The sequence below is a fragment of the Nansenia antarctica genome (genome assembly GCF_963989245.1).
Source record: "Nansenia antarctica genome assembly, chromosome: 1".
Classification (NCBI taxonomy): Eukaryota; Metazoa; Chordata; class Actinopteri; order Argentiniformes; family Microstomatidae; genus Nansenia; species Nansenia antarctica.
The window spans coordinates 43124299-43185246 of record NC_137674.1 but is presented as its reverse complement, the minus strand read 5'-3'; the positions used below and the strand labels follow the sequence as shown (position 1 = coordinate 43185246).

Sequence of the window (60948 nt, the reverse complement as noted above, 5' to 3'; positions counted from 1 at the left end):
CGGTGCTGTCAGCAGAGCAGTATCCTCTTCCCCACATTGACGATTTGTTTGCAGGCCTGAGTAATGGACAAAAGTTTAGCAAGATAGACCTTAACCAAGCCTACCTGCAGATGCACGTTCATGAGGATTCTAAGGAACTGCTCACAGTAACCACACAATGGGGCTTTTCAGATATTGCCGGCTCCCTTTCGGAATCACATCGGCTCCTGCGCATTTCCAACGGGCCATGGATCAAATCCTACATGGTCTCCCTGGAGTGCAGTGCTACCTGTACGATATCCTGTGCACAGGAGCTACGGATGAAGAACACCTTTGCAATTTGGATGCAGCTCTTCAGAGGCTGCAGGATTACGGGCTCAGGGTTCGCAAAGACAAGTGTGAGTTCTTTCAACTATCTGTTGAGTATCTGGGACATGTGATTGATGCTAAAGGGTTACACACTGCCCCATCCAAGATTCGGGCCATCGTGGACGCCCCGCCTCCAGATAATGTGAGCCTGTTACGTTCGTTCTTGGGCTTACTAAATTATTATGGCCGTTTCGTACCGAACTTGTCATCCATGCTCAAGCCGTTGCACGACCTGCTTTGTAAGGGCAAAACATGGAAATGTAGTGACGCCTGCCAGGAGGCTTTTCAGAGAGCAAAAGAGACATTAGTGACATCAGGGGCACTGACCCACTTTGATCCCTCACTTCCCATTCAGTTGGCCTGCGATGCGTCTCCATATGGGGTGGGGGCCGTCATTTCCCACTTAATGCCAGGCTGAGGAGAGAGGCCTATAGCATTTGCATCACGAACATTGAACAAAGCGGAGGCTAACTATGCTCAGACTATGCGCAAGTTCCATCAGTACCTGTATGGGAGGCGATTTGAACTTCTGACTGACCACCGACCCCTCACAACCATCCTAGGGTCACACACTGGGATACCTTCACTCGCAGCGAGTCGCATGCAACGGTGGGCATTACTGTATTCAGCACACTCTTATGATATCAAGTATCGCAAAGGCTGACCTTCACTGCAACGCGGATGCACTCTCTAGGTTACCACTTCCTGTCACTTGGCCGGAGCCGCGTGCTGCAGACATCAGCCAGGTGGATCATGCGCCAGTTTCAGCTGCTCAGGTGAGGAGAGCCACTCGCACTGACCCTGTCTTGTCAGTGGTGATGGACATTGTGATGAAGGGTAGATCAGGCAGGGGCGACCCCAGTGTTCAACCATATCTCTCCAGGAGAGCCGAACTGTCGGTGCAAGCTGGTTGTTTACTATGGGGGAGGAGGGTGGTTATTCCGCCGTCATTACGCAAGCTCATTCTGCAACAGCTCCATGCAGGTCACAGTGGGATAGTTAGGATGAAAGAGATAGCAAGAAGTTACTTCTGGTGGCCAGGAGTCGACAGGGAGATCGAGAATACGGCCAAAACCTGTTCCTCATGCCAAGAAGTTAGGAATACCCCACAACTAGCTCCTCTGCATGCCTGGGAGTTTCCCGAAGAACCCTGGCAGCGAGTACACATTGATTTTGCAGGGCCAGTAGAGGGCCGAATGCTCCTGGTGTGTGTGGACGCACATAGCAAGTGGCCGGAAGTAGCCATAATGAAATTCTACCACTACTGTACTGCAAAAACCATTGAAAAGCTTGGAGAGATCTTCAGCCGTTTCGGGTCTTCCCTTCAGCTGGTTTCTGATAATGGACCACAACTGATGTCACAAGAAATGACTACATTCCTACAAGCAAATGGCATCCAACACATCCGATCGGCACCGTTCCATCCTGCGACCAACGGCTTGGCTGAAAGGTTTGTTCAGACCTTGAAGAATGCACTAAAGACATCTCAAGGCAAAGGAACACTACATCAGAGATTGCATAGATTCCTGTTAAGCTATCGCAACACGCCACATGCCACTACTAAAGTTTCACCCGCTGCCCTGATGTTCAAAAGAGATCTACGAACCAACTTCGACCTCTTAAAGCCGACAACAGTGAAGGATACCGTTCAGCATCAGCAGGAGAAGCAGATCCAACAAAGGATGCTGCGGGCTAAAGAAAGAGCCTTCTCTCCAGATGAGTCAGTACTGGCCAGAAATTACAGTACTGGACCCAAGTGGGTTCCTGCAACCATCGTCAAGCGGTCTGGCCCCGTCTCCTACACTGTCCAAACTGCTGCCGGGCTAGTGTGGAAAAGACACGTCGATCAACTTCTTGCAGCATCGCCCAGAGACCAACCTTCGGTGGATGTCCCGGACGAGTCAGAGTTCAGAGCACCCCATCGCCCACCGTCACCACCTCGAGGTGCACCTGAACCCGATGGGGAGACTTCCGTGCCTGAATTCCGACTACAAGAGGCGGTGATGGATGTTCCTACACCTGCGGTTGTTCCAGAGTCCCCTCACAGAGACAGTAAGACTGAACATTCTGTTGAGCAGCGTTACCACGTAAGAGATCGTCGTCCTCCAGAACGCCTGAACTTATAGACTCTAAGTTTAAGGCCACCCAAACAACTGGGACAGAATAATTCCCATGGGTATGGTCACGGGATGAGGTAGTCTACCCTCATCTCGTAGTTATGTTTGTGTTGTGTGAACAGACTGTTTGAAACGATATAACTATATATTGTTGTTCTTGTGCCTTAAGATTTGAAGTTTAAAGTTCAGTTGTATTTGTTGGGGGAGGGCCTCTGTTCTAAGGGGGGAGGAGATGTTATGTATTTTTGTCTGTGCTGTTTGCCGTAGCTGGAAGTGCAATGCATGATGGGTACCGGGATGTTGTCGTTGTATTGAAGTACCGGTTGGAAATAAAGACGCACTAAACAGAAGCTCCGTGCCCCGACTACTTTATGGTTTTATGGCAGTCATAAACTTGTCTCATAACAATGATGATAATAATAATAATAATAATAATAACAACTTTTTATTTGTGTAGCACTTTTCCTGCTCTTTTAACGTTGCAGCTCAAAGTGCTCACTGTCATGGTTGACTGTCATTCATATTTCATTAACCATCTCAATGCAACATCGATAGGTTTAGGCTATTTACATACCCACCCTGGGCATGATATTCAAATGTACCCTACCTATGCCCATCATGAGGTTGCTACAACCTAGCCAACAAAGTTGACAACAAGCGCACAGGAGGAGAGTAACATGCAACATCCCATTCTCTCACACTCATTGTAATGGAAACATTTGATTTGTTTCGCTCTGATCTTTGTTGTAATGACACAGGTCTGTTTGATACAGTTGAGAACAACTACAGTAGTAAATATTTTTTATCATAATGCCATTGCCTATTTTGGAGGTGGCGTTCAAGATTAGGGAGAATTATTTTTGTTTAGAGCATGGCGCTATTAGGCCTACAGCATTTTAGATTACTATCATTCATATTCCATTTACCCAGCTGGTGCTATATCATCATTAAGCCTCACAATAGGCTCTGCCAAATCCAAAGCTCATATCAATGACAAATGAAGCTAAATCAGAATTTATACAGTCAATCTGTCTATCTGAAAATCCACAGTTGTCATGCGTTCAACGTTTTTAATGATAACATCCAGGCAATGTTTGCATGTCAATCTCCCATTAACAGAATTTGTTTTGTTGAAATGAATAACTTTACTGTTCTACGGGAGGAGTAGAATCATTCGATTGAATTTCTCCAGTGGCTATAGATAGCCTAATGTCACGCTTTTGTTTGTTAATGGGAATCCATTTGCGTTTGTTGTAAGCACAAGTTGCTATAAGTGGGGAGAGGTGTCTAAAATGTTGAGGTGGGTGTTGCATATCACATACTGTAGCCTATAGTGAGAGAGAACAGCGTAGCCTAATGCGAGATGGATTGATTCATGAAAACTTGGAAATCGATTGAGAAACAATTTCGCGGACACGCATACAGTGCCTAGAAAGTCATCACACCCCTTCACTTTTTCCACATTTTGTTGTGTTAAAAAAAATCAGCAATCCACACACAATAGCCTACCCCATTATGACAAAGTGAAAACAAGTTTTTAGAAATGTCTGCAAATGTATTAAAATTGAAACACAAATGCAAATGTAACAGGTTAATATGGTCTGCATATGAATCTCACCAAAACACCCCTTGTTTCTTTGGTTTGTTTGAATCTCCTACCTGTGTGTTCTGTAGTTTGGTGTGTGTTGAACGCGCCTACTTTGGCTACGTCACGTCGTTAGATGCGCACGTGTCACAGATCTATAGATCGTCTTAAGAGGTGAGCTGCTCGTGATAATCTCCGCCTGATAAATGTCTATAAAAGTTGTATTTCGTGTCTTGAATGTAATCCAGTTGTTGCTAGTCGTTGTGTAACATACCCCACTCGTCTTGTGTAAATTCTGTTTGGATCTGAAATCGCTAACCCACGGTTTTGTATCAGTTGAAGAAAGTGGGCTAATTAGCAAACTAAAAGTTTAACGGTTGCTAGCATGATTTTGTTAAACGTCTGTTAATCGTCCGCTTTTGTTTCTTCTATCAGGAGAGCGAGACAGACAACTAACACACATCAGACTGATGTTACCTGATACATTTTGTGTATGTTCTGTATGTCCCACAGGTATGGAGATGTTTTGTCTGTTTCATTTGAAAACGTTTTTTTATTATGTGTAATGGGAGGTAAGCTTGATAGCCTCATGGTTTAGTCCACACCAGTAGCTATATACAGCTGGTGTGGCTGTTATTGCATCATGACAGAGTTATCTGTTTAATGTGTCGTTTATTGTATGTCAATAATGATGATAATATTGATGTATACTGAGTGATAATATGAATAATATTGATGCTGTTATTTTTATATTTGTTTAAGAAACAAAATATGGGTTTTCTGATGTATTGAATGTTGAATATTGTAAATGTATGAATATTGCCAAATTGTTTATTTGTTCATATGTATGCATCTATGAGCTATGCTGATATCTATTATATATAGTACATATATAAAAACATATTCATATATATAATTGTATAATATGCGTGACAGATCTATAGCTCGTCTTAAGAGGGGAGCGAGACAACTAACACAGATCAGACTGATGTTACCTGATACATTTTGTGTATGTTCTGTATGTCACACACAGGCACGCGGGAAGGTATTTTGACTGGGGGTGCTGAGGTGCTGTCTATATACGCTACAGGGGAAAAAATTGCCAGGGAAAAAATTATAACGATTTCTCTCCCTCCCTCCCTCTCGCTGATTGCTCGTTCGCTCACACGCACACAGTGGCATAACGACGGGCCCCAATGCACGGGCAATAATAGTTAAGCACACACGCACCCACACACTACAAAGACGTAACGTTAAATATTTTACCAACAATGTGTTGGAATTTACAGTAATTTCCACTCAGCTCACAGTGTCCCACAATGTCCACAAACATGATGTTGACCTAACTTGACCATTATTACAGACAGCACTCCATGTCGATTGTTATTGCCTCTTAACGGAAGCTCTTCGCTGCCGAAGAATCGGATGGATCTGAATATCAGTTCTAATACGTTTCTGGCCGTCTGTTGCTCTTTCTCAACAACGTCCGACAGTAGAGCATTAATGGGAGTGTTGTTAAGCTCAGCATCTTCTTCCAACTCCACTTCAATTGTTCTGGCTGATTTAGCATTTTTGCTAAAGAACTTAGAGATTCCCTAGCAAGATATGACCATGTGATCACTAACATTAAAACTAACAAACACATTTTTACATTTATTACAAAAAACACATTTATTTTTATTCCCAAAAGCAACAATAGTTATTATATTGTTTTAAATTATTGTTTGAATAATATTTTTATTTTTTAAATTCAGGCAGGAGGAGCTCCTTCTGCCTGCCGCTAGGGGGTGCTGCAGCACCCTCAGCACCCCCCTTCCCGCGTCCCTACACAGCTCCACTAAAGTGAACCAGAGACCCAGTTCTGCCTCCGGCCTCGTTATTGCCCCACACACCACCAGAACACAACGCAGGCGTAACACACACGGGTTACACAAACATGTCATCAAGAAATCACTCAATAAGTTGAATTGAGTCCATCTTAATGCAAGGATAACAGTTAATGTGATTTTGGAATCAATATCTTTGTTTTTATAGGCTCTCTAATGTGCATAGGGATCAATTATAAAATAGGAGAGTGAACGGACGGAGAGCTGGAAAACCGCATCACCAGACTCAGCGAGCGACAAGGCTAAAGACCGAAAAGGTTAAAGGAGCCGGTCGCGCTGCGCGATACGGGACTGGTCCTATCGCTGTTTACGTTCGGACTATTATGATGCGTGTGAGGCGTGCTGAGGTTTGCCTGTGTTCCCTTTAATAAACGGGCAACGTCCCAACAGGTCTCGGTGTACAGCACCACCTGTGTCCAGGACTTTCACAATGACACATTTTTACATTTATTTAATCAATTTTAAATTTAGTCTAAAACACAACAACATGTGGAAAAAGTGAAGGGTTGTGATGACTTTCTATAGACACTGTATTCCATGTCTGACATAATTTTATGAAGTGTCCATGAAGAAATAAAACAGTGGAAAAAGGGTTTTATTCTCATCATTGCACATGTAAACATTTGTGACTGATTCATGAAAGCTGTCATTTTAATCAAGGGAAATCAACTGAGGAACATTATTTCATTATGAGTTAATACTCATAGCCTATACTATACTAATACTAATTTAACGGACGCAAATATTCCATGTCTGACACAAGTATTTGCACAATTGTATTAAGTGTCCAGGAAGACATAATTTGTTCTAAATTAAGGTTTATTCAAGGACCTAATTTCAAATTTCTCTGTCCAGACAATTTGCCCTTTTCCAAATGTGAGGTGTTGAAACATATCCATCATGTCCAACGATGCCTCCTGGTGGTTGTTTTGACGAGTTGAATGACCTGAAAAAACCCCTCACCAGTGCCGTCACGACATCGTCACACCGGCAGCTTGGCTCTAACATTTTGCCAACTGTGTTCGTCTTTCTTGTTTGCCTTTTTGCGTTTTATGTTTGTATGAACTGGCATTTTAGATGTTTTTAAACACCTGCCCTGGTTATAGTAATGTTTATTAATGTGTTAATACATTTGTCAAAACTATGCATTTGTGTGTACAAAGGCAAAGTGTTTTATTGATTGAGCCTGCTGATAAACTGAAATTCCAGCACTGTCAAGCACTATGTTGAAAATCTGAAGCTTCAATCTTGAAATGGTCCATTCAAAATAATTTTCAATATTTTTAAGCACCAGTATAAACCTGTTATTGACATTTTGAATATAATTAAACTATACAATTATCATACTGTTGTTATGCAACTTCCCTGAAGTTCACATGTGGAAACTACAGCTGTCATGTTGGCAAATCGGCATGGATCCATTCAACGATCATATCAGCTACTTCTTTTCCAGCATCCAGGACAAAGGCATGTCGAAACCCTCTTTCACAGAGTCTGATATCCCCACCTGGGAAATCCCTTTTGATTTCATGGTAGTACTGCCTGGGGCACCAGTGGTCATTGGCTCCATAGTAAAACACAAGCTGAAGAGAGGATAACATAGATGATTAAAACATCAGTTCAACCACTAATAAACAGGTCTTCTTTTAATAAATAAATAAATAATAATAATAATTGACTCAAATGTATCTGATATTCACAGTACAATGGAGCACTGACTTAGAGCTAATGGTTAATACTGTTGCTATAATAAATTCAAGCTTGGTAAAATTTGAGTATTAACGTAAATATCAGGAATTAAATTAATTTGTTTTGGAAAAGGTCAATTACATTTACCGTTTGTTGCATTATCATACATACAGTAGCATATTAGAATATTTGATCATTAACTCATGACCGAGGTCATTTCTGAATAAACAAATAATAACTCCTGGGTTAAAATCTGCCGACATCTAGCAGTAGGGGGTATATACGCTAACAGTTGCTAGTTTGGCTGGTGAACTACTGTCTAGATTATTGGAAAGATAACATTGCTGTAAGTCATGCAGCTTTGTTTACAGTCAAGGTGGGCACACTTCACCTTCAGTAGCCTACATTATCATGCAATGGTCACAGCTATTTGCAAAAGGGTCTGGAGAAAGGTGTACCAAGTCGGCTGTGATTTTTGTATTTTTTGTTATGTAACAAACAGCAGTTTTAGGATCACTAAATACTTATAATTTGTACACAAACTAGGCTTGTTTTCGATACGCGATTCACAGCACTGTCGTCTGTCATAACACGTTCTGATACATTCTGATATGTCTTGTTTATGCTTAGGGACTGTGAGTGTGACTGTGATCTAGTTAGGTGTAGTTATGTGTTTTTAGCATGTTGTGATGCACTAAACATGCATAGAAGTTATCTAGCTAATTAGCTATATTTTAATGTATGACATAATTTGAAAGCTTACAATCTGCACTTTCATAATCTGTAAAAAAAAAAATGAAAAATGACCATGCCGACTTTATCCCCCTTTCACTAGCCCCTGTCACATTTGACAATGAACAAAAAATTAAATAAGGGAGCACACATCGAAGTATCAACATCTTTGACAGTCATTATTTCGTAGTCAACTTAAACAAGAAACATACCCTTTAAAAGCCAAGAATTTAAATTTAAAGTTGGGGCTACTAGGGTCAATTCGTGATTTCCATTTCAGTCTATGAAGGTACGTCCTGGCAAGAAATGTGCTTTGGTGCTCTCTGTGGTGACACTGACAAGGTACATATGCAACGTTTTTATAGATAGAGCTACAATACAACTTATATTGTGTACCTTTAAGAACATGCAAGACATTTGTTACCTTGTCCAGGTTTTGATTGATGGTAAAGTCGTCTCTCTCCAGAACTTGCCTCATCTCTTGACCCCCCATGTACATAGCATTGGCTTCAACAAAATAATAAAGAAAATGTTATATCATGCTCAGAGGAACCTTGTATAGTGTGTCAAAGTTCCCGGTATGGAAGACATCATACAAATAATACATGATGCAAAAAACAACAAGTTTATGGAATACAATTATACATTTTAAGCAGAATTTCACAAATATACTTTTCTGGGTATATTTAGTTTTTCCATAACATACCTACCATTATGGTCACAACATATCATTACTTTGTTCATACAAAGCTCAGATATATCAGAAAGCTCGGATTTACTTCCTGAAATAGTATCTTAGTAATATGTTTTGTGTCAAACCCCAACATTCAATAAAGACCATTCACACCATTCATTCATTATGAGTAAACTTTAGACATTGGAATGCAGCATTTTCTTTAAAGCCACAGTCTGTCATTTCTCCATCATTTCTATCCATGTATAGGGATAGGACTCTTTTTTTGATGAATATGATTTATAAATAGCATTATGAGGTCTCATCTTTCAATAAACAAAACACCAATGACTTAAGATAAGAATTAGTATGTTAATTACAGTTATGCATGTGTAATAAATCAGACTGAAATGTAGCATAATATTTCTCATTGTTTCCATGTTTAGCCTATGTCTAGGCTACTCTGATACTTTTATTTAATTTATTTAACTTTTATTTAATATTTGTCCGCTTGCCTCACAAATAAAAAACAAACTACACAGCAAAGTATTAGCAGTCTTTGTTGTCTAAATTAGTAGTCTTTTGAAAATAGCGCTTTGCATCTCCCAGCCAGACACGGAGGAGGTTGTTAAGATGCATGTTATTAAACATAAATTATAGATGTATGTGCTAGCACAATGCTTATGGATATAAACACTTTTCCCTAAAGCTCCGTAGTTTAAAAAAAACATGTGATTACATCCAAATAGATCACTCATACAAATCACACATAGAAATCTTCAAACTAGCAATAGCTTTTGTTTTACAGAATGCATTAGGAAGCTGTTTTCACATGCCTACATGTTTATACAGTGATCGTTGTGTTGATTATTATTCAAAATGATGCAACTGAGTGCATTGATATTTCAGATAGGTCAAGCAAATTCTCAGATTAACATAACAATCATTTAATAATACATATTAAGATTAAAACTGGGAAAAGGCTGTAAGTGGGTTTAATTATTTACCCGGAATCCATTTTCATCTGTATTTTTGGTCCAACATAGGTAATAACACACAATGTCTGTGTTTACTTCCTAAAAAACATGCCATACCATATTAAAAAACATAAGTTCTTGCACTCTGAAGCTGCTCTACTATGCCAGTGATTCCTGGAGCGCAGCATGCTCTAGCACTGTTCAACAGAAGGACCTGGCATTAGAGGGAGAGGGGAATAGCACTGTTCAACAGAAGGACCTGGCATTAGAGGGAGAGGGGAATCTGTTCAACAGAAGGACCTGGCATTAGGGGGAGAGGGGAATCTAGGGAGTTGTAGGAAATGACACAAATAGGCAATTCGATATCAAATTGATCAGGGCATTTAAAGCCTGATATAACTCAGAGATTGTAAAAAAAAAAAAAAAAAAAAGTGCAAATGTGTCTACTATTAACGAACGAAAACAACAAATCCACTGGCCAAATACACTTATTTTGATCAAAAAGGGCACAGCAGTGGTCCGGTAATACCACGATAAATCCTTTACAAATATTAAGAAGTAGGTCTAGTATCTATCTTGCATTACTACATTTAACACATTGCTACATGTAACACATTCCCTACAGTGTTGTGTTGTTTTCCGTTATGGTGTGTTGCATTGTGATGTGTGTCCTGTTGTAGTAATTTGATGTGATGTGTGGCATGGTTGTTGAGGTGGAGTGGTGTGTCCTTAAGTAGTCATGTGGTGTGATGTTTTGGGTTATGGGTGTTATGATTAGTGTTACATTTCAGACACCTATGTAGTCTGCTTCACTGCTTATGTGTATTTTATGCTCATTGATAAGATTTTTGTTGCCCATGCTGTTGTTCTGTATTACAATTTTAAAAATGAACGCACAGATGTATGCACAGACAGGTCTGGGCAGATGGATGACAAAAGCATCTTCCCTAAAATCTGAACAGGCAGTTGGAGCAGTTTTTCAAAATCAAACTGAACAGAATAGGCCTGAATGAGAGACTCACCTGCACAGTCCACGCTAAAAAGACTAACAGTAGATGGGACAGCAGAGTGGTCGAGTGAACGCAACCCACTGAAGACCAGCTTCACCACAGCGGCCTTTAGACCCTCTGGCAAGAGGGAGAGCAAAAAGACGGGCAAGTAGGCCATGTATCGCAGGCGACATAGCACAGGGGTCATGACCCTACCCTGAGGAGTCTGTGCCATGCGCTCAATGGTGGGAAAGAGCAGCACCGACTTCACCACCTACAGGCAAATGCATTCAAGAGACAAAAACAGCAACTTAAAGATGGTGTTCATTAGTATTGTAGGGCTGGCATAGGTTGGCAGTTACAATACAAGGAAGGCTGTATGTATTTTTTTTATTATTTCTGAGTGGGGCAGTCCCACTGATATTTTTATTTTATTTTGTATTGTGATGGAGACAGTAGAGATTTGACAGGAAGGATGGGTGAGAGAGAGAGAAGGGATGACATGCAGGATATGTCCGCGGCCGGAATCGAAATTAGTCCGCTACGCCACCTAAGCGCCCCAGGTTGTATTGTTAATAGCAAAGCATATGATAATATTAATAATCTGACACCAAGTAATTAAATTAACACTATGTGCAGACAATTGCTGAGTTTGACAAGATGCAAGAAGAGTCAAGTTAGAATGAATGAAATTGAATAATACTGTAAGCTTATATATAATTATTACAAGGCAAATACTTCATAGATAAATGTTCAATTCTACCCTAAAGGTACATTACAGAGAGGGAGGCAGAGAGAAACAAACAACATTCCACAAGACTCAATTATTCACAGTGGAATGACTGAGAAAGAGCCTTGATTCAGGCATAGATTGTAACACACGGTTCCATTATCATAGCAATCATATCCGTGTGTTGCAGGTCAATGGACCATAGTGTATTTGCTTTAGCAACCTGAGACATTTTCGAGCAAATAGACTCAGCCGAGGGCGGTGTTATGTCAGGGCCTGCTAAAGACGTTATTTTCCTCTGTGTCTAATGTTTTTTGTCAGAGTGTATTTGAAACTGGTGCTTGTTACTTTACTTCGATATTACCAAAACAAATTATAAAACATATACATTATGATAAAGCACCAAGACACAATATTGGAGCTATCATTTTCTAAAGCATGCCAAGTATTCTTCCACCCTCACCCGGCTTGGATGCCCTCAGCGGCATGCACAGTATGTCAACACTACTACACACTTATTTAGTGATGAGTTCCATCAGGACATACCACAGGAATCCAGACACTGACTAACTGACTAACCCTGACTAACGGAATGCCTTTGACAGCAGAAATGCATAATAAACGATACATACTACCTCCAAAAATATGTTTTAATTGAGGATTTCACAAAAACTTGATAAATAGCAAAGACATTCACCTAAAAAGTATCTGGATGGTCCTACATCTATGCCATTAATTCAACAGAAATATTTCAGACACACCTGAAGTTCAGGATCCCTCTTCATCATCTCCAGGATGATGTAGCAGCCAATGGAATGGCCCACCAAAACCAGGTGAGTGGCCCTGGGTACGTGCTGCCTGAGGAAAACCAATTTATGCTCAATCTGCCCATCCAGACCAAAAAGGTCTTCTGCTGCCATCACAGAGGCATCTGCAAAACACAATTATGATGATCCTCATTGCCATCGTTTTATGTGTTTCAGTTTTATGTTAAGAGTTTTGAAAGTTGAGCACATACATCAGAATTTCAATGATTGATAGCCTAAATTACAGTTCCCTGCATAAGTAATAGGACAGTGAAGTACATTTTCTTCCTTGGGCTCTACACTCAAAGGATTTGAAATCGAAACAATTACTATGGGGTGAGAGTTTCTCAACTTGTATTGATGGTATTTCTGTATATATTGGTTTCACCATTCAGAAATTACAACTCTTCTTATGCGTAGTCCCCCTATTTCAGGGTAACAAGTCAATTGTCCCGAGAGGTGTTTCATCAGGTATGTTCCATTACATCATTTGTGCGGTCATAAGACAGCTCTTAATTTCTAGTATTGATTTAAGGCATCGTGTTTACCTTCAGAGTCTACTAGTATGTCAACATGAGAACCATAGAGACATCAAGTCAGGGAAGCTATTACAAGGCTGAAATATCAGAAAGATCTATTGGAAACAAAGCCTTAAATCTACCACAATCAACATTTTAGAATATCATTCAAAAGAGGAAAAAGCTCTGGTGAGCTCAGCCATCACAATAGGCTGGTAGGCCATGGAAGACTTCTACAGTGGATGACTGAAGAATACTCACTATAATTAAGAAAAACTCAGGAACCTCCTCTCCAGGAAGTAGGCATGAATGTGTCAGAGACTATCATTAATTTTTTAATTAATTAATTTTGCCATTTAGCAGCTTTTATCCAAAGCGACTTACAATTACGAATTACAGGGACATTCCCCCTGGAGTAACTGAGGGCTAAGTGCCTTACCCAAGGGCACACTAGTAGTGGTGTGGCTTCAGGCGGGATTTGAACTCACAACCTTCCGATCCCAAGTCCAACTCACTATCCACTAGACCAGTGGTTCCCAACCTTTTTTGTCTTGTGTACCCCTTGAGCTGTTTTGCCATGCCAGAAGTACCCCCTCACTCATGCATGTTGATTATTTCCAAAAATGTTCAATTAAACACTAACTTGCAAATATAACATTTATTATACAACAGTTAGTTCCGACCAAGTCATTTGATTGGACAAGAGGCATTCCATGAGTGCCGATATACAGTAAAACAGCACTGGGACTTTTAACTATATGTATCTGTATCTGTCCACATGTGTTCTATTACAGTTTTTTCCAATTGCTAACACAATAAAATGACATGCATAGCACAATTATTTAAACTGACACACAGAGAGCAAAACCTCTTCTCGAGTCTCCAAAACTCTAAACACATTTTCTGCTTTACACACATTTTGCTATTCAAAATGGCACTTTTTAAATGCACTAAACACGGTTCTCTGCCTAAGACACAACAATCTGACATAAAGTCACATGTTTGCCATTTCAAAACACTGCCATTCAAAATTAGACTACATGAGCTAATTGGCCAATACATGTGCCACCTGGCCACCTCAATGTTTAATTCATTCATCACACACACACACACACACACACACACACACACACACACTGCCTCGAGACAGCCAGCGAACGTCTGTGTGAAGCAGTAGCTGCTCATGCTCTGACCCGCTGCCATGACAAAGAGTTTGAAACAGTCTGTGGTTCATTGGCCGGGACTGAATGAAGTAAATCACCTTAACTGCGTCGTCCATAACTGCACTTAACTCGGGGCTCATCCTTTTGCTGGCGAGTGCCTCCCGGTGAATAATACAGTGTATCCACTTAATTTGGGGGTTCACCTTCATCACACGCCCAAGCAGCCCACGCACCTTACCCGTCATTGCTGCCGCTCCATCGGTACAGATGTGACTGCAGGATTTCCACTCCAGATCGTTGTCTTTGAAGAAGCTGTCAATAATCAGAAATATTTCCTCGCCAGTTGTCTTTTCTGGCAGCGTCTTGCAAAACAAGTTATGCTCATTTATGTCCGACTCTACTTTATAACGCACAAAGCAGCTGAGCCTCCTCACTAACGTCGGTCATTTCATCTAATTGCAAAGCGAACTGACCTGCTTGCTTCATTTGATCCACCACTTGTCCGACAATATTTATGGACATATCATCAATCCGACGGGAGACGGTATTGTTTGATAATGGTACCAACTTGAGCGCGTCAGCTGCTTTCTTGTCCAGCATAGTTTTAGCCAAAATCATAGCGGCAGGCAAAATCAGATCTTCGGCGATTGAATGTTTTTTTTTTTACTTAGCCACCAGTAATGAAACAGCATAGGACGCCTCCAGTGCTTTGCTTGACACACTCGCCGCTTTCTTCAGTGTAGCCTGACTTGACTTGAACTCTGACAGTTTTCGCTTGAAAAAGTCGTCAGTTTTACAGTTGCTAGGTGTTTGGTGCTCTGGTGTCGCTGTAAATGGGATGGCTTCATTGAATTATTAGCCAGGACTTCGCCGCAGAAAAAGCACTGTGGCTGTGGTGGATCAGCCTATGTACATGTAAATCCCCACAAAACATATGTTTCCAAATAATAGCGGGGTCCTTTTTTTTTCTTTTTCTCTCTGATCTAACCGTCTGATCTGCCTCTGATCTGACCGTTACTGTAGCTGGTCGTTTTAACCATCTGTCCATCTTTGCGGTATACTGACAGGCCTAGCTGACTTGCGTGCGAAAATGATCGTGAACATGATTTAAATGTGACGTGACTACCACTTGTGTTACAGTCCTCACCTGTCGGGGAGGAACTTAAGTTGCAGCGTACCATTTTAACAACAGGTTTATGAAATTACTTGTATATTTATTAAATTTTTTGGAAGGGGAAATAAATTATAATTCCAAATCTTTCCACGTACCACCTGCAATCCCCTCATGTACCCCTAGGGGTCCGCGTACCCCCGGTTGGGAACCACTGCACTAGACCACCACTACCCCTATCATCCACAGAATACATCACCAGGCAAACTACAGAAGCTTCACTGCAAGGTGCAAACCAGTAGTTATCGTCAAAAAGGATGGTCATGTTAAAAAATACCTTAAAAGCCTGCAGGGGTCTGGACAGATAAGACTAATATTATCATGTACCAGAGTGATTGCAAGTGGAAAGATTTGAGAAAAAAGGACCAGACCAAGATTTACAGCATACCATCTCATCTGACTGTGAAACACGGTGGAGGGGGTGTTATGGATTGGGTATGTATAGCTGTCACTTGAACTGGCTAACTTGTCTTCATTGATGATGTAACTGCTGATGGCAGCAGCAGAATGTATTCTGAAGTGTACAGAAACTTCTTGGCACCAAATTCATTGTATGACACTTCATCATACAGTAAGACTGTGTACATACATCTACTGATGCCTCTGGACACATCTTCAGTGATGTTCCTGGAATCATCGGGCGTTTCGGGTCTTTCAACATCATACACCCTCCTCCAGGTGACCCAGCCGGGGCTGATCAGACCCCAGCTTGTGTCCAGATGGCTAACTAGCTACCATGACTCCATGGCTCTCCTCTTTTGAGCCACAGCCATCTAGAGGCTCTCTAGTAAGTAAGTAAGCAAAGCTTTATTTATATAGCGCCTTTCGTACATGAAATGCAACTCAAAGCGCTTTACAATAGAACATATACAACCAAAGATAACAAAACGAAGAAAAGGGGGGGGGGGGAAACGAGACACAACAGCAGGGGAGGGGTGGGGGAAGGGAGGGGAGGGAGGGGTTACATCACCCTCTCTAGAACATCTTCTATCTAATCGGCGCACTGTGCTAAAATGCAATGCAAACAAAACAACACAGGACAGACAGTAGTGCAGACAGAACACAACAAACTGTAAGTAGCTGCCCTGTGCGGCGCCATATATGTCCACTGTAGAGAAGGGAGGGGGGGGTGGTGGCGGGGTGGCATGGGCGGGGGGAGGGAGGAGTGGGGGGGGTAGAGAGATAAGGCGGGGGAAAGTCTCGGGAGATGTTCTGGGTCAGTCCGACCCGTCTTCGTAGAGCAGCAATCAGTGTCGCCATGGACAACGGCCTTGAGCACTGCCCCAGAAGGCGGCACAAAGTTCACCAGAGGGGGGGGGGGGGGGGGTTGGCACGCTGCATGGAGGCTTCAGGGCATGGTGGCTTCAGGGCATCTCTGCCGCATTGGTGGTACTGCGGATGGCTCTCCTCTTTCTCTCTCCCTCGATGCCCAAACTGCTGAAGGCTCTGGCTAAGGAACGGGCTACAAATCCTCTGCAACCAACCTCTACTGGGAAACACCTCGCTCTCCAACCAGCCTGTTGGCAGTCACTGACCTGTCCCGCGTACTTGGAGAGCTTCCTCTCAAAGGCTTCTTCCAAGCGGTCTTCCCACGGGACTGTCAGTTCCAGCAGCACTGCTTGCCTGGTGGACTCAGGCAAGAGAACAATGTCTGGTCGCAGGGTGGTGACTACAATGTGGCTGGGGAACTTCAGCTGATGTTCAAAGTCAACCAACAGCTGCCAGTCTCTTGCAGAGGTCAAGATGCCTGCAGATGTTTTCCTGGCAGGGGTTGGCTGCTCCCCAGCTCTGACAAAGGCGATGGTTTTCTTGGAGGGTCGGAACTGCTTTGCCCACACAAGTCCTGCGCTGATGGCTTCAGCAATGGTCTTCAGGACTTGGTCATGCCTCCACGTGTACCGTCCATCTCCAAGGGCCCTTGTACAGCAGCTGAGGATGTGTTCCAGGGTTCCTTGCTTTGAACACAGTTGGCATGCTGGTGTCTCTGCTATGCCCAATGTGTGCAGATTTGACGGGCTTGGAAGCACATCATAGACTGCCTGGATGAGGAATTTGATGCGGTGAGGCTCGGCTTTCCAAAGCTCAGCCCAGGTCACCTTCCTCTCAACCGCATTCTCCCATCTCGTCCAAGCTCCCTGTTGCTTCATTCCCACTGCCTTGGAGGTTCTTGTCTCCTCCACTGCTGCTCTCACCTCCTCCTGAACAAGGCGGCGCCCTTCCTTCCCCCTGGTGTTCATTTGGGGAGTTGGAAAGGATCCAAGCCCAGCTCGACCTCGTGTGACCACTCCCACCAAGCTCCTGTGATGCAGCCTCGCCTCTGCTTCTTGAACAGCTTCCTCTGCCCTCCACTTCCTGCCAGTCCTCACTTGGATCCCTGCATTAGCCACCTTCGGATCACTTGAGTCCCTGTACTGAACCACTTCTCTGGCTCGTCACCTTGAATTCCTCCTCCAAGGATTTGAAGGGCAGTTGCAGTTTGTTGGTGTTCCCGTAGAGTGCGGTGCTGCTCAAACTCCTTGGTAATCCAAGCCATCTCCGGAGGTGGTTGCTGACCCTCCTCTCTAAGGTCTCCACTGTTGAGATAGGGACCGCATAGACAAGGAGGGGCCACAGGATCCTGGGAAGAATGCCATGTTGGTAAACCCAGGCTTTAAACTTCCCGGGTAGGACTGACTTGTCCACGGATTTCAGCCAGCCATCCAACTCAGGTCGACTGGATGGATATTGTGTCTCTAAGAGAGCAGTCAAAAACCTTGCCCAAGCTCTTGACTGGCTTCTCTGTGATAGTTGGGATGGCTGTGCCTGTGATGGTAAACCGGAACTTGTCCTCCACTTTCCCTTTCCTCAGCACCATCGATCTTGATTTGGCGGGTTTGAAACGCATCCGGGCCCACTCCACTAGCTTTTCGAGTCCCTTCAGAATCCACCGGCAGCCTGGGACTGATTCTGTCGTGACTGTGAGGTCATCCATGAATGCCCTGATGGGTGGTTGCCGTTGTCCGGAATTCGTTCGGGGCCCTCTGCACTCTGGCTCAGCTGACTTGGTGAGCATGTTCATGGCTAGGGAGAACAGTGTCACAGAGATAGTGCACCCTGTGATGATACTGATCTCCACCTTGTGCCAACTGGATGTTATTGCTCCTGAAGAGACCCTCATCCTGAAATTGCTGTAGTAATCAGCGATGAGGTCTCTACACCTGCTGGGGACATGATGCTTCGTCAAAGTGAACTGAACCAGCTTGTGTGGAATGGAGCCGAATGCATTTGCCAGGTCAAGCCACAACACTGACAGGTTGCCTTTGTTCTCTCGGGCCTCCCGAATGATCTCTGTCACCACGCCGGTATGCTCCAGACAACCTAGCACTCTCCATTGTTCAGGTATCCTCCCCCTTCTCCAGAAGACTCGCAGGATTTTCCACAGACGCAGCAGGAGTTTGGGACAGTTCTTGTACACTTTGTATGAAGTGCCACTCGGTCCTGGAGCAGAGCTTGCCCTTGCTTTGCGGACAACCTCCCTGACTTCCTTCAGCTGCAGCTCCGACATGTCGAATTGCTCTTCCGGTTCAGGGGGGTCTATGAGGATGTTGCACTCTCCCAACTCCTGCTCTCTTGCGGGATCGCTGTACGTCTGCTTCAGATGATGGTCTATCTCTTCCTGCGAGGAGGCCAGTTTGCCACTGCGCTTCTGCCCGAGCAAATCCTTCATGAACTTGAAGGGGTTGGCTATGAATGCAGCACGTTTACGTGCCCTCTCACGTAGGGTTGGGTACCGAAAACCGGTACGGTACCGGTTACTTTATATTCGGTACCTACCGAACCGAATTGCAACAGAGATTTCGGTGCCTCGTTTCGGTTCCTCTCTCGCCCCCTGGTGTCCGAAACGGACGTTACATGCAACAGTCAACCGCACGTGACATCGCCTTCCACTCAGTGCATGTAATCCGAGACTGAATCGCTCTCAACAAGTGCGAGGCGACGTGCTTGCAAAACAGTTTTGTGATTGGTCTGAATTTAGCGGGAAATATGGATTTCAAGAAATCCTTCTCCTTTGCGTCTCTCCATCACTTTAACAACGTTTTATTGGCAGGGGAAAAGAATTGGAGTCGAGTTTTTATTGACAACGGATTTACATGCTGGAAAAACATGCAGCTAAAATTCAGGGAACATTTGGACAATAAGAGACACACGGAAGCTGTGGTCGCATGGTCTTATTACAGGGCAATATGCGCGGGGCAAAAATAATCTAAAATCATCACGAAGAGAACGGCGGAGGTACGGGAAAACAGGGCTCATGTCGGTGTCATCAAAGGTAAAAGTTGGTTTTCTTTAACTCAGCTGATGCATTACCTTGCTGTTGATTGTTTACCGAATGCTTCATCTGACTGTCACACTGTGATTTTAGTTGTGTAAACAGTTAGTGAGTAACGTTAGCCCGTTTTGTGCGTGTGCTCTCATGTAGGCCTACTTCATATTGATGAGCTGATAATCTTTCAGTGTGTGTGTGTGTGTGTGTGTATGTATGTATGTATGTGAATGTATGTATGTATGTATGTGACTGTCAGTCACAAGTTTATTCTACGGATGTTGTTCAGTGCTGTATGCGCGTTCCCGGTTCTGTGTGTACTCTTGTGTACTTCATATTCAATGAGCTGATTATCTTTCACTGTGTGTGTGTGTGTGTGTGTGTGTGTGTGTCTTGGGCGTATCTGTCAGTCACATGTATATTATACGGTAACCTATGTTCAGTGCTGTAGTTCCCCATGTTCTGCTGCAGCTGTAGCATCAGGATATGTTGGTATTTGATCACCTTATATAAAACATCGCCGCTCGGCATTAATGGCGTGCACTCAGAGAATCGCGTCAGTGACAACCCCGCCACTGATGTGAAAAATCCTGGATTTCAATATAGATTTTTTTTAAAATCAAAAGTACAGATTTAAGTACCGTTTCGGTACCGGTACCGTTTTTAAAGTATCGATTTGGCACCGGTATCGAATAAAAACAAACGGTACCCAACCCTACTCTCACGCCGCCGCCTCCGATGCCACTCAGCCCGGCGGAGAATCCTGATGTTTTTCCGTAGGATGCACATTAGCTGGGCCAGGCCAGTGCGTTCCTCCTCTCCTGCCACCTTGTACTGGGAGACAATGACAATGACCCCAAACATACTGCTATAGCAACTAGGAGGTTTTAAATCCAATTGAACAGGCATTTAATTTCCTGATAAGATTTTAGGCAAAAAGACCTCAAAACAAACAACTGAGGATGGCTGCAGTACAGGCCTGGCAGAGAATCACCAAAGAAGATACCCAGTGCTGGTGGGGTCAATGGGTCACAGACTTCAGGCAGTTATCGCATGCAAAGGATTGTCGACAATACTATGAGTGCTTCATTTTATTAATCTGTCCCATTACCTATTGTGTCCTGAAATAGGGTGATTATATATAAAAAGTGTCATTTCTAAATGGTGGAACCAAATATGTACACAAATACCATAATAAAAAAGCTGACAATCTCTAGTTTAACCTCATAGTAATTGTTTGATTTAAAATCCAACTTTGGACTAGAGCCAAAAGAAAATGCTTCACTCTCCTGATGCTTTTATTTCCTACTACTTATGCAGGGCACTGTAGATGAACCAGTTTTAACTTAATAATTTGACTGTACCAAAAAAGGGTTACCTTTTTTATTACATCTAGGCTGTTAATAAAAAGAGGATAGAATGTCGGTTGTACTCAAATAGAGCACTTTACCTTCAACCATGTCCATGGTTTCTGGGGGAACACAGTGACCAGCATGGCTCACTGCCCACACAGGGAAGCGCCGACTGAACTTGTGATGAAGTGTCTGCATTAAGGTCTTGTAGAAGCCTATCACACCTGGATTACCTGTAGATACGCACAAAGGTTTCTTAGAATTATAAACAAATAAGACCATTTTTACAAAACCCTTGTAAACATGTCTGTTCGGGAAGAAAGTGGGATTCGTTTAAGGGAGATTTCACTGATGGTCACAAAGAATCAAAAACAAGAAAAGTGAGAACATAGCCTTTTATTATTAGTAGGGATGCTCCGATCTGGATTTTTGGGGCCGATACCGATCACCGATTTTTTTCCTCAAGATCAACCGATACCGATACCGATTTTTTTTTTAAATACATAACTGTAGGCCTACTGACTGGATAGCCTACATATTTTTTGCTTTTTAGACAAAAGTTTTGATCCATTAGGCACCAAGCAAACGCAGACCCATTTTTATGGCATAGTAAAGGTCTGGCCTATCACCCAGTTAGGGCCTGAAGCCCAAGTCAGTCAATATGGCTGTATAAAAGACATCATAAACGTGGCCTTCATGGTTTACATACTGTTACGTCCTCCTATGTTTTCTGTTCAGTTATCTGTCTTCCCCAGGAAAAAAAAGGGAAAAAAAACAAATAAAAAAATCGTTTTTTGCGATCGGCCATTTTTGCCGATCACCGATCGAGTCATTTGGAGTGAAATCGGTGGCCGATAAATCGGAGCATCCCTAATTATTAGTTGTCTTTGTTGTCAAAATGTTGTCAAAATCAGGGGCAATTCATAGTGCTTTACATAGTGCTTTAAACACATCAAGAGGAGTTTGGGTTTGGAGCCAGTCACGCTGTCACCACCCAGACCCCTGCCCAGGTATCTATAGATAGATAGATAGATAGATAGATAGATAGATAGATAGATAGATAGATAGATAAACATTTAACAAGATGTGTATGACAGGAGTCACAAAAAGAGGACACTATACAAATACAAAACACAATTATCCTACACAGAACAAAATAATCATAGAGGTCATTAATGGTGTAAAAATCAAACGTTAAATGTACAAATTAAGCAGGTTTATTGCACAACGAATGAAAGTGTGTGTGTGTACTGCTCCTATATAACACTCCCCTGAGGCCGTAGATTGAGAGTGAAGGGGGTGGTCTTTACTGTCCAACACAGACCTAGCCTTACAGAGAACATGCAGGTCAAAGATCACAGTGAGAGGAGTCTGTTGGACACACAACTTAACAAGCCCTTTGATGAAGGTCTGAGATGGTGGGAGTGGTTGTCTCTTAATATCCATATTGCCATATCCTTGGTTGGAGGAAGGCATCATCACACCATTAATATTTAATTCTACTGCTCATTATCTACCCAGAAATAACCATCATATTAATAATATTGCACATTTCTTAGTTCATACTGTATAGGTTCATGTTCAAGGTTTCTTTATTGTCCCCTAGGGGAAATTAGTTATGCAGCCATGGTTCACACAGAATACAAAAAGGACAACAACAACACAATAATTAACACAATAAATTCACAGACCTAGTTCAGAGAAATGGAAATTCATACCAAGTACAAAAAGTGCAGGGGGAGTACAAAGAATACAGTGCCCATAACTTGTGCAATCACAGATTTGCATAATATGATTGGTTCCCAAGAATAGTGACCTCATGACCAAGGACAGTTCTATAAATATGAGTCCCGCCCAACGTTGGGAGCTTTTTGTCTGCTATTTTCTCTCTGCGCTCATGTGACTTTGCTTAATAAAAGGCCTATTTGGAGTCAATTGATTTAAGCTTGTTGTGCTTTATAAGTTCTACTCAATCTATTAAGAATCAATTAAATCCACAACAATAGCTTTAGCCCTCTTAAGGACCTGCCTGCCTGACTCCCACCAGAGATTCTACTGGCCACCTTAACAATACCTCCAAATCTGTTCTTATTGGACAGATTTAGGCTTCCAAAACCAAGCAGTAATACAATCTTTTTAATGTTTACTGTTAACATAATTTAATGTTAGAACAGATTCAATGAAACTATTGTAAGAGTGTCATCTCAGTAGAAACATTAAAAGATCTAATTTTTCCTCAGGACAAAAAGCGTCAACATGTATATGAACGAATATGTTATGACGAAGGGGAACCACAACACCCAAACCCAAACCCAATGTGTGGACATTACCATTTTATGTTAAATAAAATGATTAACCAAATCGAGCTTACCTGACTAGAATGATGTAGAAAAAGCCTCAAACACTCACCTGGAATGATTAGAAACAGCACTTCAGGTGGGGTATGCCTGGAGATGCCAGAGCACAAGCTACCGAATTTGAGAACCTCTGTGATAGCACCACGGCAGTACAGGTATTCTGTGCTGGCTCCATCACCATCCTCCGCTGCCAAAGTCCCCATCTTAAAGGCTAGGGCAAGAGAGTAAGAACAAAGTTATTTGGGGGGTTTAACTGACCCATTTCCTCCTTTTGAGTTACTTCAGCAGTGCCCAAAACTATTAGATTTATCTACCTCACATCCCTCACTAGTAAGTCCACTACAGTTTCATCCATCTTTGTTAGCTTATCTATAGTTTAATGAAGTCCTGAAACATTCCTTTTCGGCAGGGCCATTTTATTAAAAACCATGAACCGGTAAGTAGTGTAGCGTGTTAATGCTACAGTCTCCGCTCTCACCCATCAGTCCTGTATCCATCCATTGCCACCTTTTACCTTGTGTACCCTCTCAAGGGGACTCTTACATTTCCCATTGTGTCAATAAACAGCTTCCTAATGCGTGTGAAAACAGCTTTGTAATGTGCTGCAGCTTAATCACAATTAAGTTACAAAGGTGTTATAGAGTGACCTACCATGTTGTCACAAATGAGAGGACCGATCAAAATGTTATTATTAATTGTTAATTCAGTTATTTTGGCACTGTTTATCCCTTCATCCAGACACATGGGTTACTTTTTTTGCCCTGGGTCTACACACGCATCATTATTTATTAAAATGAACACAATCTTTAAAACAAAAAAAACCTTCAGGAAAAGTGCTTAAAAAATGTCTACTACTCTGTCAATATGTGAAAGTATGTAGGAAATGATCTGTTCTGACTGCCCTGATAACGCAGCTGTCAGGGATTTCTGCAAGCAGGGGCACTACAATCTTAACAATAAGTCAAATGTATGTTCACATATGCAAATAGTAGGCTACTACAGTAGATTACAATGACCCACCAATTGTGCCGAATACATTAATGACGATTCCGATTATTAATAAATTATTACGTTTTCAACACAACGTCGACATATTAATATTGCATTAACAAAATATCCTGTCAACATTTACAGTAGCTATATTGTCCAACTACATTGTTACTTGCCTTGGCGTTGCGAGTTGGACGGCCTTCTCTCAACTCACCCATCACAGTTGAACTTTGATCCAGATACTTTAATAAAACCCACTATTTACGATGACGTTCGTTTTCTTTCAAATGTACGGAGCAGGATCTTCAAGGTAGTCACAACCAGAGAGGGAACACCTGCACTGATTGCGCTCACCTTTATTAGTGTTCATTCATTCCTCCGAACTACTGAGGGGCCTGTTTCTCCACCATTACAATGTTTCTTCTCAAAAAGATCGGGACATGAGCAACGTCGTGCATGGGCAGACATGGTTATCGTAGAGTGGAAACGTAAATATTGGGATTTATTCAAGTATCTGGTGTAAAACCATCATAGCAAGTGCAGGTCGTTATAGCAAACCATAGTAGTACATATTTGACAATGAATGGCAATCATTACGCCTAAGCTTTTCAATTACCTACCAAATGCTTCGAAATGTTTTGCTGTGGATAATATTCCCAAACGATTAGCAAATGTTAGGGTGTTCACATCGGATCCATCGTTGATGCAGCCAATCTGCGTCTTTATTTTCACTCTACTTCTATTCAACCACATTAACGAAGTACTTCCGAGTTGCGGAATTTCGAACTCTTTCCAAAATAAAAGTCCTAAACTAATACATTAAAAAAAAAAACTGTATTTATGACAACATAACTTAATTTGCCAGATACAATTCATTCCAAATATTTTTTAGAATAGTATTTTTAATACACTCGAGAATCCTTTGTAGGCAATTGACAGCCTGATGTCTGGAACCCATGGACATCGCCAAATGCTGGGGATGCTCATTCACCACTGTTGTCTCCCGTGGACGTCCCAGCCTTTTTGTGGTGCATTGCTCACCAGTGCGTTTTTTTTCTTTCTCAGAATGTACCAAACTGATTTGGCCACTCCTAATGTTCCCGCTATCTCTCTGATGGATTTCATTTTTTTGCAGCCTAAGGATGGCCTGTTTCACTTGCATTGTGAGCTCCTTTGACCACATGTTGTGCGTTCATAGCAACAGCTTCCAAATGGAAATGGCACAATTGGAATCAACTCGGACCTTTTACCTGCTTAACTGATAAAGAAATAACCAAGGAATACCTGTACCAATACCTGTCCATGAAACAGCTTGAGTCAATTGTCCAATTACTTTTGGTCCCTTGAAAAAGAGGGGCTACACCATTAAAGGATTGCACTGTTTCCTCAAAGCAGCTCATTCTCAGACTCATCAGTGATGTCACCCGTCAAATCCGTAGCTCTCTAAGCCTCATACACACAGGAGGTTGGTCTGCTCTAATTTAGAAAACACCATTTTATAAATGTTCAGTTGAATGAGTAATCATTGTGGTTTGACACTTAATTAAGACTGGACCCATCTGAAACATGTTGACCACATCTCCAATTAAATTAAGCGTGGTCCGAACGTCTCCATGTTAGACAGGGAGGGTGTGTTGAGTACCAAATCATCAACTCGCAATTCCTGAAAATAGAGGGTACAAAAAGCAACCATGGCCCTCAGCCAGTTAATGGAGAGAAAACGTGTAATGACAGCCAATTTCTTTAAGGAGCATTGTCCTGGGGAAGGTTCAGAGAGTTTACAGGATATTGGTGCTGACAACCTCCCCGTCAGGCAGCCGGGGAGTTCAGAACTGTGTTACACAGTACATCATATCAAACACTAGCCAACTAGAAGCTGTATGCTGGTGATTAATGTCTTGTTTTTCCAGAACAAATTCAAAATATTCAAAATATCTGTATTTCGAAAACTTTCAAAATATCTGTATTTTAGCAGCCAAAAGACCTGGAGCTTTTTCATTCCTGCTCCTCCTGAGACCTGCAAATCCATTTAATTACAGAGCATATCACTCTTCATTAGAAACATTACCACATCCCTTTAATTACAGAGCATATCACTCTCTTCATTAGAAACATTACCACATCCCTTTAATTACAGAGCATATCACTCTTCATTAGAAACATTACCACATCCCTTTAATTACAGCGCATATCACTCTCTCCATTAGAAACATTACCACATCCCTTTAATTACAGAGCATATCACTCTCTCCATTAGAAACATTACCACATCCCTTTAATTACAGAGCATATCACTCTCTCCATTAGAAACATTACCACATCCCTTTAATTACAGAGCATATCACTCTCTCCATTAGAAAATCTCCACATCTTCTGAACATTGTTTTTTATTATTATGTTTTGCAATGTCATAGCTGTAGGGTAATCGAACATCACCTGTTTACATATCCAAACATTTATATTTCAAATAATATACTGTGAAACCAAATTGTCACATTGTCACATCAACAAAAGGTAAAGAACAAGAAATACATAAGAAAGAAAGAAAGATGTGAAACAGTCAAACAAATATTTGTCATTTGCCTCTACCACTCTTCATGCTTGGCCACTCAGGAAGTAGTCATCTGCCAGGACTTGAGCAGCAGTCAGTCTTCCTTGGCGTGCCAACAGCTTAGGGAGCAGGGCTTGGAGTTTGGCCTCCTGGAAAACAGGAAACACATCCACTGTATAGGCTTAGAAACAACATCTAAACTCTTGATGAATGGAGAGGCTCTCTCTGTGTTCCTCACCACATCCAGGGTCAGGTTGGCAGGGTCATCCAGAGCACCGCTGGACGTTGGGACGTGCAGCTGAGAGCAGAGAATTGTCATTGCCATGAAAACCATCACATTTACTGAACATTCAGTAAAAACACTTCCAGGACAATATGCAACAGTTGATATGGGAACTTGTACCAACCCGACCCCCTTTTTAAAATGTTTTTTTTATCTCCTCTAGCCTGCCTGGAACCCCATCAGATTCCTGCTCTATTCCATCCAGACTGTTCCGTAGTGAATCCCTGTGGACTCACCCAGAGCAGCAGGCACCCGAAGGAGTACAGGTCGCAGGCTGGAGACGGAGCGGAGCCGTCACGGAGCTCTGGGGCCACCAGGCTGATGGAGCCTGCCACCATCCCCCTGCCCACCGCCCGCTGCCCCTGGAGCAACACACACAGCTACCACTTCAGATGGACAACACACCCAGCTACCACTTCAGATGGACACAACACAAACCAATCAGAACCACATTCACAGCAGCCTAAAAAAGTTACATCAGTTTTTTTTTTTTTTTTTATAACATCCACTTTCCACACAATGTGGAATTTCCATAACAGTCTCATGACTGGTGACCTGTTTACCACTTACAGTGGCCTTGGTGAAATCAAAGTCTCCCAGCATGCCTTGCTCTCGCATGAGGACGAACACGTTGTTGGGGTTCAGAGAGGCGTGGGTGACGCCCACAGCCTGCAGGGCCTGTAGACCCTGGGCCACACCCCTCATCACCATGGTAACCTCCTAGAGTGTGAGAAACAACCGTCGGTTGGTTTACTGGACGCCAATAGAGGACAAGAGGATGTTCGATGTAGCTGGAACTTATGGAAGAGGCCTCACTGTGGCAGTGAGCGGCTGGACTGCTTGTACCGCCTTCAGACTCCCGTGGGGGAAGTACGGCACCATCACATAGGCAAGAGGGTCAGACTGCAGAGAGAACATTGTTCATCCAGCATCAATGGCAGGAGAAATGCAAGAACTCAGGTATGTTACAGATGATGTGAAACATAAAAACAGGGGTCCTGTTTAGGGACGTGAGGGTGTACTGGGCAGTACCTTGCCAAAGAACAGTGCCAGAAGAGGGAGGACAACTCCACCGTCAGTCCCATTCTCAGTCCTGGCCCGGTGGAAGAGTGTGGTTCGCTCCAGCACCCCAGCCTCTGCCTCCTCATCTACACTGTAACCCTGAGGAACCCAAAGACAGAACCCAGCCTCCTCATCTACACTGCACACACTGAAGGCCAAGGTCTCTCTTAGTTGGTGCTTAGTTGGTCAATTTCAGCATTCTTAAGCACGTCAAATAACACAAGATGACTGATTTACTTGTTTTCCCCATTTGAAAAGTCGATGCTCGTGTCTGGGCATCGTGAACAACATGGTTTCATATACCTGGTTTCCACTTGGACGAGGGTTTGAGGGGGTGTGGTTACCTTGAGGACGAGGGTTTGAGGGGGTGTGGTTACCTTGAGGACGAGGGTTTGAGGGGGTGTGGTTACCTTGAGGACGACCCTCTGGCCCTGGTACTCGGTGCACACCAGGGGCCGGCGGCCGCTCAGCTCCCTCATGGGCTCGGCATCAAACATGTCCCTGTCCAGACTCTTCACCAGGAGACCCCCGGAGCTCTGCACGGGACAGGAGGACCGTCAAACCAACTCATCACCCAGAATGACACATCAGTATGGACTCACAGTGAGCAATCCGGGCCAGCCTATGACAAGCCTACATCACATTCTATAGACTTCAGTCATGTTATGTGAGAAGTCGTCTGAAGTGCATTGAACATAACAGGAACATAACTAAGCCTCTTCATTTCTCTCCTCTCTCTTCATGCATACAACCTCCCCTACCCCTAACCATCTCCCCTACCCCTAACCATCCCCCCCTCCCCCCTTGGACATTGCTGCATTACTGTGTTCCCTGTTTGTTAACTCTGTGTTCTATGTGCTCATGTTATCTGTTGCTTGTTGTTTCTGTGTTTTTCTGTTTTTCCCATATTGTCTTTGAGCCTCGGAAAAGCGCTATATAAATACAATGAATTATTATTATTATTATTTCTCTGTTAGTTAACTGGGTGTGGCGTCATACCGTACCTTGCCTAAATTCTCAGACCAGGTGCACAAGGCGTGGAGGGCCTTGTCTGTCCCGTCTCTGACAGCTCTGGTGTGCTGATCCCTCAGAGCATTCCACTGGTAGAACTGCTCAAATGCATCATCCACCACCCCCTCCACCACCCCCTCCACAGAGGCCGGGCCAAACACCGCAGTCAGAGAAGCTCTCACCTCCTGCGATACAGGAAAAATACTTATTGATAGCAGCAGCTTGTAGACATAAATGTTAATGCATACTTACTCGACATTCAGTTACACACTAACCCCCCTGATCCCTCAATCAACAAGAGGATCTTCCACAAGACAAATCGCTCAAATATTTCGAATTATGGAAAAAAAAAAGTTGGCATTAAAGTTTTTATTCTCCAATAACCTCAAGTTTGTCCACACGCCAAACAGCCAAACACTTTGCCTCCTGCAGGAAGGCATCTACTGTGGCTGTCAGCGCATTCCGCGACAGATTTCTGTCGTTTATCAGATCCACGAGTTGCTCCTTCTGCAAAAGTCAAGACAAAAGACATTGGCACCAGTGGCTGGGATTGGACTGTGTCACAATTGTATGGTTAAGGAATAACTGTACTCTTTTAGGGACGTGTACAAGCAACAGCACACCCCCTCAAATGACAACTCACCGTCTGACAGGCCTTCAGCTTCTCCTGAGCGATCCTGTAGTTCTCCCATGCCACATCCACCTTCTCCATGGCAACAGGGGCAGAGGTGCTATTATTTATGACGACGCTGATTGACCGCGTAAGGCTCAAAAGCTCGGCCACTTCCCTCATGGCCTGAACACGGAGGAGGGGGGGACAGAACAGAAACACTGCAGCAGCACTTCCATCCACAACAGTGGCTGACTCAGTTTGTGCAGCTGATGAGAACATTAGCCACCTTTATGCTGACACACACTGTATTCAGTCCAACACTATTCTATATACCTCCAACTACTGTACTTGCAATACTGTACCTATCGCTTATCCCTATCGAGTTTTTATATCACTATTTTGCACTTCTGGTTAGATGCTAAACTGCATTTCGTTGTCTGATACGTGTACGTCTGATACGTGTACTCTGCAGTGACAATCAAGTTGAATCTAAATCTTAATTCCTCAAAAGCCCATAGCCTACTCGCTGCACTACCAGGCCCCTTCCACACTGATGACTCTGCCAACAACAACAAAAACACAATGGCGGAAACATTCACAAACTTACTTTTTACAAACATAAATCTGTGAACAACCTTCTGAGGAAGGTTTGAAACTGGTGATTAAGTTGAGACGCAGGTTCTCTCACGTGCCTGTTCTTTCTGACTTGGGTGAGCTTTCTGTGTCCGTTTCCTTTACGGCATTTAGCAGACGCCTCTATCCAAAGTGACTTGCAACAAATACATTTCACTAAGTAAGTGAATCATCTGTCAGTCATAGCAGGAAAAAAGTCATATATGCTCAAGCCTGGAGCCATTGGCAGTCGTCGTGCTAGAAGAAGTTTGTTTGTCTTTTTTTTTCCTCTGACCAGTCCTAATCTTAACAAGCCATGAAGCATTAAGAGAGTCCATAGCATGTCCCCTCATAGCAGGTCATTAAGAGAGTCCATAGCATGTCCCCTCATAGCAGGTCATTAAGAGTCCCTAGCAAGTCCCCTCATAGCAGGTCATGCGCCTTCACCTGCAGCTCCACCATAGCTCCTTGCAGGTACGACCACCATCTCTTCTTTCTCTCCATCTCCTCTTTCAACTCCTGTGAGAACACGATACCACACGACATGTGTCACGCCAGGTTTCTACGCTCGTACTCTATACGGCTGAGTGTATGTGTGTGTGTGTGTCGGGGGGGGGGGCACTGCATGTTTAACCTGTAGCTTAAAGGAGGTGTCTCTCAGCTCTTTCTCTGCGCTTTGAGTGCTCTGCTGCTCGGTGTCTAGTGCTGCCTTCAGCCTCTCGTTCTCCTCCACAAGGTCCTGGTCCACAGGTGTGGCGGTGCTTCTCTCCCTGCTGGAGGCAACGACAGTGGAACTGATCTTACCTCTCAAAAGGATGAGAGGCATCTGTTAGTCATTACTGAAGGCCATGACCCCAATCAGCAATGTTCATTAGTTTACATTGCTAAATCTCTGGCTAACCTTTAGCATCTATGCAGACCAAGGTTCATATCTCTCCTCACAATACACACATTTGAACCACACCGAGTATGGCTGGATGATCCATCATTCTCAATTAAAACTATTATACTGAAGACACAAAAACCCAAATCCCCACTCCACCAGCTTTTCATTTTAAAATCACCAAATGACTTCCTTGGCACCAATACAACCACACCACAGTAGAGCAGTACAACCACACCACAGTAGAGCAAAGTAAAAAGGATCAAAACATGGGGGTAGTCGTTCCATAAACATGACCTGCAGAGCACTGATAGCTGAGGATTTCTCTCTGCACGACACAGCCGAGAGCCGTATCAGCTACAGACCAGAGACAGCTCGCTGGTAGGAGCACAGCCCCTCCTAGCACCTAATCCGGACCACTGACAGAGATGGCAATAAGGCAAAGTTCCCAAATCCCGTACCTAGCTAAGCAGACTATATTCTCTGTCTGTTTGAAACCACTGAGTGTCACAACGACATTCACAGATGTGAATTCATATCTGTATGAGTGACGACACAAACACAGCAGCCAAAAATGTATTTCAGAATTAAGAGTGGAGAGAAAAATGAGTTAGAAAATGGGACAAAAGTGTTTGGTGTTTTTCTATAGACTGGTGTCATACTTCACTGACTGTGGCCTCTGGTCAGGTAAAGCTGGGTAGAGTTTAGGCATGCACACTGGTAAGGCCACCATGTGACCATCCCCCTGGGGACCCCTCTCCTTCTCCTGGGGACCCCTCTCCTGGACCCACTCGGCTGCCAGGCTGGAGGGGTTGTGGAAGGGCTGTGCGAACACGGGGCTCTCGCGGTTCCCCCTGGGAGGCTGGGGTTGAGTGTGGCAGCAAACTTCATCTTTATCACCTCGTCACCGATGTCCCAGTCCCCCTGGAAGGCCTGGACCAGGATGGTGCCGTCAAAGCAGACTGACATCCTCTGAACACAGACTCTTTTCCCAACAATCAGATTCTGTAGGAAGGCCTTTCCCTGGGACGACAACGTACGTTTTAATAAGCTGGGAAGATGTGTGGAATGTCTCTTCAACGTTTCAACCTAATCCACATTCACAACTGAATGAGAAATATTCACAATTCATTGGCGTGATCAACAGCCCTGCCAGAGATTCAGACTAGGTCTTACCTGATGGGAATCTTCATCATTGGACACATGGGAGCCCCAGAACTGGAACCTCTTGGCCAAACAAGGTGACTGTAGATCTTCTGGAAGCTCAACCAGCTCTGATCGACTGACATCCTCTGTGTTCCCATAGTCGACGTAGCACACATGGAACTGGACACAAGGTAGAGATTGAATGGAGCCTTGTTCATTTTAAGGCATTCATTAAAAAAAAAGCCTTCATTAAAAAAAAATGCAATCAGCACAACATTGATCTCTCATTAACTGGGCTACCTGCTAAGAGCCTGAGTGTATCAATTCCAGTCAAAATGCACATTTAATCTCCTAGCCAGGAAAAGTGATTATTAAGTGCACAGCCTAAGGTGGATTCCTTATCATTTTTGATGTGTAAAAAAGCATCAACATGATTTGATACCACTCATACTCAAAACTGGCAATAACTCACCTTATCATCAGTCTGGTGTTGTACTTTACACCTGTACCAACACCCATCCTCAGAGGACACTGCCCCATACATCTATACGAAGAGGAGTGGGTTAAGAGATCAGCATATTACACATGCATAACCATATAGTAGTATATAGGCAGGGCTGGACTTAGGGGGGTGGGGGCCCCTGGGCTTGAGTCATTGTTCGGGCCCCTACCTACACTAAAAATGATAAGCTACAACTACACCAACCAGAACCTATGACCAGAAACACACGTATCCCAATGGAGTATGTTATTGGCATAAAGCACATGAAGAAAAAGCAAGTGTTAGGCCTGAACCAAGCGGTCAAATGTGGCAGAACCCCAGAACAGACGGACACAGAGACAAGGGTGACAATAATAACATTGTTATTTAATAAAGACAGACAAAATAACAAACCTACACTAACAGGGCCTACGTGGGGGGAGTGTGTGGGTGCCTGAGACGAAATGTAAGTGAGGTGTGTATTGGACAGCTACAGTATGTGTCTGGGCGCGAGTGTCTAGCGTGCAAAAACTAATGTGGTGTAGATATGTAAATGCGGAGGCTGTTGTTCAATGTGCGTGTACTGACCAGTCCAGAACTACGAGGGGGTAATCCAGGGAGAGGGGTCCGGGAGGACTAGCAAGGGGGTGAAGTCCGTCCGTGATGAAAGGGGGAGAATCCAGAGGGTGGCATGTTGAGTGAGAACGGAGGGAGGTTGGGAAGGCTGTCCGGAGATGATGGGATGGAATGGTGGAGGAGCGGGGAGTGACACTGGGATGGCAGGGGAGGAAGGTTCCTTGGATGGTGAGAGAGAAAAACAAACACAGGTAAAAATAATAAAACGGATGAGAACATATATATATATATATAAGGATATAGCCACAACAGCAAGGCCGTTCTGTGAGGACAACAGAAAAACTTAGGAGTAGGCTATACTTGAATAGCCACTACAACACAAGAATAGCAAGTGGTCCCTCAGCAGAGAGAGAAAGAAAGAGAGATGTTAGGCCTAATCAATACTATACTAGCCCACTGTGTTTGTGTGTGTGTGTGTGTGTGTGTGTGTGTGTGTGTGTGTGTGTGTGTGTGTGTGTGTGTGTGTGTGTGTGTGTGTGTGTGTGTGTGTGTGTGAGTGAGTGAGTGAGTGAGTGAGTGAGTGACACAAAATCAATACAGCAACAGTCCAAATTAAATCCATAAAATAAGAGATAGATGCTTACCATTTAGAAGTTATGCCTTCTGGATTTCTTTGCAACAAAGTCCTTGATCAGGTCAGTAAAATCCACTTTCCGAAGCAGGTCACTCTCAAGCGACATCAGAGTCAGATGATTGACCCTGTGCTGTGCCATTGTGGATCTCAGTCTATTCTTCACCAGTCCCAGCTTGGAGAAAGTGCGCTCACCACTTGCATTAGTGACAGGTAATGTCAGGTAAAGCCTCAAAGCAACGCTGAAGCATCTACGACTGGTTTGAAAAACCCAGTAAGTTTCTGAGTTTTTCTCAGTGTCTTGTAGCCCGGGGCCCCTGTGCTCAAGCCCAGGGTAGCCCATGCATAAGTCCGGCCCTGTATATAGGGAAGAAGATATTCTCCATCTCTCCCGATCTGTCTTTTTCATTACCTGCTGAGGTCTGGGGATTCCAAATACCTTTGGGGATTTGGGGCATTTGTCTGCCAATGCTATGCTCATGTTTTCATTTGCTTGGTCTTCGCTGACATTCTACGATAACAAACGAGAAACAACGTGGTATATTGAGTTCATGTGTCTGCATATTCAAAAAGGTTGCAAACTAACAGCTCTGCCACGTGTACCTGAGCCCAGAACGTGATGGCATCCACAACGTGGGTAACGACAACAAGCTCCACTAAAATGAAATGAAAAAAGAATGAACACAGATTATGCTCTTTTACATTCATCTGAAATGTTTAGAACTTCACGTAGGGACGGCGAAAAATACTCACTGTTCTCGCTCTCCATGTCGGATTGGTCCATGAGTTTATACGTCAATTGACTGAAGTACGAAAAATCTAAAATCACAACATAAGGCAAATTTGGCAAATGTAGGACAATGTGTCTGGTAACAGGCCGCCGTTAAGCCGGCCAGTGCTAACGTGCTAGCACATTAAGCAAGTCGACAACACACAGGGGAGTTTAAACCACCCACAAGTTTAGACTTAACCCTAACCAGAACGCAGCCACAAAATAGCTAGCTAGCTAACGAACTAGCTAGGTTGATATGTACTTCCTTGAGTCCTGTGGGAGGAGAGCTGGAGCTCATCTCTTACCTGTTCAGTCTGACCGCCTCGTCTGGAGATGAGCTCGAAGTCACGCGCTGACTGAGGCTGCGTTCGTAAATTCCCGCTGGAAATCTGATCAGCACTCATGGAATGTGTTTGAGGTCACTTCCAGGTCAATTACAAGGAGCTGTAATTCTTAAACCCTAAGTAAACAGCTAAAATAAAACATGTCAGTGTCAAAATATATATGGACCTGTATATTTATTCTACTTTATCTTTGTAAATAAAATAAATTCAAAAACGTTTTAGAAAACATTGGCAAAGATGATGAAACAAATGACTTCACAGGTTTCAACATTTTATTTACCTTGTAAGTTCCTCATCAGAGAACACAATATTATCATAGCAGGCCTACTAAAGAAAAAAGGGCGGAATCAGTTTAAAAAGACCAAAGGACAAAATACTGCATAACAAAACACACTTTTAAAGTGCATATTATTTGGTCGACATGGAAAATATGATTGAGAATTTGAAAATATGTTTTTTATAATCAGGTAAAAAACACAGAGTAGTCAAAATAAATAACTTTCATTGTAGATGCGTTGCCAGTACCATTGGTCGACCCTACCCAAACATCCATCAACTTGTAATATAAAATAAATCCTACCTCATGGCTGGAGATGCCAATAAAACCATATCTGATAAAAATGCATTCATTGATATGAATCAAATAGAAAAGATGCCAACAAACAACTCTCTAAATCTTTACACAACGGCAGTGCTGTGCAATAAAAGGCCAGGTTTAATTGTTGGTATAATCTCAACAAAAATTGCTCAAATAATATACATATTCTATTTTTGAAATAACATATGGATAAATACAAAAACAACAACAAAACATTATGTACTTGAGGACCACAGATAACATTTCCAGCCATCATTGTAGGTCATATGAAAACACACACATAGAATTCCAAGCTCCTGGAGCTTTCTTTTGCCTGTGCCATTAATTTACAGGGCATCAACTCTGCAGTATACAACTTGACTGCTGCCTTCCCCAGAGAGGCGCGTGAGCTAACACGACAGACAAACACATAATGACAGACTTTTACAAAGACCAGTGCATCCAAGGCTAAAATCAGCAAGCAGTCCAGGGGGGTATTCCATCAACGTCGCTAAAGGGAAATCCAGGCTTATTTTCATAAGTTTCGCGAGACTCATCACAAATAAGCCTGGATTTTCCTTTAGCGACGTTGATGGAATACCCCCCAGATTGGGGGCCAAAGGGCCAACCACGCATGCAGCGGCGGAGGTGATCCATTTCAGGATGTTCTCAGTTGGCGATGTCTGCACTGTTGTTACGGTTTCCGTATTTGTGGTGGATGATGAACAGGACCACGCCCAGGAAGAAACACACAGAGCCCACGGTGATGTAAGCGATGCCCAGGAAGGGATTCTTGCCTCCCATCCAAGAGATGGTGCTCAGGATCATGCGCTTTCGTCCCTCGAAGCTGCGCACAGGGTAATCTGAATTCACATGGTTAAAGGGAAAAACCAGAAGCATCTCGACTTTTGTGAACATCATGGATGTGAATGGTAAATGATCAGAAAACACAGATCTAGTACAGAGAGGGACAGTTGTTAAAGATGAAATTCTGGGTATGGAATTCAGTCTGATGATGCTAATCTAGGGCTGATTGAAATATAGTCTATTGGAGAGACTAGTATTGGGGTCTATTGCTAACTGTTGACCTGTGCTGTCGGTAGCTATGTAGAGGGATTAGCAGATTGGATTAGCAGACGCTGTCACTACAAGCCTCACTATAAGAGAACGACCCTGGGTAAGATGCATTTTCACCTAATGAGAATAGGCAGAACAACCCCTTTAAACTATGGAAACAAACTTGTACTCTCTTAACCTTCTACTGTGATTTTAATCGAAAGGATACTGTAGGTGACCTCTAGGATGTACTCGCCACGGGGCAGCGTCGGGGTCATGTTGTTGGGCTTCTTCTGGATGATGCGGTAGAGCTTGCGGAAGGTGGGGAGGGCCGCTGTGCGCATCCACACGATGAAGTCTTCGTTGATGAAGCCATTGTTCTCCTGGTCCGTTGGGTCCAGCTCATAGACAGGCTTTCTCCAGTTCACAGGTTTGCTTGTGCCTAAGGGAGGAAAAAGACTGTCAAGTCATGATGATAACTTGATTATTACACGGTAGTCATGTAATTTGCATGTTGTGTAAACTACCTTGGAAAACCGCAGTGAGGTTGTTGTCGTTTCCGCCAGGGTTCCTGAATTTCACATGCTTGTCCGTCCACCATGCGATGCCCTTCTTCACCAAAGGAATAGCGTTTTTGGAGCCATTGGGATCAATATAGAACAACTCTAGGGTGTCTGGTGATGAAAAGTCATGGGTACTCAAGCACTAAACCAAATTAAAACATTGTAACATCTATTACCTATTATAAACTCTGTCCAACTATTGTTGTATGTACAGAAGATTATGATTTAAGATGTAATTGAACAACAGTGTGTCGCTATTGTATTTTCCTCAGACTGCTGCACTACTATTTTCAAAGTGAAAAAAAAATACATTGTACTCTTACCATTGAAGAGACTGTTGGCGATAGCACCACATGGGGCGATAGGCTTGTTATCACTGGTGCGGTATGGCTCACATTCCTTGCTGGGACTCTGGACAGAGTTCAAAGGCGTTTCAGCACAATGGCAGGATACACATCATGGGATGATCAAACAATTTACATGCAATCTGTAGAGCATGAAAGGTCCATCTCTCTGTTGTACAAGTGTGTTGGAGTCACATACCTTTAAAGAGCTCTTGTCACCGTTCAACTGACTGTCATCCCTGGACTTCACATACCGTCTGTGATTCTGATAGAAGTTGGACAATCCATAGTACATGAAGACATTGCTCTACAGGAGAGGAGAGGAAACAGCAGAGGGATGACTGAATCAATTGTTCCTCTAATGAACAGACAATGCCAAAGACGTGTTGTATACCAATCAGTCTAGAGAGTGTTACAGGAAGAACCTGAGCTGAAAGGGAAGGGTTGAGTGTAATACTGGAATTTCTTGAATTAAATCAATAACATACCTCTGAGAAAGCTACTTATGGGACTAATACCTTAATGGCATTCAAGGCAATGTTTAAAAATAGCAATACTCAATACTGAGAGCAGAGCGAAGCCGTACAGTAAGTGTGTCTATAAATACAGGAAGTCAAGAGTAGCCTACATGTTGCTGCACCATAATGGACACTATGTGGAGTTCTTCATCACAGTAACCTCCTCCCAGAAAACCAAGAACCTTGGAGTGATCCTCGACAACCACTTATCCTGTGTGGCGAACATCACAGCGACAGCACGCTCCTGCAGATTCTTCCTCTACATCAGAAGGACACGTCCATTCCTCACCAGAGAAGCAGCTCAACTCTTTGTCCAGTCACTGGTCATCTCCCGCCTTGACTACTGAGACGCATTCCTGGCCGGGCTCCCCGCCTCTGCCATCAGACCTCTGCAGCTCATCCAGAATGCTGCTGCCCGTCTAATGTTCAACCTCCCCAAATTCTCTCATGTTACCCGCCTCCTTCGCACAGTTCACTGGCTCCGAATAGCAGTTCATATCAGATTCAAGACCCTGGTGCTCACCTACCAGGTGGCAAAGTGAACAGCCCCTGCCTACCTGCAAGCAATGGTCCCCCCCCAAACATCAGACTGTTCACTCCTCTCTTCCACCTCTGCTGGTCGACTGGCTCCACCACCTCTACATGCGGCAGTCGCGCCCGGTCACGTCTCTTCACTATACTGGCTCCCCACTGGTGGAACAAGTTTCCCACGGCTGTCAGGACTGCAGAAATACTCCCTATCTTCCGCCGTAGACTGAAGACCCATCTCTTCAGGCTACACTTGAACTGTCTCTCCTAAGACATCTACTACCCAACAGTATTGTTTCCCCAGTGTAAAAAAAACTAACAACAAAAACATCTCCCTTCTTCTAACACATCCTGAGCATAGATTACTTTTTCCTGCTAGGACTGGTGGATGGATGATTCACTTACTTAAGTCGCTTTGGACAAAAGCTAAAAATGACAATGACATAAATGTGTCAGTCTGTGAAGATATGCCTCCAACTCCAGTATCTATTGCGTAGGGTGTGTGTGTAAATCTGCAAAAGTGATCATGCAATTGAAGACCATGGAGTCATACTGGCTATGACTGGTAGACTTATAAACAAGTTAGGTAGCTACATCATACACGTTTCTACAAACCTCGAATGGTTGTTCCAGGGTGAAGGGAACAGTACATCTGCACGGCTGTGAACTATTCCAAATAAAGCTCTGAGAGCAGTTGAAGCAAGGATCTTTCCCGTCAACACCAGTGTAATCGATCTGTAAATGAGATAGATGAATTGATAAACTAGTTAACTAGACACCTGAGTCCTGACACCAATGCAGAGAGGAATACAATCCGGAAATACACACGGTTTAGATAGTAGGTAGTACAGTTGAACTTCGCATACATCCTCATACAGTAAATACAATGCTGTAAAAAGGCGCTACATCAAGGTAGCTAGCGAGCACACCTCAAATTCTCTGATGTTGTTTGATGTCACGAAGAGACCAATTCCGATGGGAATGAAGATGAGTCCGATCACGAAGAAAGCCGGCAGAACAGTACCTGCTGTCAAAATCGGTTGCCAAGCGGGCAATCTCTGTTGTTTGAACGCTGTGTTGTCCGGCTTTTTGCTTTTAACAGTTCCCGCAGCAGCAACATGGCCAGCAGCAGCACCAGGGTGTCCGTCCTCCTCCTTAGCGGTGTAGCCAGACGCCATCATGGCTGACACGGTCGTCAGAGAGGGAAAGAATCCCCACTGTAAACAGCGACAGCTGGCACTGTATCGCTTCAAACTGTAGACACAGAAAAGCGTACAGATACGCTAACAGACTACTGACGTGTTATTAATGGTGTTAAGTAGTAACACATATACTTTTCTATACATACATTGCTGATATGCTTCAGAGAAGACCTCACTTCAGTCCGAAAGTAGGCAGCTAATAATGACAGACGGAACTGTAGAGAAACAGGAAGTTTCTAAGCCAATGCATGCGATGGTGTGGTAGGACGTAGTATGTGACGTCATCATGATTGAAAAGCACGCCCCTTTCTCACATGGTTGGTTATCCACCAACACAAGAAGAAACTGGGAGGACAGAGGTTGCACCTTCAATGCTATTACTGGCCTGTTCCTATTTGAGTGAGAAATTTAGTTTTCAATGATGGAAATGTATTTATTTATTTAAGACAATTCTTATTTCTTTCACTAACCACTGTTCCCCATCATTTGCTACATTAGAAAGAAATAAAAAACTATAAATTATTCCTCATGTCATGAATGTCAGCATCCTCTCAATACATGTTCATTGACAGTGATACAACAAGAGCAACAATAAATCAAAATGGTATAATTTGGAATAATAATGATAATAATGGTGTGTATGCAGAAAGAAAAATAATTATTTGTTTTGAATATAGCATCATTACTGCCTATGTTCAGTTACCCTTTGCCACAATCAATCACATCTGGTGACACTGGTCTGAGAGCCTACCTCGGTCGATTGACGAAATTTAACTCATCTGCTCGATTGGGAACAACATTATTCTTTTGTTGAAAAATGACACGGTCGGTGATTATAGACACAGGCAGCTTGTTAACTGAGTCAATGTTTAATTGCTGAAAGGGCAAGGCAGGTTAGTGCTCTACAATCGAGAGATGACTGAGAATTTGGCCCTACTTCATATGTGTAATCTGTGTTGATTAATCTTTTTATTACTCACAGCACGTCAATACAAACACTGACTATTTGGCCAATTACTTTGAGTGAATTGAATGGGTCTCCAATCCACACCCATGAACAGAAAGTGCATTCATGTTAATTTTGGCTTATTTCTATATTTTTGCACTGATACGTGTAATGTCATAATATTCGATGCACTATTAGGTCCTATGTCCTAATTTCTAATTACATTTCATTAAAAAAAACTAAAAATACATACAAATGATACATTTCTAATTGCAGCAAAGCAAACAATGTGGCCTCATTTATATTAAATGCAATACAAAATTGCCTCAACAAATGCTCACTAACTAATACATGAAGCAGTTGAAGCACACTGTTCCCCTTACAAATACACATACCTGAGGATACCTAATATAGTAGTTTAGTTTATTTAATCCATATTACAAACACTTACAAGATAATAGACTTTGTTTTTCCAAAAATATATAATATATTCCTGTTTCAAGTAGTATTTCAAGTATATACAACAAGTATATGTCACTGTATAATATTAAGTATGTATAGAAGTATTTTGTGTTTAATTGGAAATTTGAACATAGTGAACAACTCAAACAACAAGCCAAACGGCTGTCCATTGTCTGGATCTGTCCATCTCTCTCAGGGCACTTCATTGGCACTAATACTGAGCACCTCAGACCTGTGAAAACACTAATATTGATGGCAGCCTGTTTGACAAGTCCCATGTCAGTTACTCTGGGTCCATCAGTCTTTTCCTCCATTTTGAAAGGCAGTGCTGTTGACTGTGGACTTCTTCAGCTCTATTCTCATGGACTGACTCTCTGCTCGTGACTCCACCCTCACTCCTCCAGTGATCCCCAGTACTCCTAGCATGGTTTTCCCCGACTTTAGGCTCTTGGACATGGGAATGCGGGTGAGCCCTGCCCGGGGCTGGTGAGCCTCATGCCCAGGCTGTATGACGACAGAATAAGAGACGGAAAGAAAAGGAGTTGAGGAAGAGGAGAGAAAACATTTATGGTATGATACGTTTGAGGAAAGTTGTAAATATTTAGTCAGATTCAAGACAAATTCAATGGGGGAGTGTTTTTTTGTGGGTTATATTTGGTTATGATTCAGTGTACTGTACCAGTGTAGGGTGTAGGGCTGTTTAGTGTCCGGGGGGTGGGGGGGTTGTGCAATGTGTGGCTGTGTGTGAATGTAAACAGTGTGCAGCAGGCCAGCAGCTATAAGTGACTGAGTTATTGTAACATGGTGGCAGATTGTCACGTCATTACAGCCCTGTTGTCTGGAGGTCTGTTCATAATACTGTTTCTGTCACGCTATCCATCTGCCTTACAAAGACCTCATTATGCCCCTTGTGAAACCCCACTCAGTCACACATTAGTGTGTTATGTAACAGTAAGAAAAGTAGTTGTTTATCAACTGAAAAGTAAGAAGCAAGAAATTAGAATTAGAAATGTAAAAACTATATGCCAGTTACTGTATATACTATAGTTACTATATGCCAACTATATGCCATATATGTTTGACTGGATTAAGCTCATATACACCCGACCTAAAGCATCTGTTCTCACTAATGGGGTCATCTCAAGATCTCGCACAAGACAGGGCTGTCCGCTCTCCCCAATCATTTTTGTGCTTGCTCTTGAGCCACTGGCGGGGACACGTCTTCCCTCAGACTTACATGGGAAGCTGATCTCAATGTCAGTTTCACGGAGGTGGGATGGAACTTAATTATTAGGAATTCCAAAGGAAAATGTAGAGTGAGAGAATTGAAAACGAGACTAATTCAATTTTAAATATTGAACAAAGTATATTGGACCCTGTCAAGGTTGCACAGAGTAGGGCTGCGGGATGATGCCGGGTGTTGGAGGTGCTATGAAAATGAGGGTGTTCTGGTTAATATGGTATGGGGCTGCCCAGCGGTACAGGAGTTCTGGCAATCTATCCATGACTACATTCAAACAATTATTGGTCAAGACGTCCCCTTCATTCCAAGCTTGTACATTTTGGGAGACCCCGCGGTATTAGATGAGTAGACGCTCCCTAATGCAGAGTGGGTACAAACTGCCCTCATGCTGGGAAGAAAATTCATTGTTATGAATTAGAAAGATTCCTCTGCGCAGACAGCATCTCTGTGGTACATCCAGTTGGGTAAATGAGAAAATCTATCATTCAGGTTATTGCATAAGGTGGAAATCTATCTCCAGAAGTGGGAGCGATATCATGCTTATTTGGACGGGGGCGAATAGGTTTGGTCCGTCACTGACTTGTGAAACTGACTGTATATTCCACAATGTGGCTACCTATGTGTTTGTACCATCGTACCTGTATGACTCATTTATATTTTTTGTATTCTTAGATTTTTGTTTAGTGTTATTTGGTATGTACTTGTATTATGGAAACTAATACAATTTGAATAATTAAAAAATAAAATAAAAGTAGTTATTCCATAGAATAAGTCTTTGCCCCATAATTTTAATATTTTCATGATATTTGTGTTCATATGGTTAATAAAACTGACAGACCAAAGCGTTTCATGAACAAAGGTATGACGTCATTTGGACATTTATGTATAGCGGAAACTCACCATAGCTTGTGTTGGTCTGGCAGGAGTGGATGTGACGGGAGTGATAGTGATGCTGCTCATCACTTTACTCTGCGTGGTTCTGACGGCTGTGGAGCTATGACGAGGGGAGCGCAGCACAGTGCCGGTGGATAGGGTCATCTCCTTGTTCCCCGTAATCGCAGCTACTGGCCTGACCATCACTTTGGGGATGTTGTTGTTGATGCTGCTCTCCGAGGAAGAACTCTTGAAGTGAGAACCCAGATGAATGTGGATCCTGTTGTCCTCAGAGGTGGTGATAATGTTAGCATTGGAGTTGTACTTCCTGATGGGAGTGGGAACCATCTGTTTCTCTGGGGTTACCTTGAACACCGCCCGGCCCATTGTCATCTCATAGGGCTCTGGAGAGGCGGACGTGGAGGTGCTGACTGTCATGATGGAAATAGGTGATATTGGCCTGCCTGAAGTGGAGGAAGAGGAGGAGGAGGAAGAGGAGATGCAGGAGGTCCTGTTACTCTCTGGGGACTTGGCCCTAGAGATGGTGGTGATGGTGACTGGGGACTTGGTCCTCCCTGGCCCTCCTGGACCAGCATTGGATCTGCTCTTTTGGGCGGCAGTGGTGTGGGTAGGAATTATGGTAATCCTGGGTTTCTGGTGGCCCGGGGTGGGGCTGAGACTGAGGCTGGAGCTGGAGTAGAAGTCCTCAGCTGTGGGGCTGCTGATCTCCAAGGTGGCCGTGCTATTCTGAAGATCAGGTGTCACTCGGATGTGCAAGGGCTGCCCTTGCTTCGGAGACATGGTCAGCTCAGAATGCACTGACTCCCCACTGATGTGCACAGACTTTTCCAGACCACTCCCATGAGTACCGTTTTCTTTTTTCCGCATCCAGGGAATCCAGGATTTCTTCATGCCTAGCTCGGTGGTAGAAGGTGGAAATTGTTCAGGAACACCTGTCTTGTCCATAGACTTCTTGAGACCTTTCTGTCGGAGGTTGCTCATGATATGATTCTCCTCCTGGACTGACTTCCTGATAAACACAGCTGGTGTGTCCTCCTCTGCCATCTCATTGGCCAGTGCATCAGTCTGCACTGCGGTTGATGCCATGGCGACATCCACCATCCTCCTGCCATTCAGGCTGGGTCGTAGAGCACGGCTGTGGCGCTTGGTCACCTCAAGTTCTTTGGTGAGATTGAGGACCTCCATGCTCATGTTCTTCTTCTTCTCCTCTTCCTCCAGGAACCTCTGCTGGAGGACCGAGTAGTCCACCTGGAGCTGAGAGAGCTGGTCTTCTTTGTGCATCAACTCATGGATCTTCTCTTTGAGGGCTACGACATCAGCTTGCAGGTCTCTGGTTTTGGCCATCTCCATTTTGCAACGCTGTCTAAGATCTATCTCCTGGCTCTCTGTCTCGCCTTTCTCAATTGCTTTGTTCCGAGCTATCTGACTCCTCATCTCCTCCACCTGCAGGAAGAGAATGTTGGCCTTGTCTTGTTCTGTCATGAACTTTTTCTCCAGCAGATCATACTGATCTTCGGTCTTTATCAAATCCCTCTCAACGACCTCCAGCTGCATGAGACGGTTCTTCAACCGCTCAATTTCGAACGTTAACTCCTTCACTCGGTTGTCGTCTTTCCCTCCTATGTCTGATGTTCTTCCCAATTCCGTCTCTGTGATGTTCCCCAAAGATACATTTTCTGTCTCTTCCAGTCCATCCATCCTCTTCTTCATCTGGTTCACCTTGGAGTTCAGATCCTTACTTTTTTCCATTTCATAAGTCAGCTTTGTGCTCAGCTCTCCCTTCTCTCTGCTCAGAGTCCCTACATTGACCTCCATCTCTGATTTCAACTTTAGGAGCCTTTTGCTCTCCTCTGTCAATCTCTCAGTCACCTCCATAACTTTGCCTTGCTCTGCTTTAAACATCTTACTCAAATCCTCCCTCTTTCTCTCCTCTAACTTCATTCTCTCCATCATGCTCTTTCTCTCATCTACCATTACCACAGTTAATGATTTCAGTTTAGTCAGGTCATCTTTAAGTCCCAACTCAGCTTTTTCAAGCTTCAGTTCTGATGACTCTAGCTCTTTCATACGTATCTTAACGGCTACCAACTCGTCGCTAAGCTCTTTGGACAAACCCCTCTCTCTCTCCAAAGCGGAGTGTGACTGGGTGTACTCAGTCTTGCTAATGTTGAAAGACCCCTCTAGCCTCTCTAGTTCCATCATGCTACTCTGGAGCTTCTCCACCTGCAGCTTCAGCTCATTGCCTCTACTCTCCTCCTCCTGCAGCCTCTTCCGCAGCTCCCTACACTGGGCCTCTGTCTTGGTGACGTCCTCGTCCTTTCCCTCCATTTCCAAAATCCTTTTTCGGAGGTTCTCCAGCTCTGTGAGTATGTTGGAGTTTGCACACTCCCCATTGCCGATCTTCTCCCTCAGCTCCTGCAGCTCCTCCTCGGACCTCTGCAGGGCTCCATTGTTCTCCTCCAGCTCCTCCACCTTGTGAACAAGTCCACACAATTTCGCATCCAGCTGCTTGTTCTGAGATTCCTGGCCTGCCAGCTTAGCGGTCATCTCTTCGTGTTCCTGGGTGAATTTGGCCGACTTCTCCTTCAGGTCGGTCTCCAGGATCAGTGCCTTCTGGCTGTCCTCCTGGGTTCTTCCGCTGGCCTGGCTCAGTGCCTGCTCCCTCTCCTGCAGCTGCTGGCTGAGCTCCTGGGCCCGCTGACTCTGCTGGTCCATCTGCTCCAGGTGTATTTGACGCTCATCTACCAGCATGAGGGCAAAGGACTTCAGCTTGACCAGCTCCTCCTGCACCTTTTGTAGTCGTTTTCCATGCGCCTTCTCCTTCCGCACCTGGTAGGCTTTTTCAGTCTCCAGCAACCTCTTCAATCTGATGAAAAAGAGAAAGAAAGAGACAAAAACAAAAGACAGGACAATTCAGAACTTGTGTGAAATGCTATATATTTTATGTTATACTTTTGAGGTTACAGGGTAATATTTGTATAGTGTGATATTTCATACATTAAATCATTTATTTTTTCCTCATTATTTATTCATTTATTCATTATTTTAACATCATTTTATCCTGAGTATTGTTTGTGACTAAATATACCATATGACATGTGGCAATATGAGAGCGATTTAAATTATGAATGTTTAGAAAAGTTTTCTGGCAATTTATTTACTATATACATCGGAAATAATGTTGCAATGACCCTGTCCCATTGATCTGATGGTCACTGTATTTGGGTCAGATACAGTATCCCAAATCAACCTTTATGACAGAATGGTGGATGTCAAGATGTGGCAGGATAAATGAGAAACTGTTGATTCAGTGTCACAAGAAACAAGGAAAGGTCACGGCAGACACTCAACTTTACCTGTCTGAGCTAGCCATGCCTCCCAAACTAGGATTAGCAAAGATCTACTGTGAAATATGAAAAACTGCAGAATGTTCATTGTTTTCCATTCTTGCTCCTGGCATCGAGAGAGAGACTACAAAATGTAAGTGAAAGTTTGTTTGAGCCCCCACCAATCGGTCTCTATTTCTTTCTGCTTCTTTCTATGCTGTTCATGTACACATCAGAATTCAGAACTTCCAACAAGTTACATGCACATTTTTGAATTGCACATTTTAAAGAAATAGTTCAAATAGGAGAAAACTTTTTTTTTTTCAATCTCAGCACATACTCAGCAACTCTCAATACTCAATACTCAGTACACAACTGTGGAGCCATTCAAAACTTACCCACTATTCTGGATGTGCTAGTCATTTTTGCTTTTGTAAAGGATCCACTGAAGATACAGTATCAGAGTTGGTATGGAAGCCCCTTCGCCACTGGGATTCTACCATCACATTCCAAACATGTCATCAGGACAATGAAAGGTGAATAAATACTGTGGAGCACTGCACCTCTAGTTGATGATGCTACATCGCCCATATATGGCATGAGATGTGTGTGCAGCTCTAGTTTGGACTCTGAAGGAGGGTGGGACCCTGGCCAGGGGAGGGTGTTCTCTACTCACTCCCCCTCAATTTGTTACCCTTTTTTTTTTCTTCATGTTTTCACTAACACAATGACAGGGGGCATATGGTTTTCACAATAGCCTTTTTTGTTCGTTTGTGCAAAAGTTATATTATACTGTATACCTTTTATCCATTTAATCAATTACTCATGTGTGCTCTTTCAAAGTCCCATTGGATGCTACAAAAACAGTGCTTTCCATAGAATCAGTGCTAGATTGAAATGAGTTAAATTCTGTTTGGGGAAAACAATGCAAAGAAGCTATTTTTCTCCTTGTTCTTCTCTCAGACAGGAAATTACATACTCAGACAAGAAGCTATATGCCCAGTGGTACTACAAGATCGGGGCCAGTGAGTTTGTCTACTGTAGTTTTACCATGGGAAAAGTGGAGCAGTGTGGACCTGTGTAAAACAGGTTTAATGGGGAAAACAGATAGGGATGAGCTAGTAGCACACTCCCTGGAGGTGAAGCGGGAGACAGCAATTCTAACAATGGTTTTATGAGGTGCAGAGTGATAGTAACAGTATGGACCAGAAAACACATACCGTGCATTAGTACCGTTAAGTATACAGTCAAACACAGGAACCTCTATATTTTGTAATTTGGGTGTAATTTTGGTATCCCTTTTAAAAAAACATGCTGCTCCAATGTCTCCCTCAAAACCTAGGAAGTGTTTCATTCCAGGTTTTAAGTGCAGATCCTAAGTGTAATACTGAGGGGTGATAATTATTCAAATCCCATTGCCAAGTTCCAGTGCCAAGTCGTATTACCATCGCTGGGTACTGTGCAGAGTATCATCAGCTTAGAATGTTGCACTTGATCTTCATACTTATACCTCATTTAGTCTCCCTAGTAATCAGCACTCTAAAATTACCCTCACGCAAAGGTCAGAGGCATGATGTCGCCGTTATTTGGTGTCCAGAGCGAGCTGAAGGTCAGATGTGGAGTCACACCTGACCTTCAAGGCTTTGCTGAATTACAAACCATAGACTGGTGAGTGGACTTTGTAAGTTAGCCTTTGGGGATAGGTGTATTTTTTCTTTTTAGTGTCCTAAGCACTGAACTTTGTTTGTTGAGCACATGTTCAGGTGCAATCAACAGTGTGTCCCTGAAAAATATTTTCATCATGGAATAACATTTCACTCATTGAGTGTTTTCTGAGGAATTTAGTTGGAGGCGCCGCAGATCGTATGTGTCAAGAGGCTGTGGATTGAAGCTGACATGACGAGTCAATGCCTGTCAAAACAAACTGCTGTACTGTAATCGTTGCTCTTGAGGATAGAAAAAACAAACGCTACAGGACAGTCTATAGAGTTCATATAATTTGTGTGCCGTTAGATGAAGCTAGAAGCAAGGCAAAGGTTTAAAAGCATTGAACAACTGTGGACTGGGGTGATCCAGTGGTCAAGTGCTATGGCCTTCAGTGCACAATTTTTTTTCAGTTTGAATTTGGCCCATTGTCCTTCTAACACACCCTCTTCACTCTCACTATCCCATAAAAGCAAAAGCTTCTGTCTTTCTTTTCTTTTTTTCCATACAGCGTAATGCCAAATATAAATAATGCTTTTAGTCTAATAGTTTAAACTTCCATAAGCACCACACTATCGCATACATCTTTCACTTGTGTTTACTAACACGTATCTTAACCATTGCTGCTGGGGGGCGCAACACACTATAGGGAAGTTCATCATTCCGACTATTATTTTCTGGTCTGATAAAAGGCTATTTTCTCACTTATTTATGCACATGCTTCCACTATATAACTTGCTGTTGAATCGTGGTGACAATCAGTAGAATGTTGCTTTAATTGAACACATACTTTTCTGTGCCACATAAGCATTTTCACTTCTTGACATTAAAATTACTCCCTCCATTTGAGTGAGTGAAAAACGCTGTTGGCCAAGTCATGAGTAGTTCTTAGTCCCAACTTCAATTTTCACTTTTCACACTCAGTAGGTTATCTGAATTAATGGGTGTGAGATGGAGAGACATTGATGGATTGATAGATGTTCCCTACCACATACTGACAGACAGAAACATCAAAACAGTGGTGTACCTGGCACAGGAATGTGTGTGTGTTTGTGTGTGTGTTGCATGCGAGTGTGTTTGCGCATATGCATGTTCATGTATGCATGTTGTTTTCATTTGTCAGAGAGGGAATTGTACATGGTATGTGTGTCTGTGTGTGTGTGTGTGTGTGTGTGTGTGTGTGTGTGTGTGTGTGCATGTGTGTGAGTGTGTGTGTGTGTGTATGTGAGTGTGTGTTTGTATACACTGTATGTACTGTATGTACGTATATACTTGTTTGTGTTGTGTGTGCGTATAAGTGCATAAGTGTTTGTGCCTTCATGTGTGTGTGTCTTTGTGTGTGTGCGTGTGTGTGTGTTTGTGTGTGTCTGTGTGTGGGTGTCTTGATGCATGCGTATGTGTCTTCATGCATGTGTGTGTGAGTGTGTGTGCACACGGGCGCGCGCATGTGTGTGTATTTGTGTATGTGTGAACCTGACTGATTCTGGCTTTTTTGTGCCTCTTGTGCGATTTATTGTGGGCTCAGATGGTGCTGAGAGAGCAGGACAGTTCATAGAACACACCCCCGTTGGTGCACAGAGAGGGGTTGTAGAGGGCAGTCTGAACACTGGCCAACCAGGGCACTGCACTGGAAAAACCCTGGCAAAGGAGCACCTTTGGCACCCTATGGTAGCACCATCAGTGGTCTTGCAGGCCGGCATTGTAAATAAGAATTTTGTTCTTAATTGTCTCGCCTGGTAAAATAAAGGTAAAATAAAATAAAAAATAAAACTATCAAGGGAGGTTGGTGGAGGTAGAAACATTGGAGGATGGGCTCATTGTAATGCATGGAACAGAATGAATAATTATATCAAACACACGTCCTCACGGTCGGATGGGCGACACATGAGCTTATTATATGTATCAGGAACAGCTACCTCATCACAAGAACATGATTCCAAATCACCTCTGCTACATCTACATAGTGGTCTAGTGTGTGGTAGTATCTACATAGTGGTCTAGTGTGTGGTAGTATCTACATAGTGGTCTAGTGTGTGGTAGTAGTTTGCCTGAACCCTCACTCTTGCCTAGTTCCCTAGTTAATGTGTGCAACATTTCTCTGACATGTCTGAAAATTAATTAAAGAGAGATCACGCTGGCAGTTATCTCTCTCCCACGGGCACACCCCACCAAGTGTGAAACCTGCCCCCAAGGTTAGACAGGTTTGGGGTCAACTTCAGTGACATATCAGTCAAACAAACTCTACTGGGCAAAGTTCAACTTCATTCCGTAGGAGCACACAACCAATGTACAGTATATCCCCCTCCCTGCCTACCTCTCACCCTCCCTCCCTCCTTCCCTCTCCCACTGTCCATATCTCATGACAGCTCCTCTGACAGTGATTTAGCCTTCATGGTCTGTCTCCTGAGTTGTCCAATAAAAAGTGAAGGGAAAGGGCTCTGGAGGAGTGGGAGTACATTGAGCCTGTCTGGGTAGGGTTGTTTGAAGTTTTATGGCTTATGAAACCCAGCTGGGACTCCACTCTGGCCTCTGGCCTACAGATGACTGGGTGTGGGTAACATACACACAAACTGGTGCCTGCACACGCACACATGCACAAACACACACACAAACATACTCAGCTTGAACAAAATGCATGTGTTGTGCCCTACTGCTGCACCGTCACCCCTCAGCACATGAAAGAGGAATGGTAAACATGTGCAATGGCCCTTTATACTACAAATATAAGCACATGAAGTTTACAATGAAGGTTGGTGGATACCATTACACGCGTTACTATGTACCACCACCGGCCTCCCCTGATACTGGAGGAGGTGTAGTATCAATGGTTGGCTGGGTCAACAAAGGTCAGAGTGTTGGATGACTGTGGAGCTTTGTTTGGAGGGCACGGCGGGGTTACGCCAGCACACTCGTCAGCTGACCTCATTCATCCCTGTGTGAGTAGTAGAGTAGAGTGGGGTAGACTGGGACCTCTCTCTCTCTCTGTCATCCATGTTTGATCTCTTTGATGGTCTCTCCTCTCTCAGTGCCCCTACACACATTCAATGTGATCCTCCCCCGTTTTGATGTTGGCCGAGGGTTAGTGTTTGTATCTCTCTCTCTCTCTCTCTCTCTCTCTCTCTCTCTCTCTCTCTCTCTCTCTCTCTCTCTCTCTCTCTCTCTCTCTCTCTCTCTCTCTCTCTCTCTCTCTCTCTCTCTCTCTCTCTCTCCTCACTTTCATCCTTCTCTCCCTCTCTACCCATTTTTTCATTCTAACAGGGAGAGTGCACATTGATCAAGATTTTTGTTAATGCGACACATTTAGCCAGAAGGCAAATTTGCATCTTCTGTCGTCCTCTCAACTCTCACCTCTCTCTCTCCTGCTCCAGGAGGTTGGTGAAGTCGTCGCTCTTGTTCATGTAGTCAGCGTGTTTGTGTTTCTCGCCGTCCAGCTCTTGCACGGTGCGGCGGTGGCACTTCTCGGCCAATAGCAGCTGCTCTAACATGCGCCGGTATGTGTCCTTGTGCTTCTGCTGAAGACGGTCCAGCTGAGAGAGAGAGAGAGAGAGAGAGAGAGACAGAGAGAGAGAGACACACAATGCATGTAAAATAAAGGCTATATGAACTGTCTTGTTTCCTTACCCAGAGAGCAGTCTATGGACAATTGTTACCAAACAAGACATGAATTATCATACTTATGTCTGAAAAAAGACTATAAATACTATCCATCAATATTTCAATGAATTTTCACTAGTATAGTTTTAAAAAAGCTAAAAGTTACATTTAAATACCATGGCTCATGTTTAAAGTTCATGTATGGATACTGATGGATACATTGATACATAACGTTGATATTAGACTGCTTATGTACATTCTTACACAGTACACAGTACGTGACTCACCTCAGCCATAGGCCTCTGGTAGACATTGTCATTGTGTGTTTGTGTGGTGAAAAGACGGTCTCTCTGTAGGGCTTGGAGAGCAGGGGTGGGGACTGCAGAACCATAGTGGGACTGGAGAACTTCAGGTTGTGTCTGCCCTGACTTCAGCATGCGGATGACATCCTCCCTCGCCTGTGGTCAGTCACGCACACGCATGCACGCACGCACGCGCACACACACACACACACACACACACACACACACACACACACACACACACACACACACACACACACACACACACACACACACTTATGATCAGTAGGAAATTATGTGTGTGTGCTTTTACCTACATGCACCACTAGATAGAGCTGTAGTGCAGAGAAGCCTGCTTATTGTTAATAAATCTTAAATAGCAACCCAACCAAAACATAGGCAATATTTCAAATTCACAGGGACTCTACATAACAACATAATAATAATAATAATAATAATAATTATTATTATTATACAATTATATGTAATTAACCCCAGTGCTAAACTGAAAATCTGTGTGGAGTACAATTTCTTTCTCTCTTTTTTTTCTTTTTTCTCTCTTTTTTCTTTCTTTTTTTACCTATTTCTCCTGTAAAGCACTTTGTAATGCATTGCTCTATGAAATGTGCTATACAAATAAAGTTAGATGAATTGAATTAATTTGTTATTAATTGTTATGTGCCAGACTTACCTGCACCTCAGCTTCCATGATCCCTAGCAGTTTCAGTAGGTCCTCTTTGGACAGGTCCATAATACACACTCTTTGGTCACTACTCGTCCCTGAGCTGTCCTGATGTCCTGACTTCACATTCTTGTCAGAGGTCACCTTCTCCTCCTGCTCCTTGTCATCTAGTTGAACTTTGACCTTCAAGGTCTTTATGGGTAGGCTCCCTTCCTCTTCCTGGGTGATGTTGTGCGTTGCCTGGGGAACCCCGAGCACCCCATTGGCTGGGCTCTCCACCCCGCTACTTTTGGACCTCATCCTCTACCTGTACAAGGGGAACAAATTACCACAGGAAAATCATCTGAGCACAAGTAAGATGGATTCATATCGACTGAATAGATAACAAAATCAACTGTAAACTCTCTCTACTAAATCCACTTTTCAATCGACCTGAGTTGGCTAATGTCAATCAGTCAATGAAACATGTATAGTGAGTAGTCAAGGGAGAGGAAGCACAAGAGAGAAAGGGAGAATACAAATAAACCTTCTGGACACTCTCAGATTGTAGACCCATAACTTGTGGTTGGCTATGTTTTAGGCCTTGGCCTTGAAAACTCATCTTCTTTCTGACCCAATCATATCTGATGACAAACACGCAGGCTGAACTAGCTGGAGTACAGGCGGAAGGAAGTATACAACATTACCGCTAGGTGTAAGACTCACTGTAGGCACACTTATATGCCCCATGTCCATGTGTGTGTGTGTGTGTGTGTGTGTGTGTGTGTGTGTGTGTGTGTGTTTCTGTGTGTTGTTGCTGATGTCCTGTCATTTCAAACGGGTTGTATCTTATGCTAGGTATTTTGTAAGGAGACAGGCACATGTGTGGCACCCCTGGGTGTATTGGTGTTTGTCCTGTTTGGGATTAAAAACTGTAGAAAACCTGTGATCCAGTTAGGCACATCACAAATACAAAATCCATGTTGTACACAAATGATTATGAACATAAAAAAACAAACAAAGAAACTATTGTATTGTGTTCTAGAATGCTCTGTGAATCGAACCAAGCAACACGATTTAAAGAGGATTAGTCAGGGGTTCCATTACATTCATGTACTGTTAAGTCATGCTCTGTGTCTGTTCTGGTCAAGCACATCAGTGTGTGTGTGTGTGTGTGTGTGTGTGTGTGTGTGTGTGTGTGTGTATGTGTATGTGTGTGTGTGTGTGTGTGTGTGTGTGTTCAATCTCACATCGTTTTGAGCTTAGAGCCTCTATCTCCGCCCCTGAAGGCCTATTGACAAATGGACCAACTACAGGACTCACAGTGAGTGAGTGTTCCTTTGTGGCTGTGTTCAAGTATGACATCAGACTTCTACTCCTCCTCCAGCTGGCTCGATCACGGTGATCAGAGTCAGACTGGGGGATGTTAAATCATACTGGACTGTATATAATGTTTCAGATGTCTATTTTATTTTATCATTCTGTTTTATTTTGTTGTTGTTTGTGATGTGACCTGCTGTAACGCCTTAATTTCCCCTTCGGGATCAATAAAGTACCTATCTATCTATCTATCTATCTATCTATGGAATTATTTACAGATAAGACTCAAATCCCCTACACCTCCCCGCTGATGTCATAAGGCCTCTGACCTCTGACCCCTGAGACGAGCTGAGGGAACAAACAAAACTGTCATGCATTCTCTCTCTTGCTCTCTCAGTCTCTCTCTCTCCCTAATACTTCAGGTTCAATGCTGTCTTCACGCTCGCTTCTCAACGATCTCCCTGGGACCTGAAACGATGCATTCAGTGGAGCCATAACAGAGCAACTCTGGGACTGTGAACATCAATAACACAGCCAGACTTTTGCGACGAAAACAAGATGTTCCATATATGAGCCCTATTATATGACAGAGAGAGCTCGCTGGGCTACAGTGATGACTATGTGCATACAAGTTTTTAACAGCAATTCTTTGAAAGGTTTCAACTCACTGCTCAGGGAACTTACTGTATCTGTCTGCTCTTTAGTAGTGGTCTGAGGAGCTCAGATCTGAGTGACTTTTAGTGGTGCCTGAAACCAATTTCTTTTGATCTCAATTGTTTCCTGGAAAATGGTCCAGGTGCAAGAAAGGGTTGGAAGACCGGAAGAAAAGAGCATTGGTTGAAATTCCCAAACAGGGCAAGTACAATGGGAGGTTTTGCTTTATATTTGAAATTGAAATTGAGTCAAATTCTTCCACTTGTTTCTGCCCACAGCCACTTCTTTGCCACCCTGCAGCCCATCGCAAAGAGTTTGAATGGGAAAGGTGGAGCCAGGGTTAGAGGGGCACCACAAGGTCTTGCTCCACTATGCCACGGTGATGAAACATCTACAGTACAGTGCGTGACTCGAGCAGGGGGGGTTAGATACTCGCCGGCCAAATCATAGACGCCAACCCACCCCCTAGTTTATTAATAACCTTTGGGCTGACGCCAAACACAGAGATGGATACAACTGTATGTCATATTCACTTTTACATAGAGGTTGGCAACCAGTGTATGTTTGTACTGTAGTTTGCATCATGAGGTGCATGACTAAACAAGGTAGGATACATGGCCTGGGGTGGTCCAGTGGTCTAGTGGTCTACATTCCACACATATGTCCATTGGGTCCAATGGGTTCAAATCTGGCCCATGCCCTGCTGACATGCCCTCTTCTCCTTACTTTCCTGTCTATCTTCACTATCTCTATCCAATAAAATGAAAAATATATGGGACCACTCAAAAGAAAAACAAGGTAGGATATAACCACCTCTGGGTTTGTATCCAAAGGAGGCTTTACTGAGTATATACAGTAAGTGAACCATTGGTTTAAATCAACAAGGTGAGCACAAACCACTTTTTCTGCTTTCAAAGAGGGGTTGTGATAAGGTGATGGCAGTCAGCGAGCAATTGCACACAAATCCTTCTGGCCATATCCTGAAAGTACCTAGTCTCACTCTGTCTCTAAAAAAAACATACTTAATAACGTTCTGAACTTTCGTGGAGGACACAAACTTGAGGACATTTCATGTATCACTATCATGACATTCTAAGTGAAGGAAAAGCATCATCATTCCAATATGACACTTCAACAGCTTTGTCATATCACTTCTCCCCCGATCTCTCTGGATTCTGTCATCTATTAAATGTTGGATAAACACCTTAACTCCAATGTCTGGCTCTCCCCCCCCCCCCCCCCCCACACACACACACACACAGTACAGTTTAATTTAAAAGGCTATCAGCCCATATGGGCCTATTGTGTAATACTATTCTCAGATACATATATTACTTCCCTTCAATATTAACAAGTTGAGAGAGCATTGAGAGCACAAGAGTGAAAGACCAACATTTTGTATGGACTACAGGTTAAATAGATAGCCTAGACTAGACTGGCCATTGTTCAAACACAGCCGATGCATTCCCTTCTTCTCAAGTTATGGGAGAGAGAGAAGGATAGCTGGCAGACAAGGGGCCTCTGGCTAGAATACCCATACATTTATGGAATACAAACCATCTGTGATACATTACTCTCTGCCATTAAATGTTGCACATGATAAGAGCTTCGTTCTAATGCTTTGTGAGGCCTGTGAACAAAACCTGGGCCAAAAGTACATTTCCATTTCCACCCCTCCAAACTAGGTTATGGATAGACGAGGCCAGGCCATGGACATCAGGTCCAGCTGTCAGTCAGTATTTATAGGGTCCCCATACAGGCTTCTGGTCCACGCTGGGGAAATATTTGCCATATAATTTCAGCTGTGATCAGCAAGTGAACAGGTGTCATTCATGGTCAATACATATAATATGTATGTGGTCTATGCAGGGGGTTAGTTAGTTTGTTAGGTAGTTAGGTAGTTCCACCACCCTAGATTAGGATACAGTTAATATAGGATAGATTTGGATTAAAATGACAATGGTCAAACAACTATTTTGGGGGAAAGTTTGAGCACCATCCACATCATTTACTGTAAATGCACCCCCTTGATGTGTGGATAGCCTGGGTTACAACTTCAATGCTGTAAAAATGTTGGCCTGAAATAGCCACAAGGTAGGATCCCTTCTCCTGTCTCCTCTGGTGTTGTTGTTATTGTTGTTGTTGTTGTTGTTGTTGTTGTTGTTTGTGTGAGAAACCATCCTACATCCTGTCAGTGCATCTCCATGAATTCACAGCCTACATTGCTGTGAGGTCCTGATTTGGCCTGTGTGTGATGTCACCTCTGGTACTGCTGACAACTCCGACTCACTGAGACACTGGCCCATGCCAGCTGCTGAGTAGAGATCCCAGAGGACTTCAGAAGCTTCAGAAAAAAAATAATGGTTTGATTGGGGGGGGGGGGGGGGGGATATAGTCATGCTATGATTCCAACGTGACTAAATAAGGGCTGGGAGATGTGCCTCAGCACGAATGAGTTTGGCAACACTGAGCGCCAGAAGACACTGATAAAACGCAGCAGGCTTGAAAGACTCTTCCGATCCCTGACAAGAAAAACACGATCTCACAGAAATATTAGAATTCCAATAAACGGATGTCTCAATCAAACGTGGTGGAGATATTTGAACCAGACGTCAATCAATCTGATATTAAAGTTGTTGCAAGCAAGTCCCTCGCTTCCTTGTGCAGTAATGGTACAAATCAGTCTTTCATAGCTTTCTGGTGGTGCATTCAATCTAGACAAACAAAGACCTTCCAGGATCAAGTCTTACATACTGTAACTTGACTTGTCCCAGGAAAAATAAAAGCTAAACTGAGAGAGAGATATGTTGATTATGACAACTCACCCAACTTAGACCTCTTAGATGAACTACATTTCTGCTTGATCGGTATGACATCACTAAATGACACACATTAAACAGCCATTCAGCCAATTTGAAATTGTTTCTCCTGTTTTTACACTGGATTAACTGGCTACTGGGTGACTGGATTTTGTGGCTACCATAGTTGATTTTACTCTATACTGATGCCCTTCTATTAATACCCTGCATCAATATTTCTTACGCTGACATCTCCCGCTAGGACAGAATGTCAGGTTTCATACTGGGTTTCACCTCATAGTATCCTCTTCATGTCCCATAAATATGATCCCCTGATAGCAGGTTACAGTAGGGTTCAGCAGGTTTCCTCCAACAAGCACACTAAGCACACTAAGACACACTAAGACTACTTTCCTATGGGTTCCTAATGGGACCACACGCACTTGACCTTAATGTGCCTAGGTGTATCAGCAGCAGCAGTTGCCTAATGTTCCATTCAGTCACACACAGACACATAAACACACACACACACACACACACACACATACACAAATGTAGCTTGACGACATACTGTTGCCGAACTGAAGATGGTACAGCTGGAATATCAGCCAGTCATCATCTGATGCTGCCAGCCAATCTCTCTAGATACATTGATCGCTATGCCGCCCTAGACTAGAGTACATCAAACCACGCGTCTATAAGTGCCAACATATTTTTAGTGATCCAAATCTACTGGGCTGCTATGGCAACAACACCACATTAATTTGATCTATTGGGAGAGAAGGATGATGGAAGTATGTGCAAACTGACACCAACCAATCAAGAACCAAATTCCTGGAGTCAGGTAACGTGATTGGCTGTAGCCTTTAAAAGGAGATTCTGAGGGGCGGAGATCAAGGCTGAGGTCAAGATCAGGATGAACCATAAATAGAGGCGGCACGGTGGCACAAGGATGAGGTACACTCACATTATTCATTTCTCTGAATGTCTCCAGCCAGAATGCCTGTTGGACTATTTTGGAATCCTACATCTCCAGTCAGTGTTGGTGTTGGTATATAGTATTGCGGCAAGGCCAAACGGTTTGGTATTGCAATGATAGTCAAAGGGCTTTTTCCACCCTCCTGCATATAAGCTACTGTTGTTGAACTTTTCTATTAGTGCAAATAAAAACAAAAACAAAAAAACTATGAAACATACAGCACAAACATTTTCTGGAACATGAAAGTAAAAAGCTATCTGTAGTGTGGTGCTCCCATTATCTCACCTTTACTGCAGCTGTGTGTCAGTAGTGATAATACAGCCCAACCAGTCAGTGAGTCAGTGAGTCAAGAACATGGGAAGCAAACAGAGTGACAGCTAGGCATTCCTCAAGCCACAGTGTGGTCAGCAAATATGCACCAAACCATCCAAATCGATGACATCACAGAACAGATGGAACTCTCCGGCAATGTGGAACACAGGCATGATGTCACATCCCCCTCCACGAGAGCGGGCAAGGGAGGGAGTGAAGCTTGAGATCACTGAACGCTGAGTCTTTCCTCTTTGTGTTTCAAAGAGTCTCTCTATCTGAGCCTGAGAAAAGTCTACTTTCTGTTCAGAAGTCAGTTCCTTCGCTGCATCATATGATCATTGTTTCCTCGTAGGGAAGGAGCACAGGGAGCAAAGGTTGGTTGGAATATGTCAACGGTTGGAACAGGGCCAGAGACATTTGCAACGGAAAGCACCCAAGAAAGCACCCAAGCTACTGATGAACTAGATAGGCCTAGATACAGTTGTGACATTCCAAACATTCATATTGGATATCATACAAAAACAGAGGAGCTCTCCAGTCACAATATTTGGAGAACGTTGAGACATTTAATGACGAATAAAATGTTATATATATATTTATAAGAGAGAGCAAGGGACAGCTGGATGGTCAGTATCATGTATGGCACTGTGGCTTTCACATGAGATAGCTTATGTTTCAATTTATGCTACTGTAATATATTACTACATACTACTGTTATTCTATGGGGGCCAGTTGCATAAACATACTTTGACGAAGTCTACTGTAACTTTTAGTCAGACTTCAGGATTAACATCTCATTTCACCTGTATCATTAAAATTCCTTACTCTTGGCTAAATTGGACGACATAGTTAGAGTATTAGTTAGCCATTATATCTAAAGGAAGTCTAGTCTAGAGTGAAGAGAAGAAAAGAGATGTAAGCAGCGTCACTAAGTAAAACCAAAAAGGGTTCAAAGCACATATTTGACATTCATGACTAAGGGGGTTTGATGGGGGGGTCACGTGTGGTGTTAGGTCCAAGCAGCTGTTGGTGAGTTTCACCGCCACCAAGCCTATAGGCTGTACCACTGGGACCTCCTCCTCTGGCCCCAAACAGGGGAGAGAGCTAGTGTCACACCCACACTGATCTCCACCCTGGTCACGTGCACAAATGCACACAAGCATGCTTTTACAGAATGCATACACACACACACACACACACACACACACACACACACACACACACACACAACATACTTCACTGTCCCAAGCAGGGCTCTATATATTGATTTACCCTTCTCTTATGCATACAGTACTAACCCGTATTCAAGACATTCAAAAGCATGAGTACATGGAGTGCAGGGCATTCATTGGCAGTCACAGTGCAAACATCACACCACAATTATCAGCTACGGCAGTTATATAAAAACCATTTGACATGACATGGTACCCATTCAAACTGTGCCACACAGCAGCAGGAGGAACAGCAGGCCTGCTAAGAGTTACAGTAGAGTGTTATCTCTGTCACAATCTTATTCCACTGCCTGGGAGAGCAGCAGTTGCCTCACCGCTTAGCAATGTCCTTATCTTTTCACTCATCCAGAATGAGTGATGTCAGAGCATAATAATGCTGTGA

The 60948-nt window shown here is 43.3% G+C and overlaps 4 protein-coding genes across 4 annotated transcripts; all 4 read right to left on the bottom strand.

Moving 5' to 3' along the window:
* Positions 1–6513: 6513 nt before the first annotated feature.
* On the bottom strand, positions 6514–25128 carry ldah (lipid droplet associated hydrolase). Its single transcript, XM_080550595.1, has 7 exons — positions 25007–25128; positions 23449–23607; positions 21138–21272; positions 12488–12657; positions 11030–11270; positions 8782–8864; positions 6514–7519 (listed from the first exon to the last, which is right to left on the bottom strand). The coding sequence occupies exons 2-7, from the start codon at positions 23597–23599 to the stop codon at positions 7331–7333; spliced, it is 969 nt and encodes a 322-aa protein (XP_080406721.1). The 5' UTR covers positions 23600–23607; positions 25007–25128; the 3' UTR covers positions 6514–7330.
* Positions 25129–26981: 1853 nt separating this feature from the next.
* LOC308150172 (serine/threonine-protein kinase 31-like) lies at positions 26982–35004 on the bottom strand (the record flags this gene model as incomplete). The annotated part of the gene is made up of 18 exons (XM_080523031.1): positions 26982–27086; positions 27176–27235; positions 27457–27582; positions 27791–27940; positions 28037–28123; positions 28253–28381; positions 28693–28818; positions 29287–29478; positions 29678–29800; positions 29937–30089; positions 30966–31037; positions 31153–31322; positions 32193–32424; positions 32578–32727; positions 33023–33091; positions 34648–34746; positions 34839–34891; positions 34989–35004. 18 exons carry the CDS (start codon positions 35002–35004, stop codon positions 26982–26984), a joined length of 2112 nt encoding a protein of 703 aa, XP_080379157.1.
* Positions 35005–35617: 613 nt separating this feature from the next.
* LOC308175856 (cell cycle control protein 50A-like) lies at positions 35618–40286 on the bottom strand. The gene is made up of 7 exons (XM_080550412.1): positions 39867–40286; positions 39553–39672; positions 38091–38198; positions 37871–37958; positions 37512–37658; positions 37214–37426; positions 35618–36791 (listed from the first exon to the last, which is right to left on the bottom strand). Exons 1-7 carry the CDS (start codon positions 40116–40118, stop codon positions 36598–36600), a joined length of 1122 nt encoding a protein of 373 aa, XP_080406538.1. The 5' UTR covers positions 40119–40286; the 3' UTR covers positions 35618–36597.
* Positions 40104–53592, bottom strand: LOC308175855 (filamin-A-interacting protein 1-like; the record flags this gene model as incomplete). The annotated part of the gene is made up of 5 exons (XM_080550411.1): positions 40104–40228; positions 43691–46550; positions 52063–52241; positions 52596–52766; positions 53302–53592. The coding sequence occupies 5 exons, from the start codon at positions 53590–53592 to the stop codon at positions 40187–40189; spliced, it is 3543 nt and encodes a 1180-aa protein (XP_080406537.1). The 3' UTR covers positions 40104–40186.
* Between the last annotated feature and the right edge of the window lie 7356 nt (positions 53593–60948).

What these genes read in the sequence shown, in the direction of transcription:
- LOC308175856 (XM_080550412.1), bottom strand. Translation starts at nt 40,118, where the DNA reads ATGATGGCGTCTGGCTACACCGCTAAGGAGGAGGACGGACACCCTGGT. An exon ending in ACAACATCAGAGAATTTGAG is followed by an intron (nt 39,673 to 39,866) that starts GTGTGCTCGCTA and finishes TCTCATTTACAG; the next exon opens with ATCGATTACACTGGTGTTGA. An exon ending in CCCTGGAACAACCATTCGAG is followed by an intron (nt 38,199 to 39,552) that starts GTTTGTAGAAAC and finishes CCTCTCCTGTAG; the next exon opens with AGCAATGTCTTCATGTACTA.
- ldah (XM_080550595.1), bottom strand. Translation starts at nt 23,599, where the DNA reads ATGGGGACTTTGGCAGCGGAGGATGGTGATGGAGCCAGCACAGAATAC. An exon ending in GCTGTTTCTAATCATTCCAG is followed by an intron (nt 21,273 to 23,448) that starts GTGAGTGTTTGA and finishes GCGTATCTACAG; the next exon opens with GTAATCCAGGTGTGATAGGC. An exon ending in AACCATGGACATGGTTGAAG is followed by an intron (nt 12,658 to 21,137) that starts GTAAAGTGCTCT and finishes TGTGTTTTGCAG; the next exon opens with ATGCCTCTGTGATGGCAGCA.